The sequence below is a fragment of the Nicotiana sylvestris genome, chromosome 3 (genome assembly GCF_000393655.2).
Source record: "Nicotiana sylvestris chromosome 3, ASM39365v2, whole genome shotgun sequence".
Classification (NCBI taxonomy): Eukaryota; Viridiplantae; Streptophyta; class Magnoliopsida; order Solanales; family Solanaceae; genus Nicotiana; species Nicotiana sylvestris.
This window is the reverse complement of record NC_091059.1, coordinates 195,875,235-195,947,323: the sequence shown is the minus strand read 5'-3', so window position 1 is coordinate 195,947,323 and position 72,089 is coordinate 195,875,235. Positions and strand designations below refer to the sequence as shown.

The window sequence follows — 72,089 nt, the reverse complement described above, 5'->3', positions numbered from 1 at the left end:
TTTCTGTCAAGCACCGCCAGTAGTTCCAAAATCGACAAAAGCAGAGATTATAAAAACTAGATTGCCAAAGTTATACTTCTGGCGTCAAACGAAAAAGATTCAACTGACAGGAAATATAAAATAAGAACTGATGCAGTACTCAATTTTTCTTGCTTCGTGTAGGAAACGAAGAAGAGCATCTAATAAAGATGATTTGGTTCTTCCTGAACACTTAGTTATCAATCTCAATTGTAATAATAGTGTATTTAATAAGAGAAATATTTCTATGGTTAGATTAAAATGCAATTTATGCAAATCGCACGATAGAATTAAAAAGATATCTTAGCTAGCAGAAATGAATATGTTGATCAACTAAATAAAAATTTGATTGCAAAATTTTATAGTAAAAACAAATTTTCAGTTTGTGACTCAACAGAAAATGATACCAATAATTACTACCAAGAAGAATACTTAAATATTTTAATACCAAATGACCTTCTACCATGCATGTTTGTTGTCAAGTTTCTTATTTCTTACGTATGTTAGTTTCATCGTATATATAATAGACTAAGTTAAAATTGATCTTCGAATAGCTTATGTGAAAATAATTTTTAGTATGTTTATGTTTTACAAATATAATAAATAAAGCACAAGGGCAAACATCTTAAATATCGGACTATATTTACCGCAAATATATTTTCTTGCAAGAACAGCTGTATGTTTCACTTTCAAGAGGGATATCAAGTTCGACAACAAGAGTTCTGGGTAAGGCAGAGCAACCAACGCATTAAGAGGAAATATACACAAAAAAAATTATCCACAAAGAAGTGTTCGTTAAGATACCATCACATTAAATACTTTTAAACTATAATATATAATTATCTAACTAACATGACAAAATTGATCATTTGTCTAAGTGTTGATGATATCCTTTTATTTTAAATTCATGTATTATGCTAATATAATAATATTTTTCAGTATTTAGATGATTGTTGTATTGTTATACGTAAAATTTCTTTCATTAATTAAATTTTATTGTCCTTCATATTAATAAATGTTTAAATCATCATATGCCATTATTAACGCGAAACACACGTTTATAGATACTAGTATATTAAATAATCAAAAACCTTTCTTTGACAAAATTGGAGTACTTATGAAACCTAATTTACAAAATCAGTGTAGTTACATATATTTTCTTTCCAATAAAATAAATTGATCAGACAAAAACTTGATCAGGAACAACTAGCTAACAGTGAACTCCTAGACACCTCGCCCTCCAAGCAGAAGAAATAAAACAAATAAGCAACAGAAAGGAACCATATGCTTACTCTCACGGACAGTAGACTATATGGAAGCCTCGGGGAACGAACTTGAGCAGGTTCACTAATTTCAGTGAGTTTCTAAAATTTGGATTTCTCCAGCTCATTAGAAACCCTAGAACGGCCAATTGGAAATCTTTCACATGGACTAAGGCCAATGTGCATAATCATAAATAAGATTCTAGACAGATGATTTACCCATCACGGTGCCTCTTTTTCTTCGTCCCTCTTAGTACGTCGACCACCTATTTAAACATACAGAGACTAAATTTTATTTTCTTTTGATTGAATTAAGCCGATAAGAGCTAAACTGATATCAATTTGCCCGATATCTTATCGGGTGGCTAGTGGATTAATACATTTAAAAACCGACAACTGATAAGCCAAACCGTTAAAAGTAATTAACCGCCCAATCCAACCGATAAGCAGCCCTAGGAATTATAGTGGGGGGTTATTATTATTGGCTCCCAGGGATAAAAAAGAGGAGGATTAAGGTAAATAGACAATTAGAGTAAAACTAACCAATTTATGGATAGATCTTCGCAATATATTCTAACTTACTTTGAATCAAGGCATAAGTATTGTTGTCTAAGAGTCATCATAACATGCTACAATGATGACAATTGTTGGGTGTGCGAACAAAGTCTCACATTGGAAGTTGAAAAGATTGAGAGCTTATATATAAGGTGTAGGAATCTCTTAAAGGTTGTGAGGTCTTTTGGGGAAAACCATGCGGGTTTGGCCAAAGACCAAAGCATACAATTGTTTGATCCAAAAGATATTGAAACCTTTTTGATTAAATCAATTAAAGAAGATGAAGGGGTAAATCTCAGCCAAGTATAATAAACTCTAGAATGAGAGACATAAGGGATGAATAAGGTAGGTAATATTTATTGATCTCGTGGAACCGAAAGATTAGGCGTAAAAAATGATCACCTAGAATGTAGAAATATATTACAATGGGTGTTCTTAGCCAAAAGTCCCTCCTTCATACCAGGGTTTTTACTCACTGTATATAAAAGACAATCTCCTCCTGAACCCTAAAAGACATGTTATAGAGAATATTCGAAAGTATATTCCTACTGCCTCCTGTTGGGCCTATACTACTGGAAAGGTCGTGCATTCTTTAATCACTGTCAATCGTCGCAGTCTTCAACGGCCACAGGATATCATGTCGTGAGGACCTTGTCCCGTGTCATATTCGACAGTAGCCATGGTCGTCCAAATTTGGACTGATACAGTTAGTCCCTCCGCTTGTTGAGGTTGCGGCTTGGTGCGTCCTCGATAAGCAAACATCACCCACACCTGTGGAGAAATTTGGTTTTACGAATCGCCATGGTTTTGCTAGCAATGAAAGGTTAGCGTGCCCAATGATACCTTGGGTTGTGTGTCTTATCGAGAAATGACGTCACTTCTACGTGTTTCATCATTATACGTGTTTTCGAGGAAGAGGCTGATGGTTTGTCGCTTTGATTTTGGTGCCATTTTGCAGCCTTCCGCTTTGATTCGGGCGCCACCCAATCCTATAAATAGGTGGAGGGTTTGTTTTTTCAAAAACTCTTGGCCATTTCGTCTCTGGTTATTCTTTCTCGTCCTTCCCGTATTTGGTCCACCTATTTCTTTGCTTTCTCTCTTCCATTCTCTGTTCCGCTGTAGAGATGCCTAGAACACACCAATCTCGTGAGGGGGTTTATGACGCCACCCCGTTATCCATGGCGCTCCCCTCTAGTGGTGAAGACATGACGATGGAGGAAGGGGATAACTTTCCTATCGTGGAGAAGTTACTGCCGAGACACCCCATGACTCGAAGCAACTTTCTTAAATATCCCCTTTCTACCCCCGCCTCAGTATTCTCTGAGACTGAGCAAGTCCATATCGATGCCCTTTGTGAAAAATATAACATTCCCGCTCATATTGAGATGGTTCCAGCGGGAAGGGACTTCGTGGAAGTCCATAGACCGGGGTACTATTCTTTTTATGAGTACCCCTTCGTGATTGGTCATTCCTTCCCCCTTCTCCCATTGGCGGAAAAACTCTGCCAATTTTATCAGGTTTGCCCGGCACAACTTTCCCCGTACATGCTCAAAATACTCCTATTGTTGACAAAATACGCGGAGTTGGCAGGATGCGAAGTTACCGTTCACCACCTTCTACACTATTTTCACCCAACTTTAATAAGGGTACTATGGTGCGTCTGAGGCACCGCGGGACAAAAGGGCTGGTGGTCGGAATCGTTGACCGGGCTAGTCGCAAATTTTGGCATAAGTACTTCTTCGTCAGAACTGAACACAACGTGTCTGACCCTGCTAGATTCTTGGAGCGGTGGAATGAGAATCATAAGTGTCGCCACTCGTTTACTCTTTCTTTTCTACTTCATTCACCTTAGTATTTATTTGTGGCTCTCTTTTATAGCTATGGGCGCCCACCCCATCCCATTGCAGGTATAAGGGATTGGGTAGCCCGTCTGCTGCCGCATGCAACGAAGACTCGAGACTGGCCCGCTTTCATGAAACATTTTGGGCCGAAAGTTTCATCTGGTAAGTGTCTTCCTCTATATCACTCTTCAGCTATATAACATTGTCTATTGACACGACTCTTTATGATGACAGGTCGCAGAGCTTCTAGGTGGAGGGCCTCAGTCCCTGTATTTCGTTAAGTTATTGCCTCTGAATGCAGTTCACTTTGGATGAGTCTGCCTAAGAGGGTCATGCTTAGTTGGTGCAGGCGAGGGACCCCTCTCGAGATATGGTTGTGCGGGGGGAGGTCCCGTCTTTACCAGTACATCACCTCGTGGATGAGTCCTCTAATGGGGACAAATCTTCGTTGAGAAAAAAAAGAGGATAGAGCTCGGGAAGAGCATGGTCGTCGATAATAGTAAGAGTAGGACGGGTGCATCAGAGACGACACTGGTACCCACGTTTATGGCTGACGCCATCTTGGCGGGAAGGTCTCCCCAAACAGAAGAGGTTTATCAAGGAGGGGGGTCTATGCACTCCGCTGAGGGTGGCGCATCATCCATTGTCGGTGGGGGTTTATACGCCGAGGTGATGTCTCGGGCTCTGACGTCGACCCAGGGGATGTTCGCGAGTTTTTGGAGCGTCATACTTATGTAGAGGTCAGAATGGAGGGTTCTGATCGACACATAGTCATTCCTGGGCACTACGACTTGCTGTCGGATTATGATCAGGTGGCATCCGCTTTTGCCCCTTTATGTGCTTCCCCTGAGAGCGAGGCATTTAAAGTGATGAGTGATGCGGAGTTGTCTCGAAGTGTTTCTGGCATGGCTCTACGGGTAAATATCTTTTCTTTTTATTTCGTCGATGGATATGTGTTATTTTTTTTGGCTCATTTGTTCTAACTTTACTTCTCGTGCTAGACCTTATCATGGAGATCGAGCATAAGCGTCAGGAAAGGAGGAGGACGACCACCTATGGAAAGATGTCTTCCAAGTACCAAGAATATTGCTCCAAGCATCGGGTGATGGCCGACATCTACAATCAGGATCGCGACTTCCAATTGTTATGTGAAGGGCTCAAGCAGATAAAGGATCAACTGGCGTGTAAGGTCGAGGAGTTAAAGGAACGAGATGAGGACCTGATGAAGGTCATTGCCCGTAGCAGTAAGCTTGAGGCAGCCCTCAGAGCCAGGGAAAATGAGCACGAGCTAAGTAGGGGATTAGTTGCCGAAAATGCCGACCTTCAATCGAAGGTAGCCAGTTTAACTGCCGAACTAGATATGAAGACGGCTGAGGTCGATGAACTTAAGGGTGAGTCAAGTGTGAATGCTGATAGATTGGCATGTGCTGAGAGGGAAAGGACGACTGCCGTCTTTAAGGAGGCGATTTCAGAAGATGCCCTCCGTGTTTGTAGGTTAGAGCGGACTAAGGAGATGGAGACGCATGCGCTTAAGACAGCGGAACTTGAGGGGCGTATTCAAGGGTTTGAGGCAGAACTGCCCGTATTGAACAAGCAAGTGGATTCTTTGAAAGCGGAGGACGTGCGACGACCATCGTAGCCTTCTACATCTTATGCTCTTGTTGATCCTGTGGTGCCTCGACATTTATATGAGTTGTGGGTTCACGCCGAGGCTCAGCTTGATGCGTACAAGTCTCTTCATATTGATGGGAGGGCGTCTGTAGCGGAGCTTTGGGATATCCGCGCCAAGGCTCGTGCAGCTCGTGAAGCATGCAGGTATGATCCTCTCTCGTCTGAGTGAGATGATATTAATTCTGATGATGCGAACAGACCCGCCACCGACTCTTGGTACGAAGATGTGTATCCCACTAAAAATTATGTGTAGTATTTGTTTTGTACTTACTTTTTGCTTCGCGATTTTTGTAAGGGCATTTTTGAGCCCTTTGTAAAGACAAATATTTGTAACATATTTGTTGTATATGAAGGTTATCTTGGTCGTATATCTCTAAATCATTTCCTTTCTTTTGTTTGTTTGACGACGACTTTTGCCGCAGTCACGTCGCTCCGACGCTTTATTGAAATGCTAAACTTATTGTATTGAGTTTAGCGAACTCTTTTCATTAGCAACGACCTTAGCTGTGGGGATATTACTTTCAAATTGGTGTCGAAATAATGCTTCGTCGTGGTTTTAATGAAGTCGAACTGTTTTTGTTGATAGCCTTGACCATTGGGATGTTACTTTCGATCTGGTGCCGAAGTAATATCCCGTTTTGGTTCGAGTGATGTCGAACTCTTTTTTTGTCGATGGCCTTAGCCATTGGGATGTTACTTCCGAGCTGGTGCCGAAGTAATATCCTATCGTGGTTCGAGTGATGTCGAACTCTTTTTTCGTCGATGACCTTAGCCATTGGGATGTTACTTCCGAGCTGGCGCCGAAGTAATATCCTGTTGTGGTTCGAGTGATGTCGAACTCATTTTTTTGTCGATGGCCTTAGCCATTGGGATGTTACTTCTGAGCTGGTGCCGAAGTAATATCCCGTCGTGGTTCAAGCGATGTCGAACTTGTTTTTTGTCAATGGCCTTAGCTATTGGGATGTTACTTTCGAGCTCGCGCCGAAGTAATATCCCGCCGTGGTTCGAGTGATGTCAAACTCATTTTTTGTCGATGGCTTAGCCATTGGGATGTTACTTTCGAGCTGGAGCTGATGTAATATCCCGTCAAGGTTCGAGTGATGTCGAACTCATTTTTTGTCGATGGCCTTAGACATTGGGATGTTACTTTTGAGCTGGCACTGAAGTAATATCCCGTCGTGGTTCGAGCGATGTCAAACTCATTTTTTGTCGATGGCCTTAGCCATTGGGATGTTACTTTCAAGCTGGCGCCGAAGTAATATCCCGTCGTGGTTCGAGCGATGCCGAACTCATTTTTTGTCGATATCCTTAGACATTGGGATGTTACTTTCGAGTTGGTGCCGAAGTAATATCCCGTCGTGGTTCAAGCGATGTCGAACTCATTTTTTGTTAATGGCCTTAGCATTGGGATGTTACTTTCGAGCTGGCGCGGAAGTAATATCCCGTCGTGGTTCGAGTGATGTCGAACTTATTTTTTGTCGATGGCCTTAGCCATTGGGATGTTACTTTCGAGCTGGCACCGAAGTAATATCCCGTCGTGGTTCGAGTGATGTTGAACTCATTTTTTGTCGATGGCCTTAGCCATTGGAATATTACTTACGAGCTGGCGCCGAAGTAATATCCCATCGTGGTTTGAGCGATGTCGAACTCATTTTTTGTCGATGACCTTAGCCATTGGGATGTTACTTTCAAGCTGGCACCGAAGTAATATTCCATCTTGGTTCGAGTGATGTCGAACTCAATTTTTGTCGATGGCCTTAGCCATTAGGATGTTACTTTCGAGCTGGCGCCGAAGTAATATCCCGTCGTGATTCGAGCGATGTCGAACTCCTTTTTTTTATGGCCTTAGCCATTGGGATGTTACTTTGGAGCTGGTGCCGAAGTAATATCCCATCGTGGTTCGAGTGATGTCAAATTCCTTTTTTGTTGATGGCCTTAGCCATTGGGATGTTACTTTCGAGCTGGCCCCAAAGTAATATCCCGTCGTGGTTCGAGTGATGTCGAACTCGTTTTTTGTTGATGGCCTTAGCCATTGGGATGTTACTTTCGAGCTGGTGCCGAAGTAATATCCATCGTGGTTCGAGCGATGTCGAACTCATTTTTTGTCGATGGCCTTAGCCATTGGGATGTTACTTTCGAGGTGGCGTCGAAGTAATATCCCGTCGTGGTTCGAGTGATGTCGAACTCAGTTTTTGTCGATGGCCTTAGCCATTGGGATGTTACTTTCGAGCTGGCGCCGAAGTAATATCCCGTCGTGATTCGAGTGATGTCGAACTTATTTTTTTGTCGATGGCCTTAGCCATTGGGATGTTACTTTCGAGTTGCACCAAAGTAATATCAGGTCGTGGTTCGAGTGATGTCGAACTCATTTTTTGTCCATGGCCTTAGCCATTGGGATGTTACTTTTGAGCTGGTGCCGACGTAATATCCTGTTGTGGTTCGAGCGATGTCGATCTCATTTTTTGTCGATAGCCTTAGCCATTGGGATGTTACTTCCGAGTTGGCATCGAAGTAATATCCCATCATGAGGTGGTGTTCTATTTTATTTGTTGGGATACCGTGGATGCCAGTTTCATTCATACATTGGAGACGCGTGTTGATTTCGTATACATAATGGAGTGATTTTATTCACATGTCAGATATACATGTCGATTTAGTACATATAATGGAGATTCTTTATATCTAGTCCCTTCATTGCTCGGCCTGGAGATGTAATCGGTAGGCGGGGCAATGAACAATGCTTCGAACCTCGAGATGTCCCCCTTCGTCGCCTCATTAAAAACCTCCCCGAGAAAACCCGACTGGGACAAAACCCGGGCGAGGTAAAAAGAGTACGGCTCGGGCGACGTCTTTTTTCAGAAGTGGAAGTACTTGAGGTGGGCGACATTCCATTTATTTTGTAATAGTTTTCCTTCCATTGTTTCTAGTTGGAATGCTCCTTTACTTGCTACTGCTGTGATTTTGTATGGCCCATTCCAATTTTTCCAGTTTCCCTTCATTCGGGTCCTTCGCTGCTTGGGTTTTGGCCTTTAGTACATAATCCCCGACTCTGAGTGGTCGTAATTTGGCCTTCTTGTTATAGTACCTTTCTGTTTATTGTTTTTGGGCCACCATTCTTATGTGTGCCATATCCCTTCGTTCTTTGACCTCATACAGGTCTTGTAACCTGCTTTCGTCGTTGCTTAATCCTCTCTCACTGAAGTATCTTAGGCTAGGTTCCCCGACCTCAACAGGTATGACTGAATCGGTGTCGTAGACCAGTGAATACGGTGTCTCACCTGTGCTGGTCTTTGGCATTGTGCAATAGGCCCATAGCACCTTCGGTAGCAGTTCCGGCCATAGCCATTTGGCATCTTCAAGCTTTTTCTTTAATATGTTTAATATTGTTTTATTGGAGGATTCCGCTTGACCGTTGCCAGTAGGATGATACGGCGTGGAGAGTATTCGCTTGATATGCCATTTTTCGAAGAACTCATTCGTCTTTTTCCCGACAAACTAGGGTCCGTTGTCGCAACTGATTTCTTTGGGGATGCCGAAGCGGCATATGATGTTTTCCAGATGAACGTGATGACTTCTTGTTCATGTATTTGAGCGAATGCACCTGCTTCCACCCATTTGAAAAAATAGTCAGTTAAAATCAAAAGGAAATGTATCTTACCTCGTCGTGCTGGGAGGGGACTGACGATATCCATCCCCCATTTTATAAATGTCTATGGAGAGGTGACAAAATGCAGGAGTTGCCCCGCCTGGTGTATCATAGGGGTGTATTTCTGGCATTGCTCACATTTCTTGACATATCTTGCGCCCTCTTTTTTCATAGTGGGCCAGTAGTATCCTACACGGATAAGACACCTAACGAAGGCTCGGTTGTCGGTATGGGCACCACATTATCCTTCGTAGACCTCCTCGAGCACACGTCTTTTCTGGTTTGGTCCGAGGCATTTGGCTAACGGACCGCCGAATGTCCTTTTGGAAAGGTCGTGGTTTATGAGACTGTACCTGGCCGCTTGTATTCGGAGCTTTTTGGCTTTTTTTATCTTATGGGAGTGTTCCTTCCTGTAGATATGATATGATGCGATTACGCCAATCCTAAGTTAAATTTATAGAATGTACCTCGACTTAGTCTATTGATGAGTGGAGGAGGGTGACCACGTTCTCCTTGGTGATGTTTTTAGTTGTTGCTGCCAGTTTGGCGAGACCGTCTGCTTCGATGTTTTGTGCTTGGGGTATTTGGTCGAATCGACATTCGTCGAATTCTGGCAGTAGCTTGTGGATTTTGGTCTGGTATTTCTACAAACTTTGCTCCTTAATTTGGAAAGTCCCAGTGACTTGATTCACAACGAGTTGAGAGTCATAGCGGAGGATGACCAGCCGAGCACCATACTGAGGGCCAATTTTAATCCTGCAATTACGGCATCATACTCGGCCTCATTGTTAGTCATTTCAGGGCATCATACAGATTGACAAATTACCTCGCCCGTTGGGACTTCGAGTATGAGTCTCAGTCCCAATACCAATCTTGACGTGTTGGACGCGCCATCGGGGTAGAGAACCCAGAGGTCGGATCACTAAGATGAGGTGCGAAGCGCTTCTTGCTCGACTTCGGGCAGTATCTCTGCGCTGAAGTCGACGACCACTTGCGACTTTATTACGGTTCGCAGTTGATATGTTAACTTGTGCTCGCTCAGTTCTATGGTCCATTTGGCCAGCCAACCCGATAATTCAGGTTTGTGCAGGATACTCCTGAGAGGAAAGGTTGTCACCACCTTTAAGGGGTGGCACTGAAATATGGTCTAAGCTTTCGTGAAGCTACGACTAGTGCCAGAGCCAGTTTTTCAAGGTGGTGGTACCTTGTTTCAGCGTCAATTAAGGTTTTGCCGATATAGTAGATTGGAGATTGCGTACCTTCGTTTCTCGGACTAGAACTGCACTTACCACGACTTCGGATATGGCTAGGTAGACTAGGAGGCACTTGTCTGGGTCTGCTTTAGCGAGTAAGGGTGGCGAAGACAGGTACGCTTTTAGTTTTCTCAGGGCGTCGATGCATTTTGCATTCCACTGGACCCCGTTGTCCTTCCTTAATATATTAAAGAATTTATGGCACCTATCCGATGACCGAGAGATGAACCTCAACAGGATGGCTAATCGTCCTGTCAATTTTTGTACCTGTTTTTTGCTGGTCGATGTTTCGAGTATTCCTTCGATGGCCTTCATCTACTCCGGGTTGACCTCGATGCCTCTTTGTGACACTAGGAAACCGAGGAACTTTCTCGAGCTTACGCAGAAGGCGCATTTTTTGTGGTTTAGTTTCATGTCGTACCATCTTAATATGTCGAAGGCTTCCTTCAGATGACCGATATGATCTTCTTTCCTTTTCAACTTAACCAGCATATCATCAATTTAGACTTCCATTGTTTTGCCGAGTTGGTTTTTGAACATTTTGGTGACCAATATCTGATATGTCGCCCCGGCATTCTTTAGTCCAAACGGCATCATCGTATAGCAGTATGTTCCCTGGTGAGTGATGAAAGTGGTTTTCTCCCGGTCTTCTTCTTCTATGAAGATCTGATTGTAACCCGAATAGGCATCCAAGATGCTTAGCAACTCGTGTCCTGCTATTGCGTCGATGAGTTGGTCGATGTGTGGCAGTGGAAAAGAATCTTTCGGACATGCCTTGTTTAGGTCCGTGAAATCTACACACATCCACTATTTTCCATTTTTCTTTGTCCCATGACCACATTGGCGACCCATTGAAAATATTTTGATTCCTGGATGTAGCCATTTGCGAGCAGCTTATCGACCTCTTCACTGACAGCTTCGTTGATTGCAGTGTGAAATTTCTTCTTATTTGCTGCACCGACGAGTATAGGGGGTCGACGTTTAACTTGTGGGTGGCGATATCTTTTGGGATGCTTGGCATATCTGCATGGGAGAAGGCGAACAGATCGGCATGGTCAGTCAAGAACTTATGAAATTTACCTAGTTCCGAGAGGTTGTGCCCGATATAAGCCTTTTTGTGCTATTGTTGTCATCTAGAAGGACAGGATCAAGATTTTCTATCGTTGATTCAGATGCTTACACGATGCCAAGGTCCTTGATAACGTCTGTCTGCACATTAAGTTTATCTCCCGACATCGCTAATTGTTATGCTTCCGCATTTGCTTCTTTGAGTGTTGGGTGTGTGCGCAATCTTGGGCGATGTGATAGCATTATTTTGTGGTGCGCTATTCCCCTTGAATGTTGAATATTCCCCATGGTGTAGGAAACTTGATCACTTGATAGAGACTGGAAGGGACCGCTCGCATGGCGTGTATCCACAGGCACCCTTTGATGGCGTTATAAGTTGTTTCCTGGTTCATGACGTGAAATGTCGTTTCCAGGGTGACTCCTCCAGCTAGGACGGGTATCACTATCTCTCCAGAAGTCGGTTCAACTACATTATTAAAACCTGTTAGCGTTATACAGTGCGGTATTATTTTATCTTCGAGTCTCATCTGCACGAGGACACAAGGATGGATAATACATGCGTCGCTTCTGTCATCTACCATTATTCTTTTTACATCAGTATCTGCAATAAGTAAAGTGATAACAAGAGCATCAAAGTGAGGGAAAGACAAACCGTCGGCATCTGACTTATCGAAGATGATACTGTCTTCGAGGTCATCATATTGTTCGTGGGTGATTGATCGTTTGAGTTTATGTGTGGTGGTGAACTTGACATGATTGATCGATGCGTCGTCGCCCACGCTGATGATCATTTGTATGGTGCGAGTGGGAGAAAGCGGTTTTGGAGGTCCTTGGGAATGTTCGCGTCCGCAAGCAAAGTTAGTCCGTCCTCGATTGCTCAGCAGCTCCTTCAAGTGACCCTGGTTTAGCATTTGTACTACTTCCTGTCACAGTCTTATGCAATCTTCGGTTTTGTGACCCATTTCTTGGTAAAATTCGCAGAAAGCGCTTGACTTCCGAGTGTTGGGGTTTGACCTCATCTTTTGCGACCATTGCACCTTTGGACCGAGTTTCTCTAGGGCGTACACTATTTCTGAAGGAGAAACATAAAAATTGTAAGCGAATAGGAGTGGAGGCATACCTTTCTCGTGTCGATATGGCATTGTATGTCGAGGAGGAGCATCTGTGAGCCATGGTGGAGGCGTGGCAGACATCCTGACGTAGGGTTGATGCCTTTCCCGACCGGGGCGGGACCCCAACTGATCTCTTCGACCGTCGTTTCGACGATCTTTCCTTTCTTCGGTTTGGAGTGATGTCAACCATTGGGTCGAGACATTTAGATTGTCCTCGTTGGCTCGTACCTCGGCGCAGTAGGCGATATGGATTTCTTTCCAAGTAGTTGGAGGGTATTTCATGAGCCTGCTTAGCAATTATTTGGTCTCTCTCGACCCGTTTCTGTTTAATCCGTAAGGCTACTACTACTATTCCTTCTGACACATTCGGCAAGCTCATTCTCACCCTGTTGAACCGAGCTAAGAAGTCCCTGAGTCCCTCGCCGTGCATCTGTCTTATGGCAAATATATCATTTACCCTGGCCTCTGCCTTTTTGGCTCTTACATGGGCGGTGACGACTTTGTCTGTCATTTCCTCGAATGTTGCTATATGGAGGGCGTCTTGCTCACCCTCATTTATCGTGACATCTGCATGTGCCACACTCCTATCATCCCTTTGGGTGGGTTTATCAAGGATGGTGTTCAGAGCACTTGTTATCCATTCTTCTAGCAGTCTTCTTACTACCGGTGGTGCCTCTCCTATTGCAGATGTAGAGGCTTCCCTTTCGCATGAAGTAGTCACGCTTCCGTGCGGGGGGGTGAAGTGTCTCCCCCGGGTGTGATATTTGGTGTTTCATTTTTGTTATCCTCTCTGCTATCTTCGTTGATGGTGTCTAGGAGGTTAGCTGTGATGCCTACTATGGCTTTTGCCTTGCATCTCCTTTCCCTGCTATTGTTGGTTTGTACCAAGCTTGAAAAAAGTGATTATCCCTTTCAGGAGTCTAGATGAAACTGTAATCTTAGCTAAAGAAATTCCCACAGACGGCACCAAATTGTTTGATCCAAAAGATATTGAAACATTTTTTATTAAATCAATTAAAGAAGTTGAAGGGGTAAATCTCAACCAAGTATAATAAACTCTAGAATGAGAGACATAAGGGATGAATAAGGTAGGTTATATTTATTGATCTCGTGGAACCGAAAGATTAAGCGTAAAAAATGATCGCTTAGAATGTAGAAAGATATTACAATGGGTGTTCTTAGCCAAAAGTCCCTCCTTCATACCAGGGTTTCTACTCACTATATATAAAGGACAATCCCCTCCTGAACCCTAAAATACATGTCATAGAGAATATTCGAAAGTATATTCCTACTGCCTCCTTTTGGGCCTATACTACTGCAAAGGTCATGCTTTCTTTAACCACTATCGATCGTCGCCATCTTCAACGGCCACAAGACATCGTGTCGTGAGGACCTCGTCTCGTGTTGTATTCGACAGTAGTCGTGGTCGTCCAAATTTGGACCTATACAACAATATCACACCATGTTAAGAGTCTATTTGAATTAGTTTAGCCCTACAACAATAAACAAGAGAAACTTTTTCAACAATATTCGCTTTTGGCAGTATCCTGGCATTCCTTTGCTTCTTCAATTTTCACTTCATGAAACTGTGTTTCAGAGGAAAGACAGAATGGAGGACACATTCCTCGTACTTCATCATGAAATCGTTACCAATTATTACTATCGAAAAGGTAGTTTTATATCCTTAATTTTGAATGGAAAAAGACATTAACTGAAGGCAGCGAAAAGAGTGAATAGCCTTTCTTTTAACCTTTTTATCGTGTTGTTTCAACCTCCATTAGTTGCATCACATTACCCCGTCTTTGTATATGATTATACACCAAATATTAATGCCCTGTAGTCTCATCAGGGGTGGATCTACCTTAGCGATCTACGGGTTCACGTGAACTCAGTAACTTTTGTTCAAACAGTATAAATATGTTCGAAAAATTTACTAAATATATAAATATTTGAATGTAAATTCAATTATTATTGAATATTTAATCAAAATTATTGTATGAACCCATAAACATTAAATCCGGAATCTATATCTGTGTCACATTACATTCAATTTTAAAATTGTGTGGCTCTGTGGTATTCAAGTAAGTAGTAACATCAAGTAATCAATATCAACATCCCCGAGTCCGGAACCCAATTGTGGTTTTTTTGGACTCAAATTACATTAATAAGTGCAAAAAAATACTTTTCTATATATAGCGTGGAAATATAAAACGTTATACTTTAACGGTAACTTTTGTCGTTAAGGTATAGTGTTTTGTATTTGCACGCTATATAGACTGTCAATTTGACTGACAGCTATAGCATACAAAAACAAAACGCTATACCCCTGATTAAATATTGCCCTTCGTCTTCTTCCCCATCCAGAACTCTATCCCCCATATTTTACCTCCATTGCTTCTGGTCCCCCCCCTTCTCGTATTTAAAAAAAAATTGTGGGCCCCTCTCATCACACAAAAGGTTAAGAACGTAGGTCTCACATCGTAGTAGAGCATCGTATTATTGTGGTTTAACTCCTTCGTCTTCAAATTTTCACAAAAAAACTACATCGAGGTATTTCGATTTATTTTATGTCGAAACTTGTATAATAATGCATATTAGTTTATTGAATGTGTTTCCATATCGTTTTGTGTTTTATTTGCGAAACTAGTATGTTATATTTATCCGGACTTAGATATTAGTGTTCCAAAAAATGTAAAATTGAGATTTAATTTTTTATGTTAATATTCGGATAGTGTTTCCATGTCGTTTTATGTTTTATTTGCGAAACTAGTATGTTATATGTATTTTTGTGAATGTTATGTGATTAAATTGTATTTGTTCTTTATATTTAGTTTATTGATTAGCGTAGTAAAATGTAAAACCTTTTAGCGTAGTAAACTGTATAGTATTTTAGCGTAGAATCCCTATAGTTTAAGTATTTCTTATACTGGTAGATGAAAATATATACTTTGTTCAATTAAATAATCAAAATATTGAATTGACACACATAATTATTCATGATAGTTTGGTGCTAATGGGCCTCAAATAGAGCCTGGAACCCAATAGGTATATATATTTTGTACAACTAAATAATTAAAACACAAGAATTTAAATTATAAAACAAACACACACAAAATTATCAAAATATTGAATTTGACACACATAATTATTCATGATAGTTTGGTGTTAATGGGCCTCAAATATCGAGCATGAAACCCAATAGGTATATATATTTTGTACAATTAAATAATTAAAACACAAGAATTTAAATTATAAAACAAACACACACAAAATTATCAAAATATTAAATTTGACACACATAATTATTCATGATAGTTTGGTGCTACTAGGCCTCAAATATCGAGCCTGAAACCCAATAGGTATATATATTTTGTACAATTAAATAATTAAAACACAAGAATTTAAATTATAAAACAAACACACACAAAATTATCAAAATATTGAATTTAACCCACATAATTATTCATGATAGTTTGGTGTTACTAAGCCTCAAATATCGAGCCTGGAACCCAATAGGTATATATACTTTGTACAATTAAATAATAAACATACAACTAATGTTGTTCAATTTACAGTTGACGACATGGGCACGCCTATACATCCCGGCCCTTACTCTCGTGAGCTATAAGTGCTTCAAGGCGATCATAGGTCCGCCCATATATGGGAGGGAGAGTTATTGTCCCAGACTCTCCGCGCTAGGAGGGTGGACGACCTGTGGGATTTTCTGAGGCATAGAGATCTCCACGAGCGTGTAGTCCATCGCCTCCAGAATACGGGATTCTATTGGATTATTGAGATCGGGTGGATGCAGGTTGACTGGGCTTTGATCACGACGTTGATTGAGCGGTGGTGACCGGAGACGCACACTTTTCACCTGCCCATTGGCGAGGCTACCATCACGCTGTAGGACGTGGAGGTTTTATATGGTCTGCCCGTTGATAGAGTAAAAAAACAAAACGCTATAGCGGTCAGTCAAATTGACAGTCTATATAGCGTGCAAATACAAAACGTTATACCTTAACGGCAAAAGTTACTGTTAAGGTATAGCGTTTTATATTTTCACGTTATATATAGAAAGGTATTTTTTTTTTTTACACTTATTAATATAATTTGAGTCCAAAAAAATCATAATTGGGTTCCGGACTCCAACATCCCAGCCAACCCGACAAGTTGAATTAGATGGCATCACCACTCCAACTCCAAATTTAGATTTAAAAACCTCGTTTAATGCAAAAATAATTATTCCATCCGGTTCATAATAAGTGATCAATTTACTTTTTTATTTTGGTCCAAAATAAGTGTTCAGTTATGTAATCAAAAAAAAAATCAATTTGTTTTTACTTTTTTATCTTTATGTGCATATCCCTAAAAAGTTTTATCAATCGTCACTATAACTATGTGACTAATATTCAATAAGGATAGTTTAGGTATACTAGGTACTTATGTATAGAATTAAGCATTTTTTTAATGGACTTGTATTGTGAACGAAGAGAGAGTATTATTACAACTCTAAGATCTCAACTACCGCGTATGAGACAAGACTGGCACATTGATTGAAGAGAAACGTGTTCCTTATTGTACTTAAACACATTCAAATTATAAGGGGACCAGACCATTGCTGATTCCCTGTAACTTCCATTTTCCGCAAATGCAGAAACACAAGTTTTAACTTTTCACTCATCTGATCGCAGAAAGTTAAAAAAAATTAACGAAAATGATAACACCTTCAAAAAATAGAGTAAAAAAGGGCAATGATTACATAAATCCATCATTTTAAGCTTCAGATACATAATATCTAATAGTACTACTAGTACTAAATTATTCTTGAAATTTACACAAAATTAGAGTTATCTCGTACAATCATTAATACATTCATACAACATAACCTTCAACTAGAGTCGGCTTCTCACTTCCTTCCTCTTCCTCTTCCTCCTCCTCCTCCTCTTTCACTTCCTTTTTCTTTCCGCCTTTGCCTCCAATCTCCAACCCCTGCAACCCATCCACACACGATTCACCGCCTTCCGGCAGAGATGGCTCACCGACCAAATCTCTGCTGTTCTCATCCTTAGCACCGTCTACAACCACCACATCAGTCGTCCCCTCCGGCACTTCGCCGCCGCTGCCCTTCTCAGTAATGCATTTCCCTGGATTTTCCTCAATACCCTCAGTTATTCCTATAAGAGCATCCTTAGAACCCTCGATTGGGAACGGAGTCTGCACACACTGCCCTTCGGATTCGTCTTCGTCGTCCGATGCTGAAATCATGGATCGTACGGCAGTTGCGGCTTTAAGAAATGCTTCTTTGATTGATTCGGGTGGCAGTGCACAATCTTCGAGGCCTGCGTCTTCGAGACGAGGTGGTCGGATTTTGTCGAGCAAACTCTCGGATTCCTTTGTTAACTCCATTGTTTCTGCTTGTAATAAAATTCAGGAGGAGAAAAAGCCCTAAGTTTGTTGAATTGGAAGACTAATGAGAAAATCGATTGTGAGTCTAGAATTGTGGACCACTTTTTGCTTTTGTAGAGGGCGAATCGGTAAGTGTCGCCGTTTGAAAACAGTCGCATGAGTTGAGATAGGACACTATTTTAAACCGACACAGTTTGTCGGTTGAGTCCGAGAACCCGTATATCGTGTGAAACCCGCAGCCCGAAAAAATTTAATTTGAACCAGTGCACGTGTTAAATTATATTTAAATAATATATTAAGGTAAGAATATATTTTAACTAACTATTAAGTTTTTTTTTTCCCACCTAACCAACTATATTACATTAAGTTACAAACAAAATGCATTTATCATCTTGATAGAAGGATGCTTGAGTCCTGATATTCATGAAAGCCACCTCTGACTTTCGGTTATCGTAATATATATATATGTAAAAGATTTTAGATATTTACAAATAATAATTTATAATAAGCAGATATAGTTACATGAAAAATAAAATAGACAAATCCATTACCACATGTTACGTCCTTGTTTGAACTACGCTGACCAACATGAAGTTACTCTGATTACAAATATGTTACTCGTGGGTTGAAAATACAGTATACCTTATGTGGTTGTGAAAAAATGATTAGTCTTGGGAGCCACAAAATTCAATAATGATATTCAAAATTTGAACATCATTTGCTAATGGGTTATGCAAGAATGTTCTCGGTCTGTTTTTTTATCAATAACAAATAATATCTTCTTCTATACACAATATAATTTTTCGATGAAAGTCGTTCATTTGATCACCCTTGGCCACACATATAGTTTCGCCCTGTCTTTGGTCATTTCATTTTTCCATTTTGCCCACCGAAGTAATAGTGGTCAAGAAGACTTTGAAATGACCAGAAATTCAAGGATAATGTTTGCAAAAAAATTACTATGAATAATATTTTCATACAGGAGGTGTTCGTGAAATTACCAAGGAAGACAAACAGACAATTTGTCTTCTCCTTTTGGAGCTAACTTATGTCATCTACGACCACGAAATACCTTGGTGTTCAAACATCCCAGAGCAGCATTTTACGAGACCACGTGCCTCACATGATTAGAAAAGTGTCAAAGACATCATTACAACTTCCAGAAATTGTGTCGTCGTAAAAGGCTTACACAACTAAATCGAATTATGCAAAAAACACCCACACCAAATGGATGATTTTCTTTTTTATTTGCTTGAACCAATATGTTCCTCATTTCAAATAGTAGGATTGCCAGGTCATATACGGAGTAGAAAGCAATCTAAGGGAGCACTACTTTTTCACAAATGCATGGACAGTGCAATTTATTGTTATCTCTGAAAAAGGGCAATATAATTGTTCTTAAAACATGTAGTCCAGTGTCTGGATCATGAATTGTATATTATTATGTCCCAGCATAAGATCTGAAATACAAATGAGTATTCAAGGAAAGGGAAAAAAATTTGCAACGTCATAATTACACTTTAGGAGTAATCCACGTCAAAAATCAAATACGGAGGACTTAACGGCATTGTAGTAAATAAATCATCAGAGTAAGGGAACTTGCACTTGCAGTTATCGAATAATGCAACTGAAGAAACCCTTCAACATTCACATCCTGTTGATCTTGATTGATTTCCACCAGCAACATCAATAGTATCCGGAAGGTATCTACAAGGTAAAAGATTAAAAGAGCAATTAACTTCAACAAAAATCTTTTACATCTTAAATGTTTTGGCATACAAAAATTGGCAACTTTACTGTGTCTCTCAGATGATCTTCAGACTTGTAATTTTATTATCAAAGGCATGTTAATATATTTCCAATTTCACAATGGATTCTGTCAAATTACCCTCTAGATGTGAAATTGAACAATCAAAGTGGAACACGAGAAGTAACTTTCAAGGTCCCTGTCTAAACTTATCTCCATCAAGCATATCTATTAAGATCAAGAGTTTACTGTTTTCAGAGATCATTTCACTTGGACGATATTGACTCCTTCAAAATAGTGCTTCAGACACTTCCACTTTGAAAAGAATAAAGCACTTTCTTTTCGTTCTTTTATTCTCAGTCATTGGCCAGGCAAAGAATCAACTAGGGTTCAAAGTATTTGACAACATTGTAAGCTGAATGCATCCCCTACCCACATAATTGGTAAACTAGACACCTAGTTGGAAGAGGAAGTACTCACATTTCTTCTTCAGGCTCATTTTTTAGAGCATTTTTGGCTATACACTGGAAAGCTGCATCCACATTGAATCCCTCCTTTGCAGAGGTCTCAAAGTAAGGTATCCCCTTGGAGGCACACCATGCCTTGGCTTTCTTCTCAGACACCTGCAATCCACACAACCAATTTTATAACATCGATGAAACATCCATCTACACCCACACAAAGATGCCAAAATCAGTAAGAGCATCACTCAGTGAGGAAGATTTATCAGGAGAGAAATTAACTTACCACTCGACTGTTGCCACCGTCAACATCTATCTTATTCCCCAATACAACGAATGGGAAGTTCTCCGGATCAGATGGGCTGGCCTGAACATTAAGGAAAGAACTTCTCAGAAATCAATTCTACACGCTGGAGCTTGCAGCTGCAGGTAAATTACAGGTTATACTACCTGGATCAAAAATTCTTCTCTCCAGTTGTTAAGGTTCTCAAATGACTTCATGACATTCACATCATACACTAGAACACAACAATCTGCTCCACGATAGAAAGCCACACCAAGGCTTTGGAACCTTTCCTGCCCAGCCGTATCCCATATCTAAGGCAAAAACAATGAAGCCCAGTAGATTAGAAGGGAAATGTGTCAGCAACTCTGCAAAAGTATTCAGGATTTCTGATTTTCAGCCATATCACAAAAGTACCATATATTTCAATCTGTCAAGTCATTAAAGTACCATATATTTCTATCTGTCAAGTCACTGAAGTACCATATATTTAAATCTGTCAAATCATTAAACCTGAAAACCAAGAATTTAGGAGTGCTAATTTCCAGTATACTTGAAGAAACTATTTGTTCGAGGCGAATATAATTCCACTACAGACTACATGAAAATTGTATTGGTTTGACAATTATTTCCCAAGGAAAAAGGTTGTTAATATGCATTAAGCTTGTCTATAATTAGAGTTTGCAAAACAAATTACATAGCTAGATTTCAAACTCATCTATGACATTGGATGTGGTAAATGATAAACAGGTGTATCAAGAATAGATTCCTTTGCTTTGAAGTAATGCACCAAATATTTCGCTGGATCTTTCTTGATCCATTGCTTTTACTGCAAAGCCTCTGCTATTATTGGTGTAACATGTATGGGTATAGAAAAGTTGGGAATGAAAGAAATAAAAGAAGTTTGTTTTTACTGCCAAACGGCCTCCAAAATCCTGTTAGGTGACTCAATAGTTTGTTCAATCTTGATAAGGATTCCATTTGTGTCTAAAACACCCAGTTCAGGATGAGGATACCATTGAAGAACTTCTATTATTCCCTAGACAGTTCTACAAATCCTGAAATATGAAAAGTGCTTTCCATTTGAAAGGCAAAACGTAGAATTGGGAGTATGAAGCTACAGAAAATGTGACACAAACACATTCAAAGACATTGACTCAAACTCCTAAAACAAAATCAGCAGGCTTCTCTTAGTGTAGAAAACAACAGTATCCTATGAGAAATAAATCATTTTATCATTATAAGAAAAAATGGATGTTTGAAAAATGCAAGAGGAAACTCTGTTGCAAACTAACTTCTTAAAGTAAGACACTTACTATGGAGATAATGCTAGGATAAGGAGCCTTGGCATTGTTGGTCAATACTAAAAATGCAGTAAAGTTCAGAGTTAATAATCCGTCTAGAGGGGGGCATATGTGACTTAACATATCCTTTTCTAGCGAATAAGTGCCTTAATTTTTTGCAGGCACTATTCTACTGCAATTTAATCACATCTTGAGTACTTGACACATGTATTTGGTGATAGAAATGTAAGTCGTGATAATGGCATTTATTAAATTGGAAATTAGTGCTAACAAGTACTAAACAAGGGAGAAAGCAATTTCATGGAATACAAGAAGACTCAGAATATTTCATTGCATGCTCCTGTGTCTTGAATCTAACCTGTAATGTGTACAACCTATCCTCAAATTGAACTTCTTTTGTCAAGAAATCAGCTCCAATTGTGGCTTTGTATTGGTTGCTAAACTTGCGATTCACATACCTAAAAAGTAATTATGGAGAAAAGGATATAGTAAGAAGAAATTCAGAAAAGGAAAATGAAGAATATTTACTTTACAATTCAACAGAGAGAAATCTGAGAGTACTGGTTCATCAGAGATGTCTTCCCCACCCTACAAAAGGATTAAAAAGTGAGTTTGTAATAAACTTTAGATGATAAACTAGCGTACAATAAACTCATGAATTTATTGCACATTAGTAATTTACGGCTGCATCAAGAGGTCTACTAAGAAAAGTTCAAACAGAAATAAAAATTAAAGAAACTTAGAAATGCAAAGATGTCAATATATCATACTAATAGTTTTTTGATTACTGAGATCTAATCTAAAAGTTTAAGTTGTCAGAGAGAATAAACTTCAACATAGTATTAAAACAGGCAGAGATCATGGGTTCGAGTTCGAGTTTCACCACCAAAAAGAATTTCTAGGTATTTGGCTCATCAAAAGACATCAAGCCCAAACGTGAGGGGCGTGTTAATACATAATTAAGTAAATAAAAGTGTATTTACTCTAACAACTTTAGCTTTGAGATGATATGATCACACACTTCAACAATTACAACTTTAAACAAATTACTTTCAAAGCTACACACTGTTTAGCTTTAAAATCAAGAGGGGTCTCATTTTTTTAACAGTCAGAGACAAAAGCAAACTCGACTGCTATACAACGTTAACAACAATCTGAAGCTCCCAGATTTTTACAATAAATTGAAAGAAACCGAATCCAAGCGAACCAAGTCAACAACCATTAAATTAGGCTTCAATTCGGAAATCCACATTTTTTTCAAAAATTTTATAGGAAAGGCGATAATGAGATCGGAAAATATGTAAGATGAGAATTTAGGAAATACTAACCCACTATCGCCGAGGATTATGACCTTGAGAAGCATCCGCCTTCGAGAAGCCATAATTTCTTTTTCAAATCCAAAAATGTGAAGATTAAAAATTCAATAAAAAACAGAGATATTGGATTGAATTTTGAGAAGACGAACGTTCTGGTAGGATCAACTTTGTAGACAGAGAGAGGGGGGAGGGATTGGGTGGACACAAATGAATTTTCCTGCTTCTGTAATTGGTTTAAACGGTAGACAAAGAAAAAGGTTAAGAAAAAACAAACGTAAATTTTATGAGTGCTAAAGTGCCAATTCTAATGATTCAGAACTCAATCGTTGCATCACTATTACAGCGAGGATTGCGCTTGTAAATCGAATATTCTTCTTTATTCGTATTCTGTGCTTACCCAGAACTTTTACTCAAGGCTAATTAGACCCTAAAACCTTTTACTTCTCATATCTGACCCAACAGATAAGTCCATGGTCTTTTGTTCCCATGCTAGCTCACTATCACATGAGAGTTCGGTTTAATGATCCATTTCAAATGTTCTTTTAGTTATAATCTACTTCAAACGAGATCAATAGAATTTAATACTTAAAATTTTAAGTCATTCTTTCTATTAAAAAAAAAATAAACAAGTGTGCCATGCAGGAAAATAACTAGTAGCCTTTTTCCAATCATTCGTTATAGAAATGGGAAAAAATTGTACTTATTTCTTAAAACAGAATGCTCATTGGTGTAATAAAATAAGTTGATGGTCTTTTTAGCATAATAATAATTGAATAGAAGTAGAGAAAAGCGGAGTCTTCAAGCTAAAAACTTACTTCAGTGGCATAATTGTGGCAACAAGATAACGACAAGAAAGATAACAATCACGTATTTTTGAAATTTGAATATTACTTGTACATCACAATGGCGATGAATTGGGGTCCAGATTACTAATGTTTGGACAATAGTGCATAGGACAAAATAGAGCAGGTCAAAACAACACGAAACCAAGCCAGCTGTTTCATTTTATATTCCAACATGAAAGTGCTCCAATTAACTCCAAACCCTTTGCCAATGGAAACAGTTTCAAGGATCATATTTAACTGCCATTCGGTTTAAAAAGCCCACACTTCTAATAATGGTCAGACACTTTCACCAAGTGAAAGTTCTCATGACTTCCTCAACTGCTGTTAGTCATTCTATCTTTACATGTAACAATAAAAAATCTGCACCAGCACCTATTTTAATAGATAATTACAAAGAGCAATGGCATATAAAAGGTATGCCAAATTCAACAATTCTCTAACCAAACTACCACGTCCAACAAATTTCTGATAAGAGTTCCATCACTTTGCTCCTTTATGTTCGAAAAATTCTCGTTTCTGTTTCCTGGCTGCCTTCTACTCTATTCTAATGTCTCGTCGACCATCAATACTAGGGTGTGTATCTTGAGTTGTTCTTAGGCCTTCACTACTTGAACCGGAGGGATGTGGGCCGAATTCGCTGGTAGGTCCACTGCATTCACTAGAGTTCTGTGCCTGGCTTTCTAGTGCCATCTTTCTAAATTTCTTAAGGTCTTCCTTGTACTGGGCAGAGTCGAAATCCGAGCTCCCATAAGATTCATATATACCACTATGTCCAGGTCTAAGTCCTTCATTTAAATCATCCAACGGCAAATTTCCTTCTAAAGCTCTGACAATCTGCATAAGAAAATTTTTTACCATTGGATATTAAGCCAAGACAAGCCTTCTTTGACAGTATTTACAAGATTCCCGGAAAGAAAGAAAAAAGCGGTTTCCAAGTTGAGATAAAAATCAAGTATAAACTAAAATTTACTTTGGCTTAATTTATATTACTAGATAATATAGCCAAAGTGTATTTCAGGAACTAATAAGAAGAATTGGTATATTTCAGACGATTCCTAGATCCTCGAATGTAGTCTAACCACATTGTGATTGAGAAAAATGATCATAAATCAAAGTAATTTCAGTTGTATAGTCAAGCTTCCGCTTAGCTGATGCAAGCTGATGAGGGACGCATGGATGTGACAATAAGTATTGATGATGGTATAGTAAAACTGAGCTTGCAGAAGAAGCAGAAGATACCTGACTCATACGAGGCCTGCAACGTGCCAGATGGCGCACACAAACAGCAGCACAAGTAACCATGCGGGTCATCTCAGTAGAGTCATAATTCTTCTCCAACCTTGGATCGGCTAGAGTATCAAAATTGCCATCATCCAGGGCCTGGGTAAGCAAAGGCCTCGCCTAATTTCATGAGAAAATTGTTACTTTTCCGGGGAACTTGTTATTTTGTTTTATATTCAAAAGGGGATGGGGAGCAGGAAGTAGAAGAACATGGATGCTCTTGATCATCTCAGAAGCTTGACAGCTACAAATAATAAACGAAAAGACTGAATAGTCCTTTATAAGAAGTGCACCAGTGAAAGGATATCATGAAGATACTTTTTTTACCAAGTGCAGATAATAGGCAAGCACTGCTACCAATTTGTGTTAGGAAACGAGGTGGAAGATTGGTCAAATTCTAATCCACCAACATGCCGGTTTGATGGGAAGAGAGTTAACAGTCTCTGGTCAATATGCAAGAGAAGGCCCCAGCTTGATGGAGTAGAAAACTGAAAGTAAGCTAAGCAGGCTATGAAAAAAGAGGTTTAGTAAGAGAGAAACCTGAAATGCCAACACCACAAGCAGAAGGCTCATAAAAAAAATGGCGGTGAAGTAGTAGCTAAAAAAGACTTGCCCTATTGCTGCAGTCTATAAATAGGACTACTTGATAACCAGCCAAATTTCCACTTTTCAAAGTAGGCTGGTGCTGTGGAGACTGGAGAGAGTTCACAGAGAGAATTTTGGCAACTATGTCTTACTGCCAAATGTTAGGTGGCATGAGTTAATCGTTCTATTTTGTATAGACTTAGTAGAAATAAGATGTCTGTCCTGTTGCCTTTCGTATAGTCTCAGACGTAAATGAACAGCAGCTATAATTAGTAAGAGAAAAGATTGATTAATAAACACGTTAAATTGACAAATGGTATCCTTTATCTTGTTGTAATAAGATATAGAAACTAATAGCATGGTGCAGCTACACCTTCTCACTGAATCAGCAATAGTAGAGAAACCAAGCTGTATCTGCAAAATTCCTGGTAACAACATCAAAACTCTACACTGACAAAGATTCGTCCAAAATGGAAACACACAACCAACAATAAAATAGAGTTCCGACCATTTAATATACCAAAAAGTTCTAATTCACCAAAATTTCGAAGTAAAGAGGACAATCAACTCCAAGGAACAGAATGCATAAACTCGTAACTCAGGAAGCACATGGCGTATTAACCTCCTGCCCTTATTCACGAGTTTCGAGGAAAAGAAAACAATGCTGCGCACACGCATGAGATATATCTGAACAATATTTAGCTGACCCAATAATGCACCACTCAAGAAACAAACTTACCCAGTCAACAATATTATCATCAAGGTAGTGTTGAGCTTTATCAATTGGCCGTCGTCCAGTTATAATCTCCAAAAGCATGACTCCAAAAGAGAAGACATCAGACTTGTCAGTCAATTTCCCAGTAAGAGCATACTCAGGAGCTAAGTACCTGCAAAAGGTAAGATGTTAATGAATGAAAAGCTATGGAGAGTTCAAAGCTAACCCGTAAATGAATTAGGATCAAATATTGATTCAATGTGTTATAGTAACTGCAAACTAATACTGCACGAGGAAAATAGAAAACGTCTTTAAGAGATAAGAAAGAGAAATACCCAAAAGTTCCCATTACTCGTGTGGACACGTGAGTATCAGTGTCATAATTCAACCTCGCAAGCCCAAAATCAGCCACCTGGAGCACATATAGCAAATGCATCTAACAATCAACTTATCAAGTACAAAGGGGAAAAAAGGAGGCTATCACTGCTAATGCAACCCGGCTCTAAACTTCAGCAGCAGCTACATGATTAACAACATTCAGGTCACATTTGATTACTGGGCTTTAGAAAACCAACCCAGATGACAATAATTAAAATTCAGCACAATCTAGGTTGAATTAAGAAATTTGAAGGCAAAAAGAGCAAGAAGTACTTTTATTTCTTCACTTTAGATCGTGAATACAAATCCAAAGAAGATTTTTCACATTTAGTAGTTCAACTTGACAGGTAAAGGCAGAATTTTCATATTCCCCAGCAAGTAACTTTGACGATACTTTCAGCTCTACATCAGGTTCCATAAATTTTCTGTGTCAAATGGCGTAATTCTTATTTGAATATTGTACTCAAACAAAATGTTGACATTTCAAAGAGAGAAGTATATATCAGGTTTTCGGAGCTGCCAATCGATGTATGATGTGATGTCTATTGTTAAAATTTTATCTTACTGCAATAATAATAAACAGCGGTCAGCAGCAGTTGATCCACTGTTGTCAATCAAGGTGCTGAAGTAAACAAAGGAGTGAAAAAGCTTCAGCCTTAATTGGCAGGATATCATTGCATTAAGGATCTTTTTTTTTTTTGAAAAGCTAAGTAAATATTATTAAGGCAAATACCAAGATGGTACTGCAAAAACAAATTTACAACAGTACAGAAATCACCATATAGCAATTAAGTACGCTCATTCAATGAATCTAAAAAGTCTAAAACATCAGAGAAGTCTTCTACTGTCCTCTCCTTACACCATTGAAACAGATTTTCTAAACAATTATACTCTACAACTGCTATATGTTTCCTCTCTCCATCAAACACCTCCTATTCCTTTCCCACCATATACTCATTGCATTAAGGATTTAAGGGCAAAACTTTTCATTTAACCTCAACATTATATGTTTCTTATTTATGATGGCTGTCCCTTGCAGCCAGGCATTCTCCACGTGAATAAAGCTCTTGCTTTTTAAAGTAGATCATAGTGGAAAGTAGAAAGGCATGTCTTACCAGAAGCACTAAAAAACAAATCCACATTGATGTACACACCATACACACAGAGATACAGAATTGTGTACTCCACCTTTGCATCAAAATTATCATCAATAAGAATATTGGAGGCCTTGATATCACGATGTATGATCTTGGGATGACCTGCCAAGACACAAAAATTCCAACAGATTTAAATACTTATCAGAAATTTTCCTAATGTAAAACAAGAAAGATAATATCAATTAGCAGAATTCTGCAACTCATGAACATACAGTCTTCGTGCAGATACGCCAATCCTCTTGCAGAGCCTAAAGCAATTCTCATCCTAGTTTCCCAGCTTAGTGGAGAATGCTCCTTGCCTGCTGTTATGTCTCCTTTTTCTTTGTATTAAAATATAGGTAAAAGAAGTATCAATAAGTGAATATTATAGAGGTAAAAAGTTAACAAATTCAACCATTCACAATAAAGAAACATTCACCTCTTGAACAACAGCCATGGCAAGATAGACACCAATAGTCTGATGCACAAGGTTGCTAGGTATTATGAAAGTCTTTTCTTTTTTATAAGGGGGTACTATGAAAGTTTAAAACTCACACTTGAAAATAACAAAAAATAGCAGTTCCCTACCTACTTTCTAGGTGCAATAAAAAGATCCAATGGCAATTAAGCTCAACGATAAGAGATATTTTCCAGGAATTGTGTTTAAAATATAATAAAGAAAAGAAAAAAAAAAGGTGGGGAAGGAAATAAGTTGGACAGCCTGGAACATATACTTCATAAAAGTCTTGTTCTCAAATAACGAAATAGATTTAAAAAAACGCTGAAACTCAAAGGAGTTGTCATCACAAAGTTACACTTCTTGGTTGTAGCTTTCCAGCTTACCTGTTGGTGAAATATGTCAATTTCTTCTTCTACTTGCATGTTAATTTGAAGGACATTAAGGAGCATTCTTCTTCTTTCTCCTTTAGAACGCATTGATTTGGGGTGAAAAGTTATGGGGCAACAAGAAGGGTTGGGTATTAGTAAAAGAGGAAGGAATGCAACCTCTCCGAATATGGAGAAAGAGGATGTAACTGCTTAATTATTCCCTTCCAGGCGTACCAGACCACTTGGGAGAAAGACGCCTAAGGCAAGAAAATCTCTGAACACCCGTTCCCTTACCCTTCACATCCCTCTCTTTAAACAGCACTAAGTGATTGGTGCTTATTTATGCACATCAAAACTTGGTTATTTGTAATAGATGTGTTCATCTGCAAAATAATTTTCTCCTTCTAATTAAGCTTAAATTTAGATCATATGGTGAGGACTTCATCTGCTCCATGAAATGACTATGAAGAACTTTTATTAAACGAAAGTAAGACAGCCGAAAGATGGCAGAAATTTGGAAACCATGTTGCCCATAAAATGTAGAAAATAAACGATATGAGACCCTGAGAACTAACCATGCAAGTGGAACTCCAAGGTTTTGTTTGGGACAAACTCATAAACTAACAACCTCTGGACCCCTGAAATGCAGTGTCCAACCAATGAAACAAGATGCTTGTGATGAACGCGACTAATAATCTCCACCTCTGCTTGAAATTCACGCTCTCCCTGCCCACTTCCAACTTTTAGTTGCTTAATTGCAACCTCCTTCCCATCACGGAATACTCCCTTGTATACATATCCAAAACCACCCTGACCAAGGAGGTTGGTAACAGAGAAGTTATCGGTAGCATTTGCTAATTCTTGATAGGTAAATGTAGTTCTGGAGAAACTCAAGTTGGAAGGTGGCAGTGGAGGAGTAGATCCATCTACTGACGATACTTGTGAACCTGATGTAACAGCTGGTGGAGGAGAGGGATTTAGTGGTATCCTCACCATGTTTTCTGCTGATGGAGGAGCATTTTGTTTCCATTGATGATGTTGACCTCCAAAAAAATTATCTGAGCAGGAAAAAAAAAACATATTAGGTAATAATTATGATGATGTTGTTGTTGCTGATGATGTTGTTGTTGTCGTTGATGATGATGATGATAAGAATAATAATAATAATATCATGGGAAGATTGCAAACAAAGATTAATGCGGTCCCTTCTCTGAGGAAATGGCAAATTACAGACAAGACACTCCCCAAAGGGAGTGCATTCAACTGAAGTTGGTACTTAGGACATATAAGTGAGAAATACCATAAACTGAAAGTTGGTCTTAGCACATATAAGTGAAAAGTACCGCCAAACTTTTGAGCATAAAACCCTGAGATAACAATTTCATTTTGTTTTTTAAGCTTCCATTACTTATTTCCATACTCTACTTCTGGAAATATTAATCCGTTAGAGTACTAAGCTGACAGCAAAATAATGTGGTAAAGCTAAAATGTAATGATTTTGCATCTAAGAAGTGCTGAAGAACTGGAACATCAAATATCCTCCCTTCCCAGCTAATAATCCCAATAGAAATAAGAATATGATGCAATGAGGCTTAAATCTTCATTCAATCATCATCAACTTATTATAAAACACGAATATATTTCTTTTAGTTGATTATTCCTGGGATAAACAAGGATAATATTCAAAAGATCTCATTCAATCATAACCAAGGACACAATTTGAATTAGTGATGCAGTAAAGGATGATGAAAATTAACAGCTTTGTTGTTGCCAAAATGCATAAGAAAAGTTTTTTGATAGTCCACTGTCCCTCAAATTCAACAAATAAATTGAAAACACAGTGCGTAAGTAATAAAATTAAGAGCCAACTGAGGGCAACTGTTCCACTAAAGAACATGACAAACTCAAATAAGTATTAAAATAGCATGAAACAGAATCTCCATTTCAGACAGGTGCCAGAGAACAAAATATCAAAACGTGCCAACGCTAAAGTCCAAATGCATATTAAGTTTAGAAATTAAAAAACACTTGCGTAAATTCAGATTATAATTAAATTATTCATTATCATTTTCGACCCAATAAATGTTATACTTAATAAGTAAAATTAATGACTAGCAAGAATGGATGACGACTTCATTAAGCAGCTATAGGCGCTGTATCAACCTAACTAAAGTAAAATACAAGACTGATATTACTAATATTGCAATAAAAGAAATAAATAAGTTAATACCAAAATCGTCATCAGAACCAATAAGAAATAATCACAAAGTTTCACCTTTGGGGCCTTGTGAAGGAGCATGACCAAAACCATCCAATCCAAGACGCCTTTTTCTCCTCTTATACCAAATGGCAAAAATGCCCACGCAAATAAGCACAAGTGCTCCCCCAATCCCAATTCCTACTCCTAGTGCCACTAAAGTAGTACTGTTCGACGACGGAGCACCCGTTCTAGAGGTTCCATTACCCGATGTAGGCGGCGGAATTATCAAGGTCGCCGGAGACGGCGGACTAGCAACGCCTGTAGACGGAGGAGTTATACTGGGGTCCACCGGAGGTGGTGGAGCAGTTGCATTATCCGACGGCAAAAACGGTAACGTTGGGCCCGACGCCACTCCCGGAGGCCCAAAAGACATTACAGGACTTCTCTTTTTCTTTTTTGAGAAATTTCTTTTAGCACTCTGAAACTAAGATCTTGTAAAAAAAATTGTATTTTGATATTTTGGGGGTGGAGTAGAGGATTAGAGGGGACAGTTGGAGTAGCGACCAGACATAAAGACTAAGGAAAAGGAAAAAGGTTTAAGACATGGTGGAGAAACGTGAACAGTGAAGAAGATGCAGAAATGGAAAATGTGAAACGGCGTCGTTTACAACTTGCGGAATATAGAGCACCTGCCTTTTTTAAATACGAGGGGCGCTTGTTTTATGACAGTACTTTGAAGCGTGTAATTCGGATTCGGAGTCTGCGCACGATACGACGATACGGAGAATTACGTTTGAAAAAGAAAAGAAAAAAGCAGATCGCGCGTGCGATTACAGCATGTGATTGGAGCTTTTGTCGATAGCCCTTCTTCCGTAGGCTTCTTGATCCAAGTTGGTGAACGACCATCAACCTTTTCGCCCTCGTTCTCTCTTTCTCATAATTGCAGTTTGCCACATTATGTTTATTTATCATTTACAAATGATTTTTTATCATATAGTAGTGAATAAAATATTTTCGATTGAAGAAGTCGGACTTTCTAAGAAAAGTATTTCGTACATTTTTTAAAGAAATAAGAAAAATATTTATAGTAAAAGAAATCATCATTCTTTGCGATTAAGCGCCATTCTTTTTCTTAGGTCATAATTAATTTCACTTTTTATCATCTTTTCACTTGTAATCGAGTTTCATATTCCAAATTTTTCAAATTAATTTGAAATAGTCTCATGTCTAGATTCCACAAAGACCTATGCTTCTGTTTAGAATAAGAACCTTCCATTCGCTAGAAGCAATAAATTGAACTCATTGTATCATGATTCACCGCAACATTCGTTAATGGAGAAGGCAATGGAAATAGGGGAGATCGTGGTGAAGCATAGCTTTCGTGAAGAACACAATATTACACATCTTTTGGCAAGAGAAGCTCTTAAGCAGCCTAGTTATAATAAATTGTATACTTTTGTTTTACCTCCTGAATCTGTGATAGATGTCTAACACAAAGATCAGGGAGGTCATGTTTGTGTTAGGAAAGTCTCGTCTTTTACGTGTTGTAAGTTGGTTGCCTTATGTAATGACAATGCCCTAAGAGGCATATCCATAGCCCATCAGGGCACTTGTAATGACGGTAGTTCGCTACCACCCGTACACTAGCTTATTATAAATAAATATCTTTATGCTCAAGAAAAATGATTCACCGCAACATGTCCACTTGACTAGCTTTTTTCGAAAATCTTTTATTGGTCTCGTCTTGAATAAGAGTTAAGAACAAATATGAAAATGGATTCAACTAAAACAACTTGGAATGGACTATATTCTTGTATACGGATAAAACCGAGCTCGATGCTCGATCAGGCACCTGAAGTAATAGACCGGAGTGGGCACATCTGTATCTAGGTAGAAATCGAAGTCACGGGTCACACTGGTCTCGATATCGAAGTTCGGGGTTCGATCTAATGTCCAACATAGTCAGCCGAATCGGGATATGATAAATATCCGGCTAGAAAGCAATATCGAAGCCGGCCATCGAAATCATCAGACTTGCCCTCGAGTTTGTCGAGGACGTAACCGTTCATATTCTCAACGGCCTCGAAGATAAGACCTGCCAGCTCAGTCGACAAAGATACGTGATTCTCGCCATTTAACTAATCATTATGGCATAAATCACGGGATTGGCGAAAAAGAGAGCCAACGGTCCACTAAATCAAGATTATTGTTTCTTATAACATATTACCTAAAAGGTAGATTCTCCCCCAATAAATAAGAGGGGACTGAGTTATTTAGTGACACATTGTAATAGATATAAAAGCAATATACTGTTAGTTTTGGCTCCAACTCATTTTTGCTCTGTCTTTCATAATCTCATTATCATTGGCTAAAGGGAAATCAATCTCATAAGACTACGTTTTGCTCAATTTGTGAAAGTTATATCTATCTTTCTACTGTTTATTTCTACGTTAATCTAATTTCTCGCACTTGTATCAATTCATATCATGTATCCTTAGAACCGCGCATAAATTCAATTATTATCCGATTTTAAGGGTAAACAGTTTGGTACCCGTCGTAAGGCTAAGGATAATAGTGATTGTTTGGTACAAGCCTACATAACACATTGCTTTACACTTGCTCTTTGAAGTATCTTTGATTTTAGGCAAACTCTCAATTAGCACCCTCATAATCGACAACGAGTCCGGTCATCAAGATGAGAATAACAACATGGTGCCCGGTAATACAGGGCCACCCACTGATGTCGTCGGAATTCGGGTTGCATATCTGATTGATGTGAATTCACATGTGGCCATCGACGCAAACTTGCATACCGACCCTGAAAATAGCGTCTGTGGTGGAGCCCGATCGGCAGCTCGAAACACATAAAACACTGAAGAAGACGGAATCAGCCTACGCATGATTTTTGAAATGTTGCAAGCTCAACAAGTGGCGATAGCTCAGTTGCAGAGCCAGAGCCAGACTCCGAGAATGAACAAACCCGATCCACCTCAAGAAATTACTCATAGAACATAACCGGCCGTAGTAAGATCGACTGAACAGGAGTCAAGTACCAACCCCGAAATAATAAAAATGATTCTTTCGTAAAAGCACATGCAGGTGCCATAAAGGTCGAAACCAGGAAATCGGACATTTTCAAAGTTAAACAGAAGGATAACGAAACGCTCAAGGAATTTGTGTCCCGTTTTCAAATGGAACGAATGGACCTGCCTCCAGTCACTGATGATTAGGCTATTCAAGCTTTCACTCAGGGACTCAATGTTCGAAGCTTTATTGCTTCACAACAATCGAAGCAAAATTTAATAGAAAAATCAGAGTCAAAAAATCAGTATCAATCAAAAAATCAGAGTAGAAGATGGTCAACTGGGAGCCCCTTCGGAGTCCATTTATCCCGACAGGACCCTCGAAAGAATCAAGAGAGACACTGATCGCGAGCCAGGATCAAAATGGGATCGATATCGGCCATATAATGAAGATCGGAGGAGCAGCGGATATGGTCGGAACCATGAAAGAAACGAAAGGAGAAATGATCAAGGTCGAAACAGTCCAGGGATCATAACCAAAAACGGTTTCAATATGTCCATCGGGCCTAAAGAAGCACCGAGGCTATCGGAGTAAAACTTTAGTATCGATGCAACCACCATCGTATCGGCCATCGGGCAAATCAGGGATGTCAAATCGCCCCGACCTCTACAATTTGATCTAGCTCAAAGGGATCCTCGCCTGGTGTGCAAATACCACGGAACTCACGGTCATAGATCGGAAGATTGTCGACAACTGAGAGAAGAAGTAGCCCGACTATTCAATGCTGAGCATCTTCGAGAATTCTTGAGCAACTGAGCCAGGAATCACTTCATAAATAGGGATTCTAAAAGGCAAACAGAAAAAGAAGATACCGAACCTCAACATGTCATTAATATGATCATTGGTGGGGTCGATATCCCGCATGAACCAATATTGAAACGCATCAGAGTGTCCGTCACCAGGGAAAAGCGAACTCGAGAGTACGGACCGGAGGGAGTCCTATCATTCAGCAATGAAGATGCAAAAGGAATCATACAACCTCACAATGATGTACTGGTAATATCTATACTAGTAAACAAAACTAGAATTAAACGTGTGTTAATTAATCCAGGTAGCTTGGCCAACATTATTTGCTCGATAGTCGTAGAACAGCTCGAGTTACTAGACAAGATCATGTCCGAAGTCCGAGTCCTTAATGGGTTCAACATGGCATGTGAAACCACTAAAGGGGAGATCACATTACCAGTCAATACTGCAAGAGTCATATGTGGGACCAAGTTTTATGTGATTCAAGGAGACATGAGGTACAATGCCCTTCTCGAAAGGCCATGGATCCACCACATGAGGGCGGTAACCTCAAATCTTCACCAAGTGCTAAAATTCCTGGTCCTGGAAGGGATTAAAAAAATCTATGGAGAACAACTAGCAACAAAAGAAATATTTGTCGTTAAAGAGTTGATTCCGATATCAACACTCACAACATCGAATGAACCAAGTTCAAGCTTGGACCTCGATGCCAAATAGCAATCACCAATACCGGCCTCGACACAATCGGATAAGCAAAAGATTTTCGAGAGCGACGATTACGAGGTCCCTCGGTCTTTTATAGTGCCAGATGACTCCGATGCTACCAAATCAACAGTCGAAGAGCTGGAGCAAGTTACATTGATCGAACATCTGCCTGATCTAAATGTATACCTAGTTATAGGGTTAACTCCCGAGTTCAGGAAAATTTTTATTCAATTTATCATAGTTAACATCGATTGTTTTGCTTGGTCCCATCTCGATATGGCAGGGATCCCACCGGAGATAACCACTCACAAGCTGAGCCTGGATCCGAAAATCACTCTGGTCAAACAGAAGAAGAGACCCCAGTCTGAAGTAAAGCATGCTTTCATCAAGGACGAGGTATCTAAACTCCTTAAAATAAGATCCATTCGGGAGGTTAAATACCCAGAATGGTTAGCAAACGTAGAGGTCGTCCCTTAAAAGTGAACAAAATGAGAATATGTGTAGATTATAAAAATTTAAATAAGGCATGTCCCAACGACTCTTTCCCATTGCCCAACATCGATCACATGATCGACGTCGCGGCTGGCTACGAGACCCTCAGTTTTCTCGACGCCTATTCCGGGTATAACCAAATACGGATGAACCCGAACGACCAAGAAAAAACTTCCTTCGTCACTAAATACGGCATGTACTGCTATAACGTAATACCATTCAGATTAAAAAAATGTTGGTGCCACTTATCAACGTCTAGTAAATCGGATGTTCGAGGAAAAAATAGGAAAACCCATGGAAGTTTAAATTGATGATATATTAGTAAAGTCCTTGCGAGCATAGGACCATTTAAAACATTTACAGGAAACCTTCAGTATATTGAAGAAGTACAACATGAGCTGAACCCGGAAAAATGTGCTTTCGGGGTCAGGTCAGGAAAATTCATCGAGTTCATGGTATCCAACCAAGGAATCGAGATTAACCCCGATAAGATCATGGCTATAGAGGACATCACTATAGTCGATAACGTAAAGGCCGTACAAAGGCTAACTAGGCTCATTGTCGCCCTGGGGAAATTCATCTCGAGATCCTCTGATAAAAGCCATCAATTTTTCTCACTGTTGAAGAAGAAAAACAGCTTTGCATGGACCCCGAAATTCCAACAAGCCCTGGAAGGACTAAGGCGTTATCTATCGAGCCCGCCACTACTTCACACTCCGAGGGCGGATAAACAATTGTACCTATATTTGGAAGTATCAGAGATAGCGGTAAGTGGAGTCCTAGTTCGAAAAAAACAAGGTACGCAATTCTCATTTATTATGTTAGTAGAACCTCAGGTAAGGCTGAAACCAGATATCCTCACCTAGAAAAATTGGCTCTCGCTTTGCTAAGTTCCTATAGGAAACTGAATCCATATTTTCAGTGCCATACTATATGTGTTGTGACAACTTACCCATTACGAAATGTAATGCATAAGCCTGAACTCTCGGGGTGATTGGCCAAATAGGCCATCGACATTAACGAGTACGATATCGAGTATCGACGACATCTATTAAATCACAAATTTTGGCAGATTTCGTGGCTGATTTTACACCAACCCTAATACCCAAGGTTGATAGAGAACTGTTGGTTAACTCGAAGACGTCCTCGGGAATCTAGACCTTATTTACAGAAGGTGCCTCGAACATAAAAGGGTCCGGACTTGGCATTGTGTTAAAGCCACCCTCGAGCAACAGAATTAGACAATCCATTAGAACTATGAAATTGACTTCCAATGAGGCCGAATATGAGGCCATGGTTGCAGGTCCCAAAATAGCCAAAAGCTTGGGGGCGGAGGTGATCGAGGCTAAATATGACTCACTCCTTGTGGTGAAAATCTGACTCCCTCCTTGTGGTGAACCAAGTTAACGGGATGTTCGAGGTTAGAGAGGAATGAATGCGAAGGTATCTAGATAAATTGCAGGTAACATTGCACCGGTTCAAAAAATGGACTTTACAACACGTTCCTCGAGATTAAAATAGTGAGGCCGATGTCCTTGCAAACTTAGGATCATCAATCAAAGGCAACGATCTCAACTCGGAGGCAGTCGTACAATTCAGGAGATCGGTAGTAGAAGAAGGCCACGCCGAAATAAACTCTACAAGCCTCACCTGGGATTGGAGAAACTGATACGTAAAATATCTAAAAATAGGAAAACTACCCTCATATCCAAAAGAGTGGAGGGCCCTGCACACAAAAGCAACCCAATTCAGCCTACCCAAGGACGGAATCTTGTTTAGGAGAATGTTCGATGGACCGTTAGCAATATGTCTGGGAACAGGGGATACTGACTACGTTCTGAGGGAAATCCAAGAGGGCACCTACGGAAATCACTCCGGTGCCAAATTATTGGTTTGAAAAATAATCAGAGCCGGTTATTATTGGATCGATATGGAAAAATATGCGGAGGATTTGTACGGAAAATGATGGATGTCAGAGACATGCTCCGATGATTCACCAGCCTGGGTAACCACAACATTCGATCTTGTCACCATCGTCATTCATGAAATAGGGAATGGACATCGTTGGCTTACTTACACGGGCATCGGGTAAGGCTCAATTTATTTTATTTTATGATTGACTACTTTTCTAAGTGGGTTGAAGCGCAAGCATATGAGAAATTCAGGGAAAAGAAGTCATCGACTTTATTTGGGACCACATCATATGTCGGTTCGGGATGCCATTCGAAATCGTATGTGACAATGAGAAATAATTTATCGGCAGCAGAGTCACTAAGTTTCTCGAAGACCATAAGATCAAAAAAAATCTTGTTGACACCTTACCACCCCACTGCGAATGGACAAGCGGAGTTGACCAACAAAATCATAATCCAAAACCTTAAGAAGATGTTGACCGACGCCAAAGGGAAATGGAAAGAGATCCTGCCCGAAATTCTTTGGGCATATAACACGACCTCAAAATCTAGTATCGGGGCTACCCCATTCTCACTGGTTTATGGCAACAAAGCTCTTATACGGTCGAAGTCGGAGAGCCAAGTATCAGATTTTGATACACAATGGAGAAATCCAATAACGAGGCTATGTATACGAGCTTGGAACTATTGAATGGGAGGCGTAAAGTTGCCCTTATTCGATTGGCTGTCCAAAAACAGCGGATCAAGAGGTATTATAATTGAAGAACCAACCTTCGATATTTCAAAATCGGGGACTTAGTGTTGAGGAAGGTCACATTGAACACCCGGACCCCGAACAAAGGGAAGTTGGCTCCAAACTGGGAAGGTCCATACCAATTTTTTCCTAAATGGATTTTTCAGCAAGGTTTTTAATGAGGCAACAGTGAAACGTGATAACTTAGAACAGCGTGTAAGCACGTGATTTTTGCCCTATATGAGAAATACTCCCAAAAAATGCAAAATAAAATGATTTTCCTTGGTGTGCAATTTTTGAGTATTTTTGTGATATTTTTGGATAATTATTTGTATTTGTTTGTGTTTGCTTATTTGTTAAATTAATAAAAAATATAAAAATATGTCTCATTTTGCATGTAGGATTTAATTCTACAATTGTTAATAATTAAATTAGTTTTACAAAAATTAAAAATTACAAAAATAGGCACCTTTTGCATTTTTAGCATTTAATGTCCAAATGAACAATTTTATGCTTAATTATTACTTAATTGTGCGTTAGTTGTTATTGGTAGTTAATTTGCGCTTTTATAACTTAATTTAGTTCTTAATAATAATTTAAGTATTTTTATAATTTAGTTTTAGAAAATAAAAGAAGAAAAGATAACAAAAATACAAATAAAAATCGGATTGGGCCACTTCTTCAATTTTCAACCCCAGGCCCAAACAATTGTCCACGACCCAGTCCACTTCACACGGGTCGACCCGGTCCGCCCCATTAACCCATTAACCCAACACCCCTCTTCATTCAAAAAACAAAACAAAAGAAAAAACAAAAAGAACAAAAAACCCTAAAAACCTAAAACTAACTATCCGCCCCCCACACCCATTTTTGCTCCTTCTTCTCCAAAAGCTCAAAAGAACCCATCCATGGCTGATCCTTTTGTTTCCCCTTCACGCCACTGCTGCTCTTTCTTCTTCCTCGACCTCGCCTTCGTCATCTTCTCCGCCATTGTTGCGTCGACCATCGTTGCTGCGTCGACTTCCCCCCCCCCCCGTTGCTGCGTCTTCACGTTCCAACAGAACCAGTCGACCAAACGACCACAATCCCGTCCAAACACCCAGCTCCACCATGTCGACGAACAGTTCGTCGACCACTGCTCCGACACGTCGCTACTGCTGCCCGTGTCCAGCTGCGACGAGCAGCCATGAACGGATGTTGATTGCTCCAGCTTCGGCGTAGACATGGCTACCATTGCATCGCCTCAATGTCGGGCAGTTGTTTCAACCTCGCCGTCCAGATACCTTCGACTGCTGATGCCGCTGCGTTACCTTCGACTTTTGTTCGCTGCTGCCCGCGCCATGGCTACTGCTTTGGCGTTGCGTCGACTTCGTAGGTTCGTGTTCGTCGTCGAGCGTCGTTTTGAGTTCGTCAAGTTTACAAGGGAGGTGAGTTCGTCGTTGAGTCCGGACAGATTTATTCCCATTTGAGGTTTGTCAAAACAGTTCATACATATGTCGTGTTGATCCGGTTAGTAGTTTTTGAATTTTATGTTTGTCCGTATTTTGTTTTGATATTTTCGAATCTAAAATCGGCAAATGTTTGTTTTGTTTATTGTTTGAATTAATTTTTAGTTCATGTTCATGTGTTGTTTGTTGAATTAATTTTCAGATTTCAAATGGAAGTTAATTAGTTATTTTTCATGTTTATTTCATGTTTGTATTGTTGTTTAAGTGAATATTTGTTAGATTCAAATTGAAATTTAATTAATTATTTCTTCAATTTGTTTCATGTGTTATGTATTTTCCAGAAAATATTAATGTTGTTTGAATCGTTAGAATCCGTCATGTTTGTTGCTTAAAGATAGATTAAATTCATGTTCGTCTTGGTTTGAAGTTCATGTTTAAATCCAGTGATTTAATGTGAGTTTATGTTTGTCTTTGATTTGTTAGTTTAATTTGAATCATGCATATTGTTGTTTGTATTATTGTCTCTTTGTTCATCCATTAATGGTCTAAATTAACCAGGATTGGTTCCCGATATGGTTGATTTATTTCCATTAATTTGGAGTTTGTGTTGTTCATCATGTTCATGTAAATTGTTGTTGAAGATTGTTGAGAAATTGGTCATCTTGACTATATTTTGGTTGAGTTATGATTAATTGATTGTTTAGAGCAGAAGGGTAATTTGGTAAATTGCATTGCATTCGGGGGTAGATTTGTAATTGCAATAAGGTTGGAGGGGTAGTTTGGTAATTGAACATTATTTTGATTCTTTATGTTAAGCATGGGGGACAAATATAATGGGGTGGGGTTTTTGATGTACTTGTTTAATATAATGGGGAACAAGACAAAACATAATGGGGAGGAATCTTGTACTTTTTTAATATAGGCATGAGGGACAAATTATAATGGGGAGGAATCTTGTACTTTTTTATTATAGGCATGGGGGACAAATTGTAATGGGTTGGGAATATGTTAGTTATTTAATGTAGGCATGTGGGACAAAATTTAAAATAAAGAAGACATTTAATAGTGGGCCAAAGCATGCCATTGGGGGAATAATTTTGGGATTGGGAATGGAAGACTTTTCTTGCTATATATAGAGTCATTCTTGACATTAAAAAGGGGACTAGAAGGAGAACATTTTTAGAGGATTTTTTGGGAGAGTTTTTAGGACTTGAATATTATTGAGAGGATTTAGAGATTATTATTTGGGAGAACATTTTTTTGGGTAATAGATTCTGGAAAACATCTCAAGAGTGTTAGAAAGTAAAAGAGAAAGACAACTTGAACTTCTATTTGAATAAATTCCGTTTGTCTTTTCTCGAGTGTTATTCAAAAATCTGAAGCTGCTGCATCTCGTATCTTTTCTCTCTTCTGCTTTGACTGCGATTGTACTTTTTCACTGCTGAGTTTTTAGTCTGTTACTGGGTTATTCTACTGGTTGTTACTGGTTTTGCGGTGTTGCTGAACCTGTTGTTGCTGTGTTACTACTGCTGCTGACTCCTACTTCTTTTGTTCCTGTACTGCTGTTTCCAGGTACACATTTGTACACTCTCGGCTTGAAGAGAAAAATGAAATATTAATCAGGCTTTGTTCCTGTTGAATTCCTCCTGTTGGATTTGTGTTTGAATATTAATTTCCCTCTCTTGGTATAAAAATGTAGTTGATTGATTAAATGAGCAATGATGTCGCATATGTATAACTTCTTCATCTAATAATGTTAGTTTACATTAATCGAAGAATAGTTAATCTGTTTTGATATTATTGTGTATTTATCTCATGTTCTAGCAAATAATAAAATGTGGAATGAAAGCAGTTTTTCCTTGTACAAACGCGATCGCAATTTTCCGTTCACATTAGCCGTAACTTAATAACTAATAAGTTGCGTTTTTCAGCATGTAAATAATTAGGAGATTTTTCTTTTATTTTAGAGACGAACTTAATAGAAAAATGTAGTCGCTATAGGTTTATCCTTTTAAAATAAAAATGAGACGAGCCTCGCCAAATAAATCACAAACCGCCGGGGCCCTCAATAAAATACATAACCATTGACTAGACTTTGGATTTGGCCGTTTAATGAACCTTCACGGCCTCTTCCTAAAATAACAATACGTTAGACTCTTTAGGACGCGCCTTAATAAATCTTACCTTCTTAAACTCGGGTGCACATTTATGTGACCCAAATCCAATTCTCAACGGAGTCGAAATGTGTTTCTAATCACGGGTACATTGATTGTGACGTGGTTCGAGATGCGTGTCCATGACGTTGCAAATTCATTTTAAAAAATAAGAATGAGATGAGCCTCGCCAAATAAAATACAAATTGCAGGGCCCTCAGTAAATATTTGCTTTAAAAATTGTTTAGACTTCGGGATGGACCGTTTAGTAAAATTCCACGGTCCTACCCAAAATAAATACGCTAGTCGCTTTAGGCGCGCCTTTAATAATTTAATTTCCTTAAACTCGGGTGCACATTGATGTGACCCAAATCCAAATCTCAACGGAGTCAAAGTGTGTCGACGACCACGGGTACATTGATTGTAACGTGGTTCGAGATATATTTTTATAACGTTGCAAATTCTTGATAAAAATAACAGTAAATGATAAAAGCGGTTGAAAGATAAAATTTGCACATAAGTTCATATTGTATTTAAAATCAGATAAATAAGCCAAATATAACAGTTGAGCGACCGTGCTAGAACCACGGAACTCGGGAATGCCTAACACCTTCTCCCGGGTTAACAGAATTCCTTATCCGGATTTCTGGTACGCAGACTGTAATATAGAGTCATTCTTTTCCTCGATTCGGGATTAAAATTGGTGACTTGGGACACCCTAAATCTCCCAAGTGGCGACTCTGAAATAAATAAACCAATCCCGTTTCGATTGTCCTTTAATTGGAAAAAACTCCCTTGCACCCTCTCGGGTGCGGAAAAAGGAGGTGTGACAGCTCTGGCGACTCTGCTGGGGATTAAGACCCAGAACCACTGGTTCAGGGTTAGAAATTCGAGCTTAGATAAATTGTTATATTTGGTTTTATCTGATTTTTACATGTTTGAGCCTATTGTGCTAAATGCTGCTTTTACCGCTTTGATATTCTTTGAACTGTATATAAACTGTGCCGAAACCCTTTTCTTCTTACCTCCGGGGAGAAGCTCGCTGGTCGAGGCTCCCTATTCTGTTAGTGTCAATACCAGAAATAAGAAAGAGGACGGATAAGTTACGAAGTCGGACGGCCTTTTGGTTCCCGGTAAGTTGCCCCCTCCTCGACTCGAGTTGTCCGCTCGGGTACACTGTCTAGAACACCGACCCAGGTTATGAACTTAGAATAACTCAGCTTCATGCCGGATCCCTAGTAGGAACGTTTATTTGCATCATGTGCATTTGGCTTAGGGGACTCAACACAGGGGTTGGGTCCGTCTAGGACAAGCAACCTGAAAATAATAGACCATCTTTGGCATCCTATGTGCTACATGTTGTATTTATATAAGGGTGAATGGGTCATTTGGCGGACCAATGATATTTGCGGACAAATGACACTCCTTATCATGCTGATCACGTTAAATAAGAAAGTTGCACTATTTTTGATAAGCATGTTATTATGTTAATTAAGCACATGGGGAACATTGTGGAATTCAAGAAACCTTGGTATTCCACATGTCCCACACGCTTCATTTTTGGAAAAAGCACATGGGGACCATTTGTGGAATCCAGGAAGTCTTGGAATTCCACATGTCCCCCACGCTTCATTTTTGGGAAAAAGCACATGGGAAACATTTGTGGAATCCAAGAAGTCTTGGAATTCCCCATGTCCCCCATGCCACATTTTTGAAAATAATAACAAAATAATAATAAATAAAAAAGCATTGGAAAATTCAAAAAGATTTTGTATGTTTTCATCATTTTCCACAAATTAGAAAATCGTGAAAAGATGAGAAAATGGCAGTGTAGAGATATAACTACTTATTTTTAGAAGGAAAAAACCAATGTCCAAGTAGTATCGAAACTCTGCCGTTTTGAGAAAATGAAAAGAAATGTCTTATTGGTTTGTTATATTAAAAACAAAGGAAAAATAGAGAAAAAAATCATCATTGTTCTGTCTTGTTTTTTCAGAAAATATATAAAAGAAAATAGTTTGTTTTGCCATGAAAATGAAAATGAAAAAGAGTCTGGTTTTTAAAATGTTTTATTTTATTTTGTTTTGTTTGTCTGTGAATATGCCAAAAATAAAAACAAAAAGAGTCGGGCGTTGAACGTGATTTTATTATTTGTTCCAAAATAAATATATATATAATCCAAAAAAAAATTAAAAGAAAATTCAAAATTCAAAATTAAATATTTTTTTTAAAAAAATAATAATAATAAAAAAAAATCCGAAAATATTTTGATTCTTCTTTAAAAAAAATTCAAAAAATATTTTTTTTAAGCATTTCTTTTGTTAAAGGTAAAAATTCCAAAAAAAAAACATTTTCCTTTTTCTTTAGAATAAGAAAAACAAATGAAAAAAAGAAGGAATGTTTTATGTTTTACGTTAGTTAGTTTGTTTGTTATGAACGAAAAATAATAGTTTGTTTGTTTGCTATATAAAAAAAAGAATAGAAAATGGAAAAGGGTCTTCTCCAAAATAGTTTATTTGCCCGAACTACGCGGGTTTGATTCTCACCGGATGTGAGATACGTAGGCAACCCTCATCGGGTCCAACCCCACCCTTTGCTAAAATAACCTAAAACAAATAAATAAAAACATGTCAAAATTTTAATTTTTGTCATAAATAAGTCGGGTGATGCTGTTTTGTCAAAAATAGCCGAATGTTCCCGAAAGGGACGCCGGAAGGCTGACTTTGCACAAACGGCCACTTTTGGGTCATGTTTAAGATTTGGTCCAGTTGACCCACACAGCCTTAAAAATCTTCGTCCCCGAGACGTTGAAAGGCCGTGTTTGCAATATTGAGTTTTCTATTTTTGAAAAATGATAAAAAGAGTCATAAATAAATCAGGTGATGTTGTTTGTCATAAATAGCCGAATGTTCCCGAAAGGGACGCCGGAAGGCTGACTTTGCATAAACAGCCACCTTTTGGGGTCATGTTTAGGAGTTTGGTCCAGTTGACCCACACAGCCTTAAAAATCTTCGTCCCCGAGGCGCTGAAGGGCCGTGTTTGCAACACCAGGTTTTATTATAATTTGAAAAGAAAAAAATACCGTTTGAATTTTGTCATAATAAGCCGAGCCAGCTTCGGCCGCGTCTTAAACCGTTCTTGCCGAAATAGCCTTAGAGTATCTTTCAGTTGTCGAAAGGTTATTTTCGTAAAAGAACGGACAAGTTTGTAAAGTGTTATAAAATAACCCTCCCCGGCCTCAAAATTCATGTAAAATTTGGAAGGGGCCACATTTGCAAAAATAACCATTTGATTGCATTTGTCGAACAGAGAAAGGGAGCTAGCCTTTTGTTTTTGAGTTGATAAATCTTTAATTAGAATATGTGGTTTGTTTGATTTTTTTCAGTTTATTTTAATATGTAAATTGAAAAAATGATTAGTATTGTTTATCTTTTATTGGTCCGAACTACGCAAGGTCTGATTCATGCGGGGTCATGATACGTAGGCAATCTCCATAAGATTCGACCACAACAAAAAAAAATGAAAAAAAAGAAAAATGAAAAAAAGACAGAAAAATGAAAAAAGAGATAAGAAAAAATCGGAAAAAAGAAAGAAAAAAAAGAAAATCGAAAAAAAGATGTTGTTAATAATGAGGACCGACTGAGTCCATTCTAACCTGTTTGTTTCGCAAAGAATGTTAAGGTGGTTGGTTTGTGGTAAGCCGGATAATGACACCCAGAACATCGCGCAGAATCCTATTGGGAACTTGTTGACGGAGGTTGATGATATTGAAGTTGGTAATGGTCTTGGCAGTATTGATGCAAAGCTCAGTGGCTAAGATGCCAGTTTTTGATGAAATGGGAGGCCGCTCCGTTCCTTGGTTAGCAAGAGAGAAGCTGTTGGTGGCTTATTTTGTTGTCATTTCTGTTGTCCGGATTATTCTTAGGGTTGTAATCCGAATATTGTCTTGTGTCAAATGCAAAATCCGGTCCCTTTTATTTCCAGTTTTCTTTTGTTTAGTCCTTTTATCATTTTATTCAATGCCGATTCTAGTGACATGACATGCGCACACAGTTTGGGCCTAATCTTAAAAGTTAATCATAAAACCCTGGAAAGGCGATCAGACCATTTAAAGGAAATAAGGACGGTTGAGATTATTCAGAGTTCGAGTCATATGGAACTGGGGCAAGTAAAACACAAAGAAAACCGTTAAAAGCAAGATTCGCCAAATTGGCATGAGGGTCGGTCATGATAATGAGAGTGTCGCCCAACGGTGCTTTAGAAATGACAAAGGAAAAATAAAACGTTTAACATAATTGTCAAGTCCAGCACCATCAGAAGAGACTACAAGTTTAAATTGTGTTGTTTGCACTTGGCATGTTTTGAAGACTGGAATGACGAAGGCATTTTGTTCTGCTACCCAAACACTTTATCCTTCGTTACCCCTTTTGAGCCTTATTTATTTTCTTTCATACCCCTCGTTCGGAATTAGTAGCAACGAATAGAATACGCAAGCATGGCAGGTAAGAGAAAAGAAAGAAAAGAAAACAACAAAACGGAAAAAGAAGAAAAAAAGAAAAAAAGAGAGAAAGAAAAAAAAACGACAAAAAGAAAGGAGAAATGAGAAAAGAAAAAGAGAAAAGAAAACTGATAACAAAGAAAAAAAGAAAGTCAAATGAAACAGAGGAATTGGGAACTACGTTTGACCTGATTCCTCAAAGAGGATACGTAGGCGCTTCACGGCTCGGTCATAGTTTTGAAAAATGAAAAAAATCAGTTAGGATATCCCCAAGCAAGAAACTGGGGCAAAGGTTGCGTTTATTGTGAATAAATCTAATTCCGAAGGTTGTAACTAATAACCCAAAATTAATGTATTTTTTTTAGCCTTTTATACCCTTTCTTTCTAGCCTATCCAAAACCCACATTACGGTCCAAAGAAAGACCTTCTGACCAGTCTTCAAAAGATGCCAAGTCAGACAAATGAGAGTCTTACCGGCGAACATAACATTCTGTTCCACAGCAGAAAGGACTCTAATCTCCAACAGAAAGAGTCATACCGGCGACACTCCAAATCCCCAGCTGGAAAGTAATACAAATGAGAGAGTCTTATCGGTGAAAACCTTCACAGGCACCATAAGGCGATGAAAGCTGAGAGAAAACCAAAATGAGAGAGGCTTGATAGTGAAAAAACCCTTCGGGCACTACAAGTCGAATAAGATTGGGAATCAGATGGGGAATCGTCAAGGGAAGGTCTTGAGAGACGATTGACGGCAGAGGATAGGCCACATACGCATGTCATGGCCATTAGAGTCGGTATCTGCGTTTGATAGATTTTTATTTATAGTTTCTTTTGTTAAAGAGTCATCTTTTCCTTTGTCTTTATTTTGTTTCTTTTTATTTTTTCCTTTCATAGGAAAATTCCCTAGTAGAGTCTGTTTGGTCGGAACCAGTGGGAAATGACTTCAAAATAGGCCATCAACTAGTATCCAAGTGGTACAAGGAACAGGCGCAAAACCCGTGTCAAGAAGGGTATCCCTATCAAGATGAGATTGATAAAAGGGATGGGCCAGTGTCAGCAATTAATATCATCCCCAGCAAGTTTGATAGCATAATGGAACACAAAGCTGGGAAAGGAGAAAGAGGAAACCATCCCCAACAAGAGTGGCATGACCGCTTACCATGTTTTTAAACTAACAAATTTTTCTTTGATTTAGAAACAGGGAAAATGAACGTTATTGATGGCGGAAAGACAGGCCATAAAGAAAATCATCAAACCGGGGCAGAAAATTTTCTCATTGTGAAAATTTTCTCGAAGACAGGCGCCCACCTGAATAACGAGAGGAATACTTTTATGTCTTAGTATAGACAGGCGCCCACCTGAATAACGAGAGGAATACTTTTTGTCTGTGCATTTCATATTTCAGGCACCCACCTGTATAACAAGGGAATACATTTCATGTCTTTACCATTAGGCGCCCACCTGTATAACAAGGGAATACATTCCACGTCTGTTCCAATAGGAGACGCACTTCCTAAGCCTAGCCTTTACCAATAGGAGACGCACTTCCTAAGCCTAGCCTTTACCAATAGGAGACGCACTTCCTAAGTCTAGTTTTGCCAATAGGAGACGCACTTCCTAAGCTTTACCCATAGGAGACGCACTTCCTAAGTTATTTCACCCATAGGAGATGCATTTCCTCCTAAGTTTATTTTTACCCATAGGAGATGCATTTCCTCCTAAGTTTGTTTTAGTTTCACCCATAGGAGATGCATTTCCTCCTAAGTTTGTTTTAGTCCACCCATAGGAGATGCATTTCCTCCTAAGTTTGTTTTAGTCCACCCATAGGAGATGCATTTCCTCCTAAGTTTGTTTTAGTTTCACCCATAGGAGATGCATTTCCTCCTAAGTTTGTTTTAGTTTCACCCTTAGGAGATGCATTTCCTCCTAAGTTTGTTTTTTACCCATAGGAGATGTATTTCCTCCTAAAGTTTATTTTTACCAATAGGAGACGCACATCCTAAGTTAAGTTTCACCAATAGGAGACGCACATCCTAAGATAAGTTTCACCATTAGGAGACGCACTTCCTAAGTCAATTTCACCAATAGGAGACGCACATCCTAAGTAAGTTCCACCAAGAGGAGACGCACATCCTAAGTTAGTTTCACCAAGAGGAGACGCACTTCCTAAGAAAAATTTCACCAATAGGAGACGCACGTCCTAAGGAGACGCACTTCCTAAAAATAGTTTCACCAAGAGGAGACGCACATCCTAAGTTAGTTTCACCAACAGGAGACGCACATCCTAAGTTAAGTTTCACCAAGAGGAGACGCACTTCCTAAGTAAGTTTCACCAAGAGGAGACGCACATCCTAAGTCAGTTTCACCAATAGGAGACGCACATCCTAAGAATAGTTTCATCAATAGGAGACGCACTTCCTAAGAATAGTTTCACCAATAGGAGACGCACTTCCTAAGCTAAGTTTCACCAATAGGAGACGCACATCCTAAGGAGACGCACTTCCTAAGAATAGTTTCACCAAGAGGAGACGCACTTCCTAAGAATAGTTTCACCAAGAGGAGACGCACATCCTAAGTTAGTCCTAAGATAAGTTTCACCAAGAGGAGACGCACTTCCTAAGAATAGTTTCACCTATAGGAGACGCACTTCCTAAGAATAGTTTCACCAGTAGGAGACGCACTTCCTAAGCCAAGTTTTACCAATAGGAGACGCACTTCCTAAGAATAGTTTCACCAATAGGAGACGCACTTCCTAAGTTTAGTTGTACCAATAGGAGACGCACTTCCTAAGTTATTTCACCCAATAGGAGACACACATCCTAAGTTATTTCACCCAATAGGAGACGCACTTCCTAAGTTAGTTTTACCCAATAGGAGATGCACTTCCTAAGAAAAGTTTCACCAATAGGAGACGCACTTCCTAAGTTTATTTCACCAATAGGAGACGCACTTCCTAAGTTTATTTCACCAACAGGAGACGCACTTCCTAAGTATAGTTGTACCCATAGGAGATGCACTTCCTAAGTAAGTTTTACCAATAGGAGATGCACTTCCTAAGTTTAGTTTTTCCCAATAGGAGACGCACTTCCTAAGTTTATTGTACCCAATAGGAGACGCACTTCCTAAGTTCAGTTTTACCATAGGAGACGCACTTCCTAAAGTTCAGTTTTACCATAGGAGACGCACTTCCTAAGTTCAGTTTTACCATAGGAGACGCACTTCCTAAGTTCAGTTCTACCAATAGGAGACGCACTTCCTAAGTTCAGTTTTACCATAGGAGACGCACTTCCTAAGTTCAGTTCTACCAATAGGAGACGCACTTCCTAAGTTCAGTTTTACCATAGGAGACGCACTTCCCAAGTTCAGTTCTACCAATAGGAGACGCACTTCCTAAGTTTATTGTACCCACAGGAGACGCACTTCCTAAGTTTATTGTACCCAATAGGAGACGCACTTCCTTAAAGTTTAGTTTTGCCCATAGGAGACGCACTTCCTAAGTTTACTTTTATCCCATAGGAGACGCACTTCCTAAATTAAGATTTCACGCATAGGAGACGCATTTCCTAAATTATTTTCATTCATAGGAGACGCACTTCCTAGTTCAAAATCATTAAGGTTTCACCCATAGGAGACGCACTTCCTAAGACTATTTAACCCCTAGGAGACGCACTTCCTAAGTTTAATTTCGTGCATAGGAAACGCACTTCCTGAATTAAGTTTACTTTAGGAGACGCACTTCCTAGTTTGGCTTTTTCAGGTTATACTTTTACTTTAGGAGATGCACTTCCTAGTTTGGCTTTTTCAGGTTATACTTTATTTCAGGAGACGCACTTCCGGAATTGAGATTTCACCCTTAGGAGATGCACTTCGTAGTTTGATTCATTTTGAGTTCGACCATAGGAAACACAATTCCTAGTCTAGTTCTTTGAAGTTTTCACCCTTAGGAGACGCACTTCCTAGTTTAGCTCATTCCGATTCAACCATAGAAGAAGCACTTTCTAGTTTGAGTCATTGAGGTTTTTTTAGCAGACACATTTGCTAGCAAGAGTTTTGGTTTTACTCGTAGGAGATGCACATCCTAGCCTAGTCTTTAGTTTACTCTCATCATTGCATCAGTAGTATAAATAGGTTACAATTTTGCTAACGACTCACAAATCTTCCCAGTGCAAACTGGGTTAGGAAATTCTCGTTTGTTTTGTTTGTTTTGGTTGTAGGATCCCACCTGGAGAATAGAGGTTGTTAAATTCAAGATGATGAAGCCAGGCGCCTGCCCATAATAACAGAAGAATACATTCCAGTCTTTACTTTTCAAGTGTTGAAGTTGGGAGCCCGCCCAGATAACAGAGGCATACATTCCAGTCTTTACTTTTCAAGTGTTGAAGTTGGGAGCCCGCCCATAATAACAGAGGCATACATTTCAAGATCAAGTCAGAAGACAATAAAACAGAGGGTTACAACAAGAATCTCCAGCAGGAAACAATAAAATCTCAGCACCGGAAACAGAAGGTTGCAACAAGAGGTCCCAGCACAAATTCAGGCGCATGAGTCAAAAGGAAGAAAAGAGGCGTCTTGAAAGAAGCAGCTGGTGAACATTAAATCATGCCCAGCGTAACAAGTCTGATGAAGAGAGCCGTACCCACCAGAGGAACCGCCAAAAAGCTTGATGAAGAAAGCCATGTCCCTAGCGGACCGAGCAAAATGATGAAAACTGGTATTCAGAAAAGCAAAAGGCCAGTATCATGCCCAAATTCAAGAAAGAAAAGCACCGGAGGAAACACAAGCCGACAAGAAAGCAAGGCAACAAGAACAAATTTTAGTCTAGCCTAGCTTCTTGTTTTCTTTTAAGCACGGTGTAACAAGGAGATCGGTAAGCAGTGATAACAGCATGCAACAACAGTAACATTGCAGTCCCACGGTAGTCCCAGCTACCAAAGCTTCCCGAACTACATTAACCTGATTCCCCTTTAGCCAGGGATATGTAGGAAACCTTTGAAGCAAAGGTTCGGTTAAATCTTTTTCAAAAAATGCTTCACACGGAGTACTCGGATAGGCAAAAATCGCTCGCTTTATCTTTGCACGAAAACCCTTCGTGTCTCCGGGCAAAGAGGGGCAGCTGTAAGCACGTGATTTTTGCCCTATATGAGAAATACTCCCAAAAAATGCAAAATAAAATGATTTTCCTTGGTGTGCAATTTTTGAGTATTTTTGTGATATTTTTGGATAATTATTTGTATTTGTTTGTGTTTGCTTATTTGTTAAATTAATAAAAAATATAAAAATATGTCTCATTTTGCATGTAGGATTTAATTCTACAATTGTTAATAATTAAATTAGTTTTACAAAAATTAAAAATTACAAAAATAGGCACCTTTTGCATTTTTAGCATTTAATGTCCAAATGAACAATTTTATGCTTAATTATTACTTAATTGTGCGTTAGTTGTTATTGGTAGTTAATTTGCGCTTTTATAACTTAATTTAGTTCTTAATAATAATTTAAGTATTTTTATAATTTAGTTTTAGAAAATAAAAGAAGAAAAGATAACAAAAATACAAATAAAAATCGGATTGGGCCACTTCTTCAATTTTCAACCCCAGGCCCAAACAATTGTCCACGACCCAGTCCACTTCACACGGGTCGACCCGGTCCGCCCCATTAACCCATTAACCCAACACCCCTCTTCATTCAAAAAACAAAACAAAAGAAAAAACAAAAAGAACAAAAAACCCTAAAAACCTAAAACTAACTATCCGCCCCCCACACCCATTTTTGCTCCTTCTTCTCCAAAAGCTCAAAAGAACCCATCCATGGCTGATCCTTTTGTTTCCCCTTCACGCCACTGCTGCTCTTTCTTCTTCCTCGACCTCGCCTTCGTCATCTTCTCCGCCATTGTTGCGTCGACCATCGTTGCTGCGTCGACTCCCCCCCCCGTTGCTGCGTCTTCACGTTCCAACAGAACCAGTCGACCAAATGACCACAATCCCGTCCAAACACCCAGCTCCACCATGTCGACGAACAGTTCGTCGACCACTGCTCCGACACGTCGCTACTGCTGCCCGTGTCCAGCTGCGACGAGCAGCCATGAACGGATGTTGATTGCTCCAGCTTCGGCGTAGACATGGCTACCATTGCATCGCCTCAATGTCGGGCAGTTGTTTCAACCTCGCCGTCCAGATACCTTCGACTGCTGATGCCGCTGCGTTACCTTCGACTTTTGTTCGCTGCTGCCCGCGCCATGGCTACTGCTTTGGCGTTGCGTCGACTTCGTAGGTTCGTGTTCGTCGTCGAGCGTCGTTTTGAGTTCGTCAAGTTTACAAGGGAGGTGAGTTCGTCGTTGAGTCCGGACAGATTTATTCCCATTTGAGGTTTGTCAAAACAGTTCATACATATGTCGTGTTGATCCGGTTAGTAGTTTTTGAATTTTATGTTTGTCCGTATTTTGTTTTGATATTTTCGAATCTAAAATCGGCAAATGTTTGTTTTGTTTATTGTTTGAATTAATTTTTAGTTCATGTTCATGTGTTGTTTGTTGAATTAATTTTCAGATTTCAAATGGAAGTTAATTAGTTATTTTTCATGTTTATTTCATGTTTGTATTGTTGTTTAAGTGAATATTTGTTAGATTCAAATTGAAATTTAATTAATTATTTCTTCAATTTGTTTCATGTGTTATGTATTTTCCAGAAAATATTAATGTTGTTTGAATCGTTAGAATCCGTCATGTTTGTTGCTTAAAGATAGATTAAATTCATGTTCGTCTTGGTTTGAAGTTCATGTTTAAATCCAGTGATTTAATGTGAGTTTATGTTTGTCTTTGATTTGTTAGTTTAATTTGAATCATGCATATTGTTGTTTGTATTATTGTCTCTTTGTTCATCCATTAATGGTCTAAATTAACCAGGATTGGTTCCCGATATGGTTGATTTATTTCCATTAATTTGGAGTTTGTGTTGTTCATCATGTTCATGTAAATTGTTGTTGAAGATTGTTGAGAAATTGGTCATCTTGACTATATTTTGGTTGAGTTATGATTAATTGATTGTTTAGAGCAGAAGGGTAATTTGGTAAATTGCATTGCATTCGGGGGTAGATTTGTAATTGCAATAAGGTTGGAGGGGTAGTTTGGTAATTGAACATTATTTTGATTCTTTATGTTAAGCATGGGGGACAAATATAATGGGGTGGGGTTTTTGATGTACTTGTTTAATATAATGGGGAACAAGACAAAACATAATGGGGAGGAATCTTGTACTTTTTTAATATAGGCATGAGGGACAAATTATAATGGGGAGGAATCTTGTACTTTTTTATTATAGGCATGGGGGACAAATTGTAATGGGTTGGGAATATGTTAGTTATTTAATGTAGGCATGTGGGACAAAATTTAAAATAAAGAAGACATTTAATAGTGGGCCAAAGCATGCCATTGGGGGAATAATTTTGGGATTGGGAATGGAAGACTTTTCTTGCTATATATAGAGTCATTCTTGACATTAAAAAGGGGACTAGAAGGAGAACATTTTTAGAGGATTTTTTGGGAGAGTTTTTAGGACTTGAATATTATTGAGAGGATTTAGAGATTATTATTTGGGAGAACATTTTTTTGGGTAATAGATTCTGGAAAACATCTCAAGAGTGTTAGAAAGTAAAAGAGAAAGACAACTTGAACTTCTATTTGAATAAATTCCGTTTGTCTTTTCTCGAGTGTTATTCAAAAATCTGAAGCTGCTGCATCTCGTATCTTTTCTCTCTTCTGCTTTGACTGCGATTGTACTTTTTCACTGCTGAGTTTTTAGTCTGTTACTGGGTTATTCTACTGGTTGTTACTGGTTTTGCGGTGTTGCTGAACCTGTTGTTGCTGTGTTACTACTGCTGCTGACTCCTACTTCTTTTGTTCCTGTACTGCTGTTTCCAGGTACACATTTGTACACTCTCGGCTTGAAGAGAAAAATGAAATATTAATCAGGCTTTGTTCCTGTTGAATTCCTCCTGTTGGATTTGTGTTTGAATATTAATTTCCCTCTCTTGGTATAAAAATGTAGTTGATTGATTAAATGAGCAATGATGTCGCATATGTATAACTTCTTCATCTAATAATGTTAGTTTACATTAATCGAAGAATAGTTAATCTGTTTTGATATTATTGTGTATTTATCTCATGTTCTAGCAAATAATAAAATGTGGAATGAAAGCAGTTTTTCCTTGTACAAACGCGATCGCAATTTTCCGTTCACATTAGCCGTAACTTAATAACTAATAAGTTGCGTTTTTCAGCATGTAAATAATTAGGAGATTTTTCTTTTATTTTAGAGACGAACTTAATAGAAAAATGTAGTCGCTATAGGTTTATCCTTTTAAAATAAAAATGAGACGAGCCTCGCCAAATAAATCACAAACCGCCGGGGCCCTCAATAAAATACATAACCATTGACTAGACTTTGGATTTGGCCGTTTAATGAACCTTCACGGCCTCTTCCTAAAATAACAATACGTTAGACTCTTTAGGACGCGCCTTAATAAATCTTACCTTCTTAAACTCGGGTGCACATTTATGTGACCCAAATCCAATTCTCAACGGAGTCGAAATGTGTTTCTAATCACGGGTACATTGATTGTGACGTGGTTCGAGATGCGTGTCCATGACGTTGCAAATTCATTTTAAAAAATAAGAATGAGATGAGCCTCGCCAAATAAAATACAAATTGCAGGGCCCTCAGTAAATATTTGCTTTAAAAATTGTTTAGACTTCGGGATGGACCGTTTAGTAAAATTCCACGGTCCTACCCAAAATAAATACGCTAGTCGCTTTAGGCGCGCCTTTAATAATTTAATTTCCTTAAACTCGGGTGCACATTGATGTGACCCAAATCCAAATCTCAACGGAGTCAAAGTGTGTCGACGACCACGGGTACATTGATTGTAACGTGGTTCGAGATATATTTTTATAACGTTGCAAATTCTTGATAAAAATAACAGTAAATGATAAAAGCGGTTGAAAGATAAAATTTGCACATAAGTTCATATTGTATTTAAAATCAGATAAATAAGCCAAATATAACAGTTGAGCGACCGTGCTAGAACCACGGAACTCGGGAATGCCTAACACCTTCTCCCGGGTTAACAGAATTCCTTATCCGGATTTCTGGTACGTAGACTGTAATATAGAGTCATTCTTTTCCTCGATTCGGGATTAAAATTGGTGACTTGGGACACCCTAAATCTCCCAAGTGGCGACTCTGAAATAAATAAACCAATCCCGTTTCGATTGTCCTTTAATTGGAAAAAACTCCCTTGCACCCTCTCGGATGCGGAAAAAGGAGGTGTGACACAGCGAATCGGTGTTATATGTTGCATCAATAGTATTTGAGGTCTCTCTCTATGATCAACCTCGAATACTAGGGGCATCACCCTCAGATATCACCTGCAACAAGGAAAATGATTCATATTAAAAGGTCCTCGAGAAGACAAAATTATTGTATGGGCCAAACGATCAAACGAACTGTGTTTGCGTAGATTGCTCAATCCTTAAGCATAAAACATGCACGCATGTAAGATTGTTTTACACGAGAATGAAAAGACGTCTCTCAAAAGAGTTCATTGCATTCGATTTCTATGAATATAAAGCCTAAGGGCTACCTCACATCGAGTTCGAGAAATCATTCTCACTCGATGTCCACGTATCGATCCCAAGGGCCATCTCAATTTGAGTTCGAGAAATCACTCTCACTCGAACATTATCTATCGAGCCCAAAGGCTACCTTAATTCGACTTCGAGATATCATTCCCACTCGACTATAAAGCCCAAGGGCTACCTTGATTCAAGTTCAAACTATTACCCTGAATCAGGGGACTACGTATAAAGCCTAAAGGCTACCTTACTTCAAGTTCAAGAAAATCTTCACTCGAATACAAAGCCTAAGGGCTACCTTAATTCGAGTTCGAGCAAATCCTCACTCGACTATAAATCCTAAGGGCTACATTACTTCGAGTTCGAGCAAATCCTCACTCGAGGCTACATGTTGATACCCAATTTTCTCTATATATTTTTTATACTCAAAATACTTTCAAAATAGCATGTGTATGCATATATAAGCATGCCCAAGTATTTTGGTATTTTTCCAAATTTTTAAAGATTTTCAAAACCAATTTATTATCTATTTTAGCAGTACAAAATCCAATAATTATTCCCAAAATCATCAATTTTGGTGAATAATTTATTTTATTCCCATATTTATACCAAAATATAGTTAAAATATTTTTTTGTATATTTTTACAAATTTATTGGGTATTTTAAAAGCTAAATTGCATATAATTGCAATTATAGCCTACTTTAAGATTAATAGCATTTTATAATTGTAAAATTGGTTCCAATATTTTTAAATTAATATTTATATATTATTAATTGGGTCAGTACTTTAAATTTACTTTTAAAATCATTTTTATTATTTTTTATAAAATAAATAGGGAAAAATGGCTACTTAATATATAGCCAAATTGGCTTTCAATTTTAGCCTCAATTGGCCCAATTTCCAGCCCCATTTCGATTGGAACCCGACCCGTACCCAATTCAATTACCCGTTCCAGCTCCGATCTAATCTGAGTCGTTGATCAAATGAGATCAACGACCCAGATTTTATTTCCTAAAATTAAATCCCAACAACCCCCCCTAGACCCCTCATTTCCAAGACGGTCTCTCTCTCTCTCTCTCTCTCTCTCTCTCTATACTGACTCTTGCTCTCCCTTCCCTCTAGAACCTTCTGGTTCTCTCCGATGAATCCACCGCCTCCCCGGCCATCTCCGGCCACCTCCCTTCAACCCCAAGGCTCCGATGGACCTCTCATCGTCCTGTTCAACACCTCGAGGACCTTCGAGGCTTATGGACCATGGCGATTTGAGACCTAGGGTTCCTGGTTCTTCTATATGCGAGTTCTCCGGTGTGATTTCAGACGAAATCACACCCTATATGTCACGATCTATGAGGTTACGACAGGTTTTTCCCACTTTTATTAGGTTTCTTTTTTTGAAACCCTAACTCTCTCCTGAATCTCTCAAAAATGGTGTCATTTCATGCTATTCTCTTGTTTTCCTCTGTCCTCTGTTTATTCTCGAGTTTATTCTGAGAGATCCTTTGCTTTGAACCATTTTTTTTACTTTCTTCGAAATTAGGATTTCTGGGATTTCTTTTTATGCATGCTTCGATTGATTTTCTTTATGATTAAAACCTTTTCGTTGTTTATTCTGACCGATTTCTATGCTTTTACTGTTTTTTAGTTTGACTCTGCTAAAAACCCTAATTTCTAGAAAATGTTTCTTCATTCGATTATGCGTGTTAGCATGTTTCTTTGCTTCGATTACCTGTGTTAGCCTAATTTCCTTTGTTTTGTCTCTATGTGTTTGCATGTTTCCTCGTTTGATTGTGTGTATTAGCCTGATCTTCCTTGCTTTGGTTCTGCCTGCTGGCCTATTTGCTTGATTCTTGTTGATGTTTCATAGTCACCATGCTTCGAATATGTCTTGCTGAATCTTAACTTGTTTTCACTATCTCTGAATGGTTATGTTTGTTCATCCCTTGCTCCTTCCTAGTTAACTTTGCTCGCTATTTTTGTTCATTTACCTCTATTTATATGTTAAAAATGCAGAATCATGACTTCACATGATTGATTCTGATTTTCCTTGATTGATTGGTAATTCAAAAACTTTCTTAAAAAAAAACCTAACATTCTACCCGCCCGTTTGAATTAATTGGTTTTGTTACCTCATTTGTTATAGTACTCTATTCTTTTAAGCTTTTCCTTAATTGGAATTTTCCTGAATTTGGTCTTACTCGACTACTATATGCAATACTGAACCTTGACTATTTCCTTATTTAATCCTACGCTGATTTTTCCTATTTACCTTATATGGTGCTGAATCTTTTCGTTTGATTTTGATTCCCTTAATTAATGGGAGTACTTCCTTGATTCGTTGATTAATTGATTCCGAGTTCTTCAATTAATATATTTCCATTATTTTTACCTTATTTTACCACCTACTTTTGACTATAAATACCCTAAGTCTTTACAAAAAACATACAACAGTTTTCTGACTTACACACACCACTGAATACTTTCAAAATCTGCATTCTCTTTTGCTCTTTTGCTCTACTGATGTTCTCTGCTCCTTCTTATTAGCCGGCTAAAAGCCAAGGCTAATATACTATTACTGCTTTGTCTTTGCATCCTACTCTTGCTCTTTTACTGGTATGTTTTAACTCAGTTCCCAACAATCATCCTAATGTGTTTACTTATAGTCTTTATATCTATGCATATTACCTGCAGAGTTTGACATGTTCATATGCTACTGTACGCTTTACTTTCCTGCAAATGCTTGATCCCTACTCCCTTACCCTCTATGTGTTTATAAATGGGGATTCAGGGCATGACAACATGAATTGTTGTCCATGAACTAAATTTTGACCCCAAGTAAAGAGTGTGTTAGTATGTTTCATTGTTGATCATGCCTTTTGCCCCCCTCTTCCTTTGTTTACTGTTTCTAGTATGAATTCCCTATCATTACCCCATATGTATGTTGAGTTAAAGTTTATGGTCGCTATCCAGGCATGAACCTGGCTTTCAATAAGTCATAACTCCTCAATTTGAAAATGACAAATTGGTCAGGGGTGTGCCAGCACTTCAAATTGCTTGGCATGACCATCAGCTTATCATTTTCCCTCCCCTGCACTTGCACTTACTCTTAGACTTTAAGTTCTGCCCCTCTCATATGAGCCTTGCCTTGGGACCTTGAGTTCCCTCTGAACTTGGACATTTGAGGGTTGACTTTTCCGCACTGCACTTTACTGTAATTCTGGAATGATGTTTGGGGTGTAAGCACTGCCTGGAGCTCTTGAAGCTCCTTGGAACTTTGACACATCCCAAATAAGAGAAGGCTTCGGAACCTGGATCCTTGGAAGTTGGTTTACTACATATGTCAGACTGGGAGTCTGAATTAGGCCCTCCTTGGTTGGAATTCTAATTTCGGATGTATTTTATTTATTTTTTGATTAATTCTGGTCTGTAATAATCTTGTAATAAACATTTGGGGTCGGCTAGTGGAAAAGGGCAGGAACTATACATGCAAGGGGTAGATATCATGCCTATAGGGGTTATCATTTCTGAAATTTTGTATCCCATCTAGAGATCATGCTTGTAGGAATTACTGTCTCTAAAAGTTCTGCATTTTACAAATCACTGAAACTCTGCATTTTTATATAGATGCCATGTCCATAGAAACTCTGCATTCTCATACTATGCCTATAGGGTTTTCTGCACTTTCATATAGATACCATGTTTATAGGATTTTCTGCAATTTTGCATGTGCATCCGTCATTAGGCAAACTTGCTATAGGATTTAAACAACTAACCAATTGCATATAGATGACCTGTCTATAGGATTTCTGTATAATAATAACAGTGTTTAAAAAACAGTGTTTAAAATCAGTGACACTTAGAAAGCATGCCTATAGGAGCTATTAACTAACTTGAATCGCCAATTCATCTAAAATCAGTAGCAATAACGCATAAGCACTTGCAGAACTTATGTTTTTGTAACTGACAATTCTTTTCTGCAATCAGTCTACTTCTTTGTTTCTGAAACTTATAGATATCATGTCTATAGGTTTTGTTTAACGCCTAGGCAAGCCTTAGGGGAAAATTTTATAATTGCATCAGCTTTGATAATTACAACCAGCAGGCAGGCTTAATTTGGACCTCTTATCTGAAAATATGTGATAAGTTAGCCACCCTTCCTACGTTAAGTTTAATACAGACCAAACCAATATTTGTAAGTCATGCTAAATAATCTGCTGCTTTGAATAAGGAGGCCGACTTGAGCCTTAACTGCTATTTGTATCTCTTTTAACTGCTATCTGTTATTGCTTGTCGCGTAGATTTTTATCCTTTTGAAACTCTGCAAAAGCCCCAACTCCCTCCCCTTTAGGATTAGTAGTCTCATATGCCTCCGGGACTAATAGGATTGGGACGGGTAATAGCATGCAATAAGTAACGATACCATTTCGCGCTTTAACACCTTAACGGGGTGGGAAAGGTAGATATGGATATGATGACCGATGCGCTAATATCACGTGCGACCCCTCTTCTGAGGAGTGATCGCTGGGTATTGCATTGAAGTGATCCATATTAATTATAAACTTAGGACCCCCTCCCTTTATTTGCTTTCATCTCTTCTTGTAAGACTGTTCAAATCTCTTTCATGAATTTCTGCCCTCTCTACTTACCTTCGAAAGTTTTTAACCTAATTGCAATATTATATGCGAGTCCTTATTTGAGCTTTAATTGTTTACTTGTAAAGTCACAATTGTAACATGGTCGGGAACCACACTAGTGGATCTTGAGGGGTGCCTAACACCTTCCCTCGGGATAATTTCTAGCCCTTACCCTAATCTCTGGTCTCTTCATCTCAAGCCCTTCTTAAAGTGTCCTAATGCACTATAATCATTAGGTGGCGACTCTTCAACTTCTAAACCCAATTCTCGAAAGGGAATAGAGTTGTCCTCCCAATGTCGTATACCCGATTTTTGACCCCACGGTTAGAGAAAAACGGGGCGTCGACAGCATGTCAACTCTGCTGGGGAGATCTTTAGGCTTTTACCATTGCGTGTTGCTTGTCACTTTACTATTTCATCAATTGCTTTATTTACTGTCTTTTATTCTTTCACTGCGAAACTGACTTGACTCTTCATGTCTTTTCTTTCCTTTACTGTTTATTTCAATGTTGTTGTAATTAATGCAATTATTGTAATCATTTATCTTATGAACGTGAAAATACATGTCAATTTGTTTCATTCTTGTAAACTGCATCTTCAACATCATATTCCACTCGTGCCAAACAAACACCATAGCAACGCTTATAATGAGTGGTTGGGCTCTTCCAATATTATCACCCTTCGTGTCTCCGGGCAAAGAGGGGCAGCTGTAAGCACGTGATTTTTGCCCTATATGAGAATTACTCCCAAAAAATTCAAAAATAAAATGATTTTTCTTTGGTGTGCAATTTTGTGATATTTTGAAGAATTATTTGTATTTGTCTGTGCGTGTTTATTCGCTAAATTAATAAAAAATACAAAAATATGTCGCATTTTGCATGTAGGATTTAATTCTACAATTGTTAGTAATTAAAATTGTTTTACAAAAATTAAAAATTACAAAAATAGGCATCGTTTGCATTTTTAGCATTTAATGTCCAAATATACAATTTTATGCTTAATTAATACTTAATTGTGCGTTAATTGTTATTGGGAGTTAATTTGCGCCTTTATAACTTAATTTAGTTCTTAATAATAGTTTAAGTATTTTTATAATTTAGTTTTAGAAAAATAAAAGAAGAAAAGAGAGCGAAAATATAAAGAAAGTCGGAATTGGGCCTCTTCTTCAATTTCAAGCTATAGGCCCAAAAAATGGCCCAATCTTCCCTACGACCCAGTCCATTTCGAACTGGGTCAACCCAGTCCATAACCCAAAAGACCCAAACCCCTTTGTCTTACATTTTACAACACAAAACAAAAGAAAAAAGAAGAAAAAACCCTAAAAAGACTAAGAAGTCATCCGCCCCCCTCCTATCTTCTTCTTCTTCCTCAAGTTTCTCCAAGGTCATCCATGGCTTCCCCCTCAAAGCTCAACCATGGCTGCCCAACGTCACACTCACACACGCACAACCCCTCGTCGGACCACCCAAATCGACCCCCGTCCGCCATTAAAACCAAACGACCACCTTCAAACTTCGACATCCATGGTTGTCCCCCCCTTGTTTCTTCGTCGTCTTCTTCACCACGTCCAGTCATGGACGACTTCAAACAGCCCCAAGCAGCCATGAACGAGCAGCCATGACGAGCAGCAATGACTCCCAGCAGCTACACCATCTTCGTCGCGTCCAAACAACCATCGTCGCAGCTGTTTCTGCGTCATCCATGTCGCTGCTGCTGCGTCCTTTTCTCTTCGCCATTGCTGCTGTTTTTGTCCTCCATTGCTGCTGTTTTTTGTCCTCCATTGTTGCTGCTTTTTGTCCTCCATTGTTGCTGCGTTTCCACTGCTCCATCGACGACGAACAGCTCGTCGACCTTCACCAAACATGCTTGCCGCTGCTGCTGTTTTTTGCCTTCATCTTCTCTTCGTCTTCGCCGTCATTTGTTCGAGCTTTGGTCGAGGCTCGGACAGATTTGTTTACAATCAAAGTTCTTCGTTGATTCATCTTCGGTTAGTTGTTTTTGAGTTTTATTTTGTCCATATTTCGTTTTTATATTTCTCGAAGTTAAAATCGTTAAAGAATTCAATTCTTGTTTTGTTCGTTGTTCATCGTTGAAATCATTTTTCTAGTTTGTTCATGTTCATGTGCTTTGTTAAATTAATTTTCAGATTTCAAAATAGAAGTTTAATTAGTTGTTTTCATATTCATTTCATGTTTGTATTATTGTTTAAGTGAATATTTGTTAGTTTGATGTTTGTTAGATTCAAATTGAAATTTAATTAACTATTTCTTCAATTTGTTTCATGTGTTTATGTATTGTTGGAAATTGTTAATATTGTTAAGTTCAAGCTTAAGTTCATAATTGTTTATTCGTCAATCTTGTTATTTGTCTAAAAAGAATTTAGTTGTGTTAAAGGAAATATATTGATTTAATCGTTTAATCCGTCATGTTTGTTGTGTTAAAATAGATTCATTCATGTTCATACTTTGTTTGGATGATCTTGAATCCGAATTTTGTATAGTTTGATTTCTTGTTTACCATTTGTGATTATTTCTTGAATTTGTCTCATAAAGTTTAATATAGGAATTGTTGTTGTAATGTTGTTAGAGTAGTTGATTTTAAGTTCAATATTATTGAATTTAGAAATCAAAATATACTTGTTTGTTGTTGTTGTTGAATCCGAAAATAGGATTGTTTGTTGCTAAAATATTGTTCAATCAAATTTTAGTTGTTCTTTGTTGTTCAATTTGTGTTCATGTGATTTGTTGTTGAAATGTTGTTGAAATCATGTTCATGTGCTTTGTTGTTGAAATGTTGTTAAAATCGTGTTCATGTGATATTGTTGTTATGATGTTCATCCGTGTTCATATTGTTGTTTGAACATTGTTAGAAATTGATCATATTGTCTATATTTTGGTTAAGTTTGATTAATTGATGTGTTATAGCTGATGGGTAGTTTGGTAAATTTGTAGTACGTTCAGGGGTAGTTTGGTAATTTCAGTAAGGTCGGAGGGGGTAGTTTAGGAATTGTACATTTTGAAATTGTTTATTTGAAGCATGGGGGACAAAATGAAATGGGGTGGGTTGTGATATAGTTGTTTAATATAAAGGGGGGACAAGATTTAATTTAAAGGGGGAATCTTGCATTATTTTAAATGAAGCATGGGGGACAAAATATAATGGGGTGGTGTGATATGTTTATTTAATGTAATGGGGATGAGTGGAAAGATAATGGGTTGGGTAGAGAAAAAGTATGGATTTTAATTAATTGAAAGGTTTATGGGATGGGTTATAAGAAGAAGTCTTGAACACAAGACATGGAGAATACAGAAATAGAGAAAAGATACGAGAAAAAATACACACACAGATAGAGAAAAAAAACGGACAGAGAATAGAAGAGAGAAAAATTCCGAAAAATATTTAAGCTTTCAAAATAAAAATAAAAGCTAAAAAATCTACTGCTTTCTTTCTTTGTTTGAAATTAGTATTAATGGTTGTTGTTTCATTTAAAGCTTAAAGCTTTTGTTTTTGGGATTACTACTCCACCGGTCTGTACTGGGTTGTTACTGTTGCTGGGCAGTTGTTGATGTTGTACTGTTATTACTGCCGCTGATTCTCATCTTCATTTTCTTGCTTCCAATATCAGGTACATATCTGTAAATTCATGTCATGAAAAGCTTCAACATGACATATTAATGAAGTTCGGGAATTATAATTCTGTTTTCCATTCGTTCAAGTTCATTAGTTTAAAATTTGGTTTTGTTTCAGTTGATTAATATAGTAGTACATGATTTCTCACGTAAAAAAAATATAATATATAAAACGAATACACGTACGCGTGATTCGATTCGAAGAAGGGTCTTTAATTATAAACAATCTAAACAGAAGCGGTAACAAAATCATGCAATAAAAATGTAAAATCGAGATAATTAAGCCAAGAATAAAAACAGTTAAGCGACCGTGCTAGAACCACGGAATTCGGAAATGCCTAACACCTTCTTCCGGATTAATAGAATTCCTTACTCAGGATTTCTGGTTCGCAGAATAATAAACAGAGTCATATTCTCCTCGATTCAGGGATTAAAATTGGTGACTTGGGACGCCTTAAAATTCCCAAGTGGCGACTCTGAAACAAACAAACAAATCCCGTTTCGACTGTCCTTCAATTGGAGAAAACTCCCTACGCACCCTCGCGGGCGCGGAAAAGGAGGTGCGACAGCTCTGGCGACTCTGCTGGGGATAACACCCAGAACCACTGGTTCAGGGTTTAAGAATTCGAGCTTAAAATAACTGTTATAGTTGGCTTTATTTATTATCTGATTTTTTTATATATGCCCAATGTGCTAAATGACACTTTTACCGCTTTAATATTATTTGAATTATGAATATATACAACTGCTACGAAACCCCCTTCTTTCTGAGTCTTCTAAATTTATGGTGCACACGTGCGCGTGGCCCACCTTTCTGTTAAAGTCATACCAAATAAGACGAAGTTGGGACAAGTAACTAGGCCGGGTAGACTTTCGTGCTCCCGGTACGTTGCCCCCGCTTCGGCTCAAACTGTCCGTTTGGGTAAGCCAGGGCTAGATCAATATGCCTCAGGTTTTTTCACTTAGAATAACTCAGCTTCATGCCGGATCCCTAGTAGGAGCGATTGTTTGCATCACGTGCATTTGACTTTGGAGACTCAACACAGGGGTTGGGTCTGTCTAGGACAGGTGTACCAAAAAAAATGACCATCCTGATGCATCTTACTTGCTGCTACTTGCGCATTTATTTGATCCGGATTTGTGTGTTGACTGACTTTTGAATATCATGAATAATATTTTAAAATTGAAAAAAAGAAATAGCGGTTAGGGAATTGACTGTTTATTTTTGAAAAAAAACCAATGCCCAAATACTGTCAAAACTCTGCCGAAATTTTGAGAAAATGAAAAAAAAATGTTTTATTAGTTTGTTTTATTAAAACCAAAGAAAAAATAGAAAGAAAAAAAAATCGTTGTTCTGTCTTATTTTTCAAAAAAAATAAAATATATATATATATATATATATATATATATATATATATATATATATATATATATATATATAAAGGAAAATAGTTTGTCTTCCCCTGAAAATGACAATGAAAAAGAGTCTTACTTTAAAATAATTTTTATTTTATTCGTTTCTGAAAAATTCAAAATAATAAAATAAAAAGAGTCGCGTTGAAAGTGGTTTTATTATTTGTTGCAAATATATATATATATAAAAATCCAAAAAGTTTTTCTTTATTTCCAAAAAATGTATATATATCTTTATTTGTTGCAAAAATATTTGTCCTGCCCAAAAAGTCTGGAAAAATTTTTTTTAGACTCCCAATTTTCAAAACAAAAAAAAATCCAAAAATATTTTCCATTATTGACTTCTTTAGAAAGTCTTTTTAATTATTAAAAAAATATATATATTATAAAATAAAACAAATTCAAAAATATTTTCCTTCTTCTTTAAAAATTGAAAAGAAAATTCAAAATTCAAGAAATATTTTTTTAGAAAGCATTTCTTTTATTAAAGGTAAAATTCCAAAAATATATATATATATTTTTTCTATATATATTTTCTTTCTTCTTTAGAATAAGAGAAAACAAATGAAAATTCAAACAAAAAAAATATCTTCATTTTACTTTTGAAATTCTCAAAGTTCGAATCAAAAGAAAAGGAATTCTTAGAAGTCTTTCTTTCAAAAAGAAAATCAATCAAAAATCCAAAAAAAATAAAATATATATATATATATATATATATATATACTTCCTTTCTTCTTTTAAAGCAGTTCTTTTACAAATTCAAAAATAATAATAATTTAAAATTAGTTTACTTACTTTATTCATGACCTGCCCGAACTACGCGGGTTTGATTCTCACCGGATGTGAGATACGTAGGCAACCCTCATCGGGTCCAACCCCCATTTTTGCTAAAATAGCCAAAAACCAATAAATAAATAAAAAACATGTCAAAATTTTAATTTTTTTCATAAATACGTCGGGCGGTGTCCAACCTCCCCATTTGCTAAAAAATAGCCAAAAAAAATATATGTAAAATTTTATTTTCGTCATAAAGAAGTCGGGTGACGCTCTTTTATCAAGACATAGCCGAATGTTCCCGAAAAGGACGCCGGAAGGCTGACTTTGCATAAACAGCCACCTTTTGGGTCATGTTTAGGATTTTTGATCCAGTTGACCCACACAGCCTTAAAAATCTTCGTCCCCGAGGCGCTGAAGGGCCGTGTTTGCAACACCTGGTTTTTATTGCAATTTGAAAAAAAAAAGAGTCAACGGTCAGGTGAATACCGTTTGTTTTTTTTAGTCAAAATAAGTCGAGCCAGCTTCGGTCGCGTCTTAAACCGTTCTTGCCAAAATAGCCTTAGAGTATCTTTCAGTTGTCGAAAGGCTATTTTCGTAAAAGAACGGACAAGTGTGTAAAGTGTCATAAAATAATCCTCTCCGGCCTCAAAATTTGGAAGGGGCCGCATTTGCAAAAATAACCGTTTGGTTGCATTTGTCAAACGGAGAAAGGAAGCTGGCCGTTTGTTTTTTGTAAAACTTTTGATTATAATATGTGGGTCGTTTGATTTTCAAGTTTGTAGGTCATTTTTAAACCTTTGAAACCCAATATGAAAATTGAAAAAAAAATGATTAGTATTGCTTATCTTTTATTGGTTCGAACTACGCAAGGTCTGATTCATGCGGGGTCATGATACGTAGGCAATCTCCATAAGATTCGACCACACACAAAAAAAAATGAAAAAGAAAAATGAAAAAAAAAAATCGAAAAAAAAAAGAAAAGAAAAAAAATGAATGAAAAAAAAATCGAAAAAGAAGAAAAATGAAAAAAAAATGTTGTTAATAATGAGGACCGACTGAGTCCATTCTAACCTATTTTGAATCGCAAAGAAAGAAGGTGGTTTGTTTGTGGTAAGCCGAAACTACAAGACCCAGAAGCACACTTTGCGGGGATCAGGCTTGATAACAGAAACACTCAAATCCTATTAGGACTTGTTGACTAAGGTTGATGATATTGAAGTTGGTAATGCTCTTGGCAATACTAATGCAAAGCTTAGTGGCTAAGATGCCAATTTTGATAAAATGGAAGGACGCTCCGTTCCTTGGTTAGCAAGAGAGAAGCTGGTGGTGTCTTATTTTGTTGTCATTTCTGTTGTCCGGATTATTCTTAGGGTTGTAATCCGAATATTGTCTTGTGTCAAACCTTCTTATCTTTCCAGTTTGTCATATCAATTTGTTTAAGTTTTGTCAAGGCTGTGTTAGGATTTTATTCTGGTTGTTTTGTTTGTTTTATTATTCAAACCATTTCGCCAGTAGTCTAATACAAAAGTCGGTCTTTTGTTGTTTCCAATCATCTTTTGTTTAGTCCTTTTATCATTTTTTGTTCAGCGCCGATTCTCGTGACATGACATGTGCACACAGTTTGGGCCTGGTCTTTAAAGTTAATCATAAAACCCTGGAGAGGTGATCAAAGCATTTAAAGGAAATAAGAACGGTTTGAGATTATTTGAAGCCCGAGTCATGTGGAACTGGGGCAAGTAAAACATAAAGAAAACCGTTAAATGCAAGATTTGCCAAATTGGCATGAGGGTCGTGCATGAGAGTGAGAGTGTCGCCCAGCAGTGCTTTAGAAAGGACAAATGAAAAGTAAGTGTTTAACATAATTGTCAAGGCCAGCACCGTCGGAAGAGACTATAAATCTATGTTCAATTGTGTTGTTTGCACTTGGCATGTTTTGAAGACTGGAATGACGAAGGCATTTTGTTCTGCTACCTAAACACTTTATCCTTCGTTACCCCTTTTGAGCCTTATTTTATTTTCTTTCATACCCCTCGTTCGGAATCAATAGCAACGACTAGGAAATACGAGCCTGGAAGGTAAAGAAAAAATCAACAAAAAAAAAACGAAAAATAAGAGAAAAATGATAAAAGAAAGTCAGAAGAAAACAGAGGAATTGGGAACTACGTTTGACCTGATTCCTCAAAGAGGATACGTAGGCGCTTCACGGCTCGGTCATGGGTGCATAGTGTGCATAATGTGCATGGTGTAATAAATAAAAAAAAAATTAATAAATAATCCCCAAGCAAGAAACTGGGGCAAGGGTTGCGCTTGTTATAAACAAATATGATTTCGAAGGTTGTAATTTTGAACCCCAAATTGATTTGTTTTTTAGACTTTAATACCCTTTCTTTCTAAGCCTATCCAAAAAACCCACATTACGGTCCAAAGAAAGACCTTCTGATCGGTCTGCAGAAGATGCCAAGTCAGACAAATGAGAGTCTTACCGGCGAACATAACATTCTGTTCCACAGCAGAAAGGACTCTAATCTCCAGCAGAGAGAGTCATACCGGCAACACTCCAAATCCTCAGCTGGAAAGTGATACAAATGAGAGAGTCTTATCGGTGAAAATCTTTACGGACACCATAAGGAGACGCAAGCTGAGAGAAAAACCAAAATGAGAGAGGCTTGATAGTAAAAACCCTTCGGGCACTACAAGTCGAATAAGATTGGGAATCAGATGGGGGATAGTCAAGGGAAGACCTCGAAAGACGATTGATGACGAAGGATAGGCCACATATGCATGTCATGACCATTAGAGTCGGTGTTTGATAGGTTTTTATTTATAGTTTCTTTTGTTAAAGAGTCATCTTTTTCCGTTGTCTTTTATTCTGTTTCCTTTTATCTCTTCCTTTCATAGAAATTTCCCCAGTAGAGTCTGTTTGGTCAGAACCAGTGGGAAATGACTTCAAAATAGGCCATCAGCTTTCCAAGATAAGATCTGACTAGTACATACAAATGGTATAGTCAGCAAGGAACAAGCGCAAGGCCAGTGTCAAGAAAGATATCCCCAGCAAAAGGGAATTGACAAAAGGATTGACGAGTGTCAAGAGGGATATCCTTGCCAAAATCAGAGGTTATTAAAACCTCAAGGCCAAGGCCCGTGGACAAACAAGGAGAGCAATAAGCATGACTTGGAAAATTCATGCGAGACTAAAAGGTCGGAAAAATGCAAGTCTCCGAGCCATGCCACGAAAGAAGAGGGATATCCCTAGCAGAAAAGGATTATCCTCAGCAAATAATATCGTCCCTTGTGGAATGCAGAGCAAGGAAGGAGAAAGGGAAAAGCCATCCCAGTGGAGTATCACAACCAACTACCACGCTTTAAGCTAACAAATTTTGTTTGAGTTAAAACAGGTAAAGGAAATGGCATTGATGTCGGAAATGCATGCCACAAGAAAGATTGTCAAACTGGGGCAGAAAATTTTCTTTTCAGTTAGAAAATTTTCTGGAAAATCAGGTACCCATTTGGGGAAGAATAAAGATAGCACCAAGGAAGTGGTCTTTGAACCAGGGTTTCCCCCAATATAATAAGTTTCCAATGGAGGAAATTGATCCCCAGTAGACAGAACCAAAGAGATGAAATTGGTGTATAGAAAAAGCAAAAGCCATTGTCATCCCCAACAACTTCCAGAAGAATGAAGCATCGATTTGAAGGGATAAAATTCCCCAGCAGCGTTATCCTCAACAACGTTATCCCAAAAAGATAACATTTATATCCCCAACAGTGTTAAAAAAAATGAATTTGAAGGAGGGGAAGAAAGAAGACTCCTGCAGTGGTATTATCCCCAGCAAGCAAGAACAAAGCAGCGCAAAGGAAAAAGAAAAGAAAAGAAGAGATTGCAAAGGTAAGTTTCTCAAATCATTGATCTTTACATTTTTCTCCTAGGATAAAAAGTCCTAGTATGATGAATTTCCCTCCCGAGTCAAAATCTTGGTCTGATGAAATTGTTCTCCCAAGATAAAATCTTAGTCGGATGAATCTTTCTCCTAAGATCACAACAAAATGGACCTAGTCTGACGATTTATCTCCTAGAGTCAAAATCTTGGTCTGATGAAATTGTTCTCCCAAGATAAAATCTTAGTCGGATGAATCTTTCTCCTAAGATCACAACAAATGGACCTAGTCTGACGATTTATCTCCTAGAGTCAAAATCTTGGTCTGATGAAATTGTTCTCCCAAGATAAAATCTTAGTCGGATGAATCTTTCTCCTAAGATCACAACAAAATGGACCTAGTCTGACGATTTATCTCCTAGAGTCAAAATCTTGGTCTGATGAAATTGTTCTCCCAAGATAAAATCTTAGTCGGATGAATCTTTCTCCTAAGATCACAACAAATGGACCTAGTCTGACGATTTATCTCCTAGAGTCAAAATCTTGGTCTGATGAAATTGTTCTCCCAAGATAAAATCTTAGTCGGATGAATCTTTCTCCTAAGATCACAACAAGTGGACCTAGTCTGACGATTTATCTCCTAGAGTCAAAATCTTGGTCTGATAAATTGTTCTCCCAAGATAAAATCTTAGTCGGATGAATCTTTCTCCTAAGATCACAACAAAATGGACCTAGTCTGATGATTTATCTCCTAGAGTCAAAATCTTGGTCTGATGAAATTTTTCTCCCAAGATAAGATATCAAATCTTAGTCCGATGAATCTTTCTCCTGAATAGGATATTTTGGGTTCATCCGCCCTCGAATAGGATATTTTGGGTTCATCCGCCCTCGAATAGGATATTTGGGTTCATCCGCCCTCGAATAGGATATTTTGGGTTCATCCGCCCTCGAATAGGATATTTCGGGTTCATCCGCCCTCGAATAGGATTTTATTTTTTAAAGTTGTTGAAATCAGGAGCCCCCTCTGAAGAACAGAATGGCGATGTATTGGTTGAAGAGAGGAATGACATTCATTTTTAAAGTTGTTGTTGAAGTTGGGAGCCCGCCCATAGAACAGAGGCATACATTTCAGTCTTTAATTTTCAAGCATTGAACTTGGGAGCCCGCCCAGATAACAGAGGCATACATTTCAAGTCTTTAATTTTCAAGTATTAAAATTGGGAGCCCGCCCAGATAACAGAGGCATACATTTCAAAATCAAGTCAGAGGACAATAAAACAGAGGGTTACAATAGGAATCCCCAGCAGGAAACAATAAAATTCCCCGGCACCGGGAAACAGAAGGTTGCAACAAGAGGTCACAGTACAAACTCAAGTACATGTGTCAAAAGAAGTAAAGCACCGAAAGAAATGCAAGCAGACAAGGAAGCAAGGCAACAAAAACAAATTGTA

The 72,089-nt window shown here is 38.3% G+C and overlaps 4 protein-coding genes across 5 annotated transcripts; 1 reads left to right on the top strand and 3 right to left on the bottom strand.

Annotated features, from left to right (window-relative positions):
- The first annotated feature begins 4,422 nt into the window (after positions 1–4,422).
- On the top strand, positions 4,423–5,315 carry LOC138888543 (uncharacterized). Its single transcript, XM_070170422.1, has 2 exons — positions 4,423–4,579; positions 4,678–5,315. Exons 1-2 carry the CDS (start codon positions 4,423–4,425, stop codon positions 5,313–5,315), a joined length of 795 nt encoding a protein of 264 aa, XP_070026523.1.
- An 11,845-nt stretch (positions 5,316–17,160) lies between these two features.
- On the bottom strand, positions 17,161–18,027 carry LOC104215904 (uncharacterized). Its single transcript, XM_009765840.2, has one exon. It carries the CDS (start codon positions 17,830–17,832, stop codon positions 17,299–17,301), a length of 534 nt encoding a protein of 177 aa, XP_009764142.1. The 5' UTR covers positions 17,833–18,027; the 3' UTR covers positions 17,161–17,298.
- Positions 18,028–19,224: 1,197 nt separating this feature from the next.
- On the bottom strand, positions 19,225–23,462 carry LOC104215903 (ras-related protein Rab7). Of its 2 annotated transcripts, XM_009765838.2 has the most exons (7): positions 22,956–23,462; positions 22,189–22,215; positions 21,986–22,085; positions 20,491–20,637; positions 20,327–20,407; positions 20,060–20,202; positions 19,225–19,539 (listed from the first exon to the last, which is right to left on the bottom strand). In XM_009765838.2, exons 1-7 carry the CDS (start codon positions 23,006–23,008, stop codon positions 19,473–19,475), a joined length of 618 nt encoding a protein of 205 aa, XP_009764140.1. In that variant the 5' UTR covers positions 23,009–23,462; the 3' UTR covers positions 19,225–19,472. The 2 variants fall into 2 exon arrangements, with proteins under 2 accessions (XP_009764140.1, XP_009764141.1); XM_009765839.2 differs by lacking the exon at positions 22,189–22,215 and having other exon boundaries at positions 22,956–23,245.
- Positions 23,463–23,926: 464 nt separating this feature from the next.
- LOC104215902 (proline-rich receptor-like protein kinase PERK15) lies at positions 23,927–31,488 on the bottom strand. Its single transcript, XM_009765837.2, has 8 exons — positions 30,987–31,488; positions 29,287–29,769; positions 28,117–28,224; positions 27,936–28,006; positions 26,705–26,781; positions 26,394–26,541; positions 25,028–25,189; positions 23,927–24,622 (listed from the first exon to the last, which is right to left on the bottom strand). Exons 1-8 carry the CDS (start codon positions 31,342–31,344, stop codon positions 24,323–24,325), a joined length of 1,707 nt encoding a protein of 568 aa, XP_009764139.1. The 5' UTR covers positions 31,345–31,488; the 3' UTR covers positions 23,927–24,322.
- Positions 31,489–72,089: the final 40,601 nt, after the last annotated feature.

Bases quoted from the DNA above. Each gene is read 5' to 3' on its own strand.
- LOC138888543 (XM_070170422.1), top strand. From the start codon at position 4,423: ATGGAGGGTTCTGATCGACACATAGTCATTCCTGGGCACTACGACTTG. The intron at 4,580-4,677 runs GCATGGCTCTAC...TTCTCGTGCTAG, and splicing joins GTTGTCTCGAAGTGTTTCTG to ACCTTATCATGGAGATCGAG.
- LOC104215902 (XM_009765837.2), bottom strand. From the start codon at position 31,344: ATGTCTTTTGGGCCTCCGGGAGTGGCGTCGGGCCCAACGTTACCGTTT. The intron at 26,542-26,704 runs GTATTTCTCTTT...TACCTTTTGCAG, and splicing joins CGAGTAATGGGAACTTTTGG to GTACTTAGCTCCTGAGTATG. The intron at 25,190-26,393 runs GTAAGTTTGTTT...TCATGAAATTAG, and splicing joins ATGATAATATTGTTGACTGG to GCGAGGCCTTTGCTTACCCA.
- LOC104215904 (XM_009765840.2), bottom strand. From the start codon at position 17,832: ATGGAGTTAACAAAGGAATCCGAGAGTTTGCTCGACAAAATCCGACCA.
- LOC104215903 (XM_009765838.2), bottom strand. From the start codon at position 23,008: ATGGCTTCTCGAAGGCGGATGCTTCTCAAGGTCATAATCCTCGGCGAT. The intron at 22,086-22,188 runs GTACTCTCAGAT...ATTACTTTTTAG, and splicing joins AAGACATCTCTGATGAACCA to GTATGTGAATCGCAAGTTTA. The intron at 19,540-20,059 runs GTGAGTACTTCC...TTTACCTTGTAG, and splicing joins AATGAGCCTGAAGAAGAAAT to ATACCTTCCGGATACTATTG.